Source organism: Glandiceps talaboti, chromosome 17 (genome assembly GCF_964340395.1).
Source record: "Glandiceps talaboti chromosome 17, keGlaTala1.1, whole genome shotgun sequence".
Classification (NCBI taxonomy): Eukaryota; Metazoa; Hemichordata; class Enteropneusta; family Spengelidae; genus Glandiceps; species Glandiceps talaboti.
This window is the reverse complement of record NC_135565.1, coordinates 23,441,655-23,513,743: the sequence shown is the minus strand read 5'-3', so window position 1 is coordinate 23,513,743 and position 72,089 is coordinate 23,441,655. Positions and strand designations below refer to the sequence as shown.

The window sequence follows — 72,089 nt, the reverse complement described above, 5'->3', positions numbered from 1 at the left end:
GCTGATATCCTATGTTTGCACTAGGTTGAAGTTCATAGTAGTTTATGATCAAACACATAACATAGAAATATATATACATTATTTATCTTTCCCTAGCTAAGCAGATTACTAACATGTTCCACTTCCCTGATATGGACATGACAGTAATATTTCAGTGGAGTTGATCACCATAATCCATGTGACAGCCAACAAGTGTGCAGACAAGCTGATCATTCTGTCACCTTACTATCTTTTAGATTCCGTGGTTATATCTACTACTATGATCTGTCCAACAAGGCACGAAACTGTCATAAAAAATTACTCCCATAAAAACTGGTAAGTTTTACTTAATTTTAGCTTTTTATATTTAACCCTTATCAGGCTATAAATCTAAGTGAGGTGAGTGGCTATATAGGTGAGTGGTTAGAGTGAGTAGTAGCTATTAATTGTGGCATGACAAACTATTATTAAACTCAGTATTTCATTCACTGGTACAGTACATATTATACTCTTCAATTGTAGCTTCAGATTGTGTCACAGTATATCTCCTGGTGTGGAGTACTAGTCTGGATGCCAATGTGGTCTCTATAAAGTGGAGGTGTAAATCATTAAGGATACCATATAGGAACTAGACTAAGTGTGGTGGAGTATGTGATACCATATAGGAACTAGACTAAGTGTGGTGGAGTATGTGATACCGTATAGGAACTAGACTAAGTGTGGTGGAGTATGTGATACCGTATAGGAACTAGACTAAGTGTGGTGGAATACGTGATTTCACAATGCGTTTCTGACAATAGAACATAACATTGCAATTGATAATTGTCACTACAATTGATATGACTGTATAGACCCTGTATCTGACTCCACATACTGGCTTGACAGAATCATTCTGGATAGATTTTGCTTATGTTTGTAATATTTTCCATAGTGAAAATGACTGTAGCCTTCAATCCATTCCACTGTTTGATAGGTGTATATTTGTATTAGATGAATTGAAAGGAAAGTGAAATGTTGGTGTATATTTGTATCTATACTAGATCAAAGGAAAGTGAAATGTTGGTGTATATTTGTATCTATACTAGATCAAAGGAAAGTGAAATGTTGGTGTATATTTGTATCTATACTAGATCAAAGGAAAGTGAAATGTTAGTGTATATTTGTATCTATACTAGATCAAAGGAAAGTGAAATGTTGGTGTATATTTGTATCTATACTAGATCAAAGGAAAGTGAAATGTTGGTGTATATTTGTATCTATACTAGATCAAAGGAAAGTGAAATGTTGGTGTATATTTGTATCTATACTAGATCAAAGGAAAGTGAAATGTTGGTGTATATTTGTATCTATACTAGATCAAAGGAAAGTGAAATGTTGGTGTATATTTGTATCTATACTAGATCAAAGGAAAGTGAAATGTTGGTGTATATATGTATCTATACTAGATCAAAGGAAAGTGAAATGTTGGTGTATATTTGTATCTATACTAGATCAAAGGAAAGTGAAATGTTGGTGTATATTTGTATCTATACTAGATCAAAGGAAAGTGAAATCTATATTTGTAGATATACTAGATCAAAGGAACACGAACTATAAATTCCCTAGAGGCTGTAATATTGGTTCCTTGGACTCGAATAGCCTGACTTACAGTATAAATATAACTTATCTGAATCACCTTTTATAGCATATTCTGTCAAAAATCTATAAATGTCCAATCCATAAATGAATACTTGTATCCTAGACTACAACAACCACACATGCTCTCCCTCAAGTACTTGTTGTGTTAAGAAAATTATAGTCTTCTTTTCATAGAGACTAGTTGTTAGCTTTCAAATCTGAACTCTTTTCCAAAATATATCAGAAGGATTTTAAAAGCCATTGACAAGTATAGGCTTACAATAATGTGTATATTGTCACTGTGTATTTTTAAAAGGTTTTCAACCAAAGCAGTAGGGGTGGGAATCTTAGTGGTAAAACCTGAATTAAATTTAACCTTAGGATAATCAGATAAATATTAATCCTAGGATAATCAGCTAAATATTAATCCTACAATAACCAGATAAATATTAATCCTAGAATTATAAGCTAAATATTAATCCTAGTATAATCAGATGAATATTAATCCCACGATAATCAGCTAAATATTAATCCTGGGATTATCAGATGAATATTAATCCTAGGATAATCAGATGAATATTAATGCTAGGATAATCAGGTAAATATTAATCCTGGGATAATAGGCTAAATATTAACCCTAGGATTATCAGCTAAATATTAATCCTGGGATTATCAGCTAAATATTAATCCTGGGATTATCAGCTAAATATTAATCCTGGGATTATCAGCTAAATATTAATCCTGGGATTATCAGCTAAATAATATGTTTTAACTACACAAGAAAATAACAATTACAAGTGAACAGTTACAGATTTTGTATGTCATCAGAAATCACTTAAAACGAGCAATCCTCCGATTCCTACTTTTCATATTATGCACCAAGTAGCACGTTTCATTCCATTCAAATTCAAATTTCTCTTTGCCACAAATCAAACCGGATATTTGCTATGCTCTCCTTACATTAGGTTTACACTCAGTTCAAACAGAGATTAATGTAAATTGATACAGAAAATAGCTAATGTTATTTCTAGAGATTTAGTTTTATCAGTAATTATCTCACCTTGAAAACAATTTCCTTAATACTTACATCAATATTTAGAAAAGTAATTTTAGGGTTTGATTATTACCAAGCAAGCAACCACTTTATTAAACTGGCTATAACTGGTTGGAATATCACCCGCTGTAGTGAGTTTTACTGATATTGTACAGCCCTGGTTGGAGTTATGTATGTAATTCATGTGTTGGGGCTAAATAAAACTATGACCTATGTGAAATTATAAATTTTTACAAAGTCTTTTTAGGATTTACTTTATTAAAACGTCTATTAAGCTGGGTATAACTAGTTTGACTGAGTGTGGCTTTATTCAGCCTAGGATTTGAGAAATATCACTTTAGAATTTGAACAACTAAAAGGGTTATTCATTGACAGAACAAAACATATCAATATATTTGTCAAATTCCTGACAAAGTTCCAAATGTAAATTCATAATCTGATGAAAGTGTTTTTATTTGAAGTCCACTGGTATAACAAAACAAGGTGTAGAACTCTCAGTTTTTATGGGGGAAACACACTTAAAAGCGTTTTTATTGGAAGTCTACTGGTATATCAAAGCAGTGTTTAAGATCACTATCTATAGGACCTGGTATCAAATTCGTGACAAAGTTGTAAATATACTGACTAAAGCAGACTCTGCAGATTATAATGAAAGTATGTGATTAATGGTCCCATAGCAAAACCAAATATTATGACATGATAGTGATGTTGCATATAAATAAGAAATTCGTGATAAAGTACCAACTTTTAAAAAATAGATATTAAATTTGATGAGAGCCTTTACAAAAAATAGAAATGCAGCTGTAAGACCAAATAAATGATTTTGATGATACATACAAATGAGCAAACCATGCCTAAGAGCCACTTTACTGACTTTTCTTGAAAAATACACTGAAACTCTGATGAAAACATTTCATTGAAAGTCTAACGGTATGATCTAACAAATAGGTTTGGTACTGTATTTTATTTGTGAAATTCGTGATGAAGGACCAACATTTGACAAATGTATTAAAATCTGATGAAAGCCTTTTGTTAAATGTATAAGAAAAATATCAAATAAATTACTTTGATGATGTATACAAATGTGCGAACCATGCCAAAGGGCCACTTTCATTCTGCCGAAAACATTGAATCAAAAGTGCAATGAAATTACCAAACAAATAAGTTTGGTCATGTATAGAAATTTGAAATTCTGACAAAGTACCAGCCACTTCTTATAAATCTGTTGAGAGTGTTTGACAAATATTGAAAGACACCACACAACTGATTTTGACAATGCATAAAATGTAAAATACATGACAGAGAGACTCTTTTAATAAATGTACTTCAACTCTCATGAAAAGTGTAAGGAATATAACCAAACCAATACCTTTAATGATGTATATAGAAATGTGAAAGTCACAACTAAGTACCATCTTTTAATATATAAATATATTTAAATTTGATGAGAGCTTTTGACCAGCAATACAATGGTAAGACCACATAGTAAAATGATTTTGGTCATCACACAACTGTAAAAATCATGACAGAGTACTTAAAAAACCTTCATTCAAACTGGTCAAGGGTTTGATCGGAAAGATTAAAATATTCCTCTTATGTGGACACTTCTATTCTCCTCTTATCTGATATAGTTGCTATGGTAACAGTTCTGCCATCAATCATCCTTAAGTAGAGGGAACTATTAAATTACATATTTAATGTGTTCTTCAGATGTTAGCATTTCATATTACTACTTTACATGCAGTCTGACAGACAGTGTAACATGTCTGTGCCTGTAGTAGATTTAAACCCGGGAAAAGTAAAATGTGATTTCTATAGATCTGTAAATGATATCTCTGCTATTCAATTTCAGAACACAGATACAGTAACAGAAATATTTTAAGGTAAGTCTTTATATATTGATTTAATATTTCTCTTTATTATTTGAGAGAAAGGGAAATGTTTCTTGAATATTAAAGTGTATTGACTTTTAGCCTGGACTCAAGCTAGTCTGGAACCGTATCCAAGACAACAGATCCAAGGTTTGGCCACCAATATATCTACCAGTATACCTTCTAATATAATTGTAGTAGGATATTATTCTGGTGAACAACATTTTCTAGTCAGATAACTAAGTCTCTTGCCTACTTCTAATAGGCCCAGGTAATAGTCTCCTACATTGAATCTCATGAGATGATTCGATATCACGTTAGCATCTAGACTAGATAGGTCCTGAAATGTGATGATATACTGATCTACTTTGGACTTGAAACGTTCAATTTGACCACAGTTTCCCCTACCTGGCATCATTATTTGAAATAATTACTATACATGTAGATAGCTAAAATTTTAGCCTAGAATCCAGGTGATGGGCATTTTTGAGGGGAAAAGGCAAAACAATTAAAATTCAAAATCTCCATCACATTTATTCAATCAAGGCTACTAGAATTCCAACCCAACGAAACAATAGCCACTGATTTTACTATCTGATAATAATTATCTTTTATATAATGAACAAGCTGTCAAAATCAAGGTTACACAGGATAACAAAAGAAAGAAGAACAATAAAAATTTGATGAAATTGAAATGTAGAGAAAAATGAAATATGCATTCAATCAAAATAACTTGCAGAATAAAATCATCACACAACCCTCACTTACTAATTTTTTCCTATAAATGATACTGTTTTCTGACTGTAGCAGATATAAAATTGAACTTCAATAATTATCATTTTGTTTTATCGTTATTAAAGTGAGGGTACATCCCATTAGTACCAAGATTTCTGCTAGTGCTAACTTGATTTGACATAAAAACAGTTGAAATAATGTATAGATCAAGGATAGCATCAAGAAACAGAACAACTTTTGACAATTGCCCTCTTTAAGTTTTAGTAATTTGAAGGTAAAAAAACATGTTGATTTGGATATATGGATGACAAATGGGGGATTCATTTAAACGCCATAACAAATATTTTACACATTTTTCTAATTACTGCAATTTATTGAGCTGCGAACAAGAATTGGTATATGTTGTTTCACATTGTTTTCTTCAAATCATAGTAGATATGTTTTATCAATTTAAAAGTCCAAAATGACCACCTTATTTATCTCCATATGGCCATCATGACTTTAATCCACTTCAGGGTTTTAATCCCAGCTTACCCTGTCTGCTAGCCTGGTATCCACTGAGATTGGATTTTTTACAGTCGTCTTTCCAATTACAAAAGACAAATGTAAAAAATCCAATCGGCATGGATTCCAGGCTATCCGTCTGCAAGTAGAACTAAAACATTAGTGCTGTCAGTGGAGACATAAGGATTACATAGGATAATTCTTTGTAGAAAGACCAACACTCTATTCTAACTCTGTCAGACAACTGTTTTTCACACCTAAATTTTAATCCCAATAATCTGGACTGAGCCTTTAATCATTGATGTAAGAGATCAGTAAGAATTCTTTCCTTACTTCCTCACAAGGAACAGTCTCTCTTTGTGCATTCATTCTTTACAACTAGTAAGGAGGTTGTAAGGTCATGTTTATTGACAGTCAACAAAACGGTGAACTTTTAACAGAGTGAAAACATTACATCATATGTACACTAATCAACAATCACAGTTTACTGTCACCTTTATACAGGTATGGAGAAAAATAAGAACCAAATTTACAGAACAATATCCCAGCGACTAGCTCTGGATGTATGTCGAACCTTGTAGCATATACATCCAGAGCTACCCAGAAACCAATGCTGTTGTCTTATAATCTAGTGATCATGACATCAACTGATTTATATTAGTGATCATGACATCAACTGATTCAAATCATGTAGAATCCCTAGATTAGATAGCCATCACTAGTCTCTGGGCAAGCAAAAGAAGTGTTCAAAACTTATCTCTATTTTCACACCATCTTGATTTTCATTTTAATAAAAGTTCTCATTTTAGTCTCCTGCCTATTTTATAGCTTATAGGCATCAGTTGTAATACTTTTTAAATACAATGTTATCGATAAATATTCTTCTATGAAGGAAAATATCATTATTAAATATATACCATTGATTTATAGTTTCATCATTGTATGTGTATATTGTTGGTATTTCTACATGCAGTGCTGCATCAAAAATATTATTGCATATGTGTTATGCAAATTAGCATGAAGTCATTCAATGTACATGAAAGCATGTGAATGCACAATATTTTCTTGAAATCCTTGCTGTTTGAGATAAATGTATGATAAAGAACTGAAGAGCACATTTGATAATATTAAAAGTTGAGTGCCACAGTACCAGTGTAGGCACTATAAAGACTATTTGCACTTATTCTGATGTATGCATCACTCATTTCATTCTTGAAAGTGCAGCCACAGAAATGGTGTCATTCCCAAGTACTCATGCAAATACCCAGAGTGTGCAACACTGGCACTTACATGGCATAAATTATGGGTCTATCATAGTATTATTCAAATACACTGTGAAAAGTTGTGAATGGTAAATTTATAGTTTGTCTAATTTTTATAGTGATGATTTTTCATGAAGTATTGTTTTGGATGTGAAACTAGCAAACCCTGTACAGCTGTACCCTGTCCTTCAATTACAAAATTATCAAAATATAATTGATACTTTCATCCCTACCATAGCTATAATTCACTGTGTGGGAGTCAAACATATGACAGTCACCTGAAAATCATCTGCAATGTTTGTTTTTTACACCACAAGGGGCAATAGCTTGCAGGTATATGTAAGGTTTATAGTCCAAATATGTAGCATACAAACCACTTTATGGAAACCAAATGGTTACAATGTATCTGGTATGTCTTATGTTGTTGTAGCATATCTATGAAAAATAACTATATAGTCTAGGAACCACATTACCAGGATCTTTCCAATACTTGTGTCATTATTGTATGTAGTTTAATTGCTGTGGTACATTTTTATTAAGTATCTTATTTATTGAAAATTTTCATCAACAGGAAATCAGGGGTATATATTTTGAACAAAATGTGTTACATCGTTGCACTTTAGACATGTACATCCTATATCATACTTTGCTACATAATATTTTCCCAAGAAGAAACTAGGTGGATACAGTGTAACTCAATTATGTTACTTTGTTGCAATTTAAATCAAAGTACCACATTGTACATCCTCAAAATTATATTTTATAGCAAGATAATAAATGAAAATAATCTCTTTCACATAAACCATATTGCAACAATGTATTTAGTTTGTGTTACTTTATTTCTTGTAATATAATATGATTATATATACACTGTAACCAACATATGTTACTTTGTTGCAGTGGAAATAATGAACCCACAATTCATATGGTATATATTGTGCTCTCTTGTAAAATGCCAGTGAAAAATAACTGAAGCTGGAAATTAGAAAGTGCATGGCAATCATTATTTCCATTTTAATACACTTCAAATCATTCCATGTCAGGGTACAGAGATGATTTGATACAACAGTTAGATCTAGACTTTTCCATCAACTCTAAGATAAAATCATCTCTGTATAAACAGTACTTCTTTACAGCAACATCAAGATGCAGATGAGATTTTTTCATTACATCAGCAGTAAAATATGAAATATGCATGGCTGTATTATCTGTTCTTATATCATATTTGTCTAACTTGTTACCTAAGTTATGTGTCTATTCAGTACATTTTCACATTAAGCAAATCTCTGCCAAATTTTTTCTGTTTTTCGCAAATTTTCTCACATATTTCACAGAAATGGGTAGTGTGAAGTGATTGAAACAAATCTTGTTTTTGAGTTGTCACATTCCAAATTTATCAAATGAACCGTAAGAAAAAAAAATTTCCTGACTAGGCTATTTATAGCATATCATACATTTTATGCATTAATGTTTTAGTGTCCTTTGTCATGCCGACTTTCATAAGTGATGGAACACTGGATTATTTACCATGGCATCCAGGAATACTGGATTATTTACCATGGAGTCCCAGAATACTAGATAATTTGTCATGGCAAAAATTGACTTTCATATAGTATCGAAATACTACATTATTGAACTTAAAAAAAATGAAGTTATTACTATTTCCTATGTGTCAATGTATTAAAAATGTGATAAAGGACGACAGTTAATACATCAATTAATAAGATTGAATGGATGGGAAAATAACTGTAATTATTAAAATTGACAGAATAAAATGAGAAAAGGAAACTGTAAAGTAAGTTAATAAAACACACAGTATGTGAAATATTCAGTGAATAAAGGATAAATTTATCTAATCTGACATTCATGAAGGTATTCAGGAAATTGAATTAAAAACCTTGAATAACAAAAGGCAAGTCTTTACAAAGGATTTATTTGTCCACTCAAAGAAAAACTAGTTATATTTGATAGAACAGAAACCTGCGGTGGAAATGTTAATGAAAAAATACTATTTTTTTCTTCATAAGTCTATAAAACCACATAATATGAGAGTGCAGCTATTCTATAAACTGTCATGTGAGAAACTAAACTTCATAATTTGATGGCCATCCTGTTGAGAAATCTTAATTAATGGCTTCTCCCTCTAACCACAGTAATTCAGTGGTCTTAATGAGTTAAAATTAATTTTCACAATTTCATTTATCACATTTAATAGTTCTCAGAGATAAGAGCTGAAATATGAGAAGGGAATGTTAATAATCATATTCATAATTTCATTCACATCTGTCAGGTGTTCAAACAAGTTAACTACCAGCTATATCACTGATATGAACTTAATAACCTTTGAAATTAACACTTTCAATTTATCAGTGCCATGGTTTTATGTTTTTGGTTACTATGTATAGAATTTTAAATCTATGTATTAGTATACACCTTACTGTCCATCATCACATTGCTGGTTTTCCCATTTACTGTTTATGCCTTTCTGTTACCGTCTATTTTAACTTATCCTTCAGTGGCTCTATTTGATACAATCACACAAACCAATAAGAAACTATGGTTCTGTTTGATACAATCACACAAACCAATAACAAACTATGTGTTCTACACTGAGATAGCAAGATCGCAATTCCTTCTTACATTTTGTCCAAATGAAAGAAAATATTTAAACATACTCCCACTCGACATTGGCGCCAATGTTTTGATGTCTGTATTTGATGTATGCATCCTGTTTCTGCATAATAATTTATTTCATTTAGACGAAATGTTGCAAGAAACTGTATTCATTCAATCTTGCTATCTTAAAATGTAGCATATGCAGTTTGATATTAGTTTAGAACCACTGAACAGTAATTTGAAATGGACTGTGTCTCATACCCATTTTATATATCATCCACAATTGATTTCATTCAACCATATGCCATTTATCCAGACTAAATCATTTCTCAGTGCAAGTTTTGCCAAAAACATATTTTCATGATCACCGATTTTATGAAACAAATTTGGATGCCGAACACTGAGACTTTGTCTGTTTCTCTTCAGCTCATTTCCTGTGTCTCTTCTAAGACATGTGACAATAATCCATTGTAATACATCCCAGCTCATTTCATGTGTCTAAGACATGATAATAACCCATTGTAACACACCCCTGATGTTGCTGTTGAGACATCAGTGAAAATTTGAGATTTGCTTCCAAACAATTTTTGACTCTGTGGGTAGAAATTTTCATTTGTAACAATAAACCCAAAATCCATGAACATTCATTGTCATAAATTTGTGTATGCAAAATATGAGAAAATAATGTCAAGATATAATAATATTCAGACTCATGATGCCCTGTATTTTTATGAATTAATTATTCAGAAATGGTTCCTTTAGATTTCTGCCATATTTTGATGATTGAAAAGACATTTATAATTTCTGAAATATTTTCTTTTTAAATGATAATCATTGTATTTTTTCCACACATAAAATAATCCATTGATAAGATAATACTAATGTGTGAACCTGGGATTAAAACCTGGGTCTCTGGAAATCTTACCAATCTGTTAAAAAGTAATATTTTGTCGAGATGCTACCCTTGGTATCAGATCATCTTTGATAACAAAGGAGAGATCTTGAGATCGGATGCCATGGATAGCATGAGACTATAAGAATGTACACTAATGACCCCATAACTTGCTATGTTGTCTAGCAATAACCAAGTATGTGTGACCACCCTAAGAATAAATCCAGAGAAAACTATACTCCTGGAATCCTAACCACTCCAAATATGAGAAAGTTATTCTATAAAATAATTCCACATGTCTGTACCCAAATTTGAAGGTCAATCAAACAATAAACAGAATGTTTTCAAATTGTTTATTGTTTAATAACAATCTTAAAGTATTCACATTGTATCTTTTATTTTGTTGTTTATTATAATTACCAACATTTTGTGTATATAAACATGACTTAACTATTTTTAGGTCTGTTTGCTTGTGTTATTCAAACTTTCTTGAGGGGGTTGGAGAGGGAGGGATATTTCTGATTAAACTCATAAACCTCAATGAGGTTAAACAAGTACAGCTTATAGACAAAATTTTGTTGAATTCAACACTTCTCACTTTCGATGACCGTGAGTGATTCAGAAATTGGCTGAAAACTATTGTGTTTACAAAACACCACTAAGTTCTTAGCCATTTCAATGATTACCAAGCGATAGAAACACATTTCCAATGTTTTCTTAGTCTAGTTCCTATGCGGTATGGTTACGATTTACACCTCCACTCACAGTCTATAGTTCCTATACGGTATAGTAACAATTTACACCTCCACTAAATTTAATTGTTGTGCATACTGGTGTAATTTTGGAATATTGTAGTGAAACTTACTGTCTGCAGTACTAAAATGTATCAGGTCTGCAATAAACCTGTGTCAGCTCAATCCTGTCACAAGCCAAAGAATTTCTCTCTGTGTAGTTGGTGAAAAGAAGAATCATCCTAGTACATAAACTAAAGTGAACCAGTCATTGGTATATGTATACAAACTAAAATGAACCAGTCATTGGTATATAGCTACAGTAAAAAGACAAACACAATACATGACCTTGCACTACCAATTCTACAGATCTTAAGAAGTACATGTATCTAACAAAAGACATCGATAACACGCCAGGTAGAAATTGAAAGCTGCCATGACCCTCTGAATTACAAAGTATTGTCTAACACATCCTACAATGGAAAGAATATTTTAACTTGATAACTACACTGCTGTGATGACAACCAGGTGCCTAGTAGTCTCTAGCAGAGTTTTCAAACTTCCCTGTTGAAGTGTCGACGGGCACCATATTGTCACTTTTTCTGACTAGTGGCAGGAAGAAATCTTGAGGACCAGGTGTGTTAAGTGTCTGTAGGCTCCATGTTGATTGTCTGGGTTGTAGCATGCAATATACTGAAAGTATAACACAAGCTTTGAAATTGTCAGTTTGACTGTCCAGCACTGAAGTTGTATAGTGTCTATATTTAAGGACTCCATGTTGTTCTAGATATCTCACTACAGAAAAGATAATTTAGAAAATACACACTGTGTAAAAAAAGCTTTCTGGCTTCAACAATGTATTCACAAAAGTGTCTGTAAGGATCCTGTTGTGTCTTCCCTCTCTCAGTCATAGCTCACACAAGGAAAAGATTTTATACATTCTTTTGAAATGTTTTCTGTGTTCAACCACATGTCTACACCAATTAGTGTTTGTTAACCTACCTGAGGAAGGACATGCAAGCAAACATTTTAAAAATCAAAATGACAGTTAGGATAGTTGAAATATAGTGTAGTAGCATTGAGCCTTCAAGTCTATATACGTATGCTAAGTGTTTGTCTGAAGCTTGCTGTTCTCTTGGCCAAAGCTAAAAAGAGAAAGGATATGGACATTTCTTACAAACTAATTTCTCTGTCTATGTTTAAAAGTGACATATCCTCTACAAAATCATCAAATAGCCCCTCTATAAATAATAATAGTTAAGAACAACCATAGCGGAGTCAAAAATTTATTCAGTAGACAGGCTTCAGTGACTTAAAGTGTCGATAGACTTCATGTAGTTACTTATCTCAGTCACATCATGACAGAAAAAGATGTAACTAATAATATGTTGTCTCTCTTTAACAGCCTGTCTACTGAATAATAACAAAACTCTGACAAATTCGTTGAAAAAAGGACTCAAGTATTTCTAAGTTGAGGACAGTATATCCAGGAGAAGTCTAATCAGCATTTGTCTGTGTTGACTTAGTAACTACAATAAATAAGTCTGGTGAATTATGTTGTACCTATCTCAGAGGTCTGTGTGAACACATTTACAGAGATGATGAAATATCAACAAAGACACTGTTGATTTTATTTTTTCTGAATAAAGTGTTGTCAAATTAGACATACTTTCATTACTTTTTAAACCAAAAATAAAATATAATGTGTGTATTTTGCACAGCTGCCATTAGTACAAATACTTAAGCCTTCATAAACTGTGCACCACTCCAACTTCTAATAAATTGGGTTAATGTAATCCAGTAATATTGATTATAGATGTATTTTCCCACACAGAAATAATATTACCAACTAATGTCAATTTAAAAAACATTTGCATTAGAATTTGTCTGTGGGTGTTTGTTAAATGTCATGCCGCCACCTAAGTAAAACACCAAGCCTACATCATTTTAGCTGTATCATTCAACTTTCACTACTTACAGAGTATAACTTGTTGATTAACACAAGACTGATACAAAACCTCTTACTGTGTAACAGTAGTTGAATTCTTGGTTTTTCACTGTGACCCCTAGCAAACTCTGAATTTTATGTGTTTTTTTGTTGTTCTGTTCCAGTCATTTCACTGTGACCCTTATCAAACTCTCAGTCCCCGTGTAATATGTGTTTGTTGTTGTTCCGTTCCAGTCATTAAACTTAAAGAAGGTTATATGGATGTTGTAACTAAACTTACTGATGATAACATTCTAATGCTAGTATGCTGAGGTCAAGGGTCAAGCTTGTTCAAAAACATTAACTTTTACTAGATTTCGCAGTTTTTATGTCTTTATTTTAAAGTTAAAGTTGATTATTGGCTGTTACAGTGGAACATACAACAATGTGGTTTAATGTACCCGACTCAGTGACTATCAATTGCTGAGTCAATGACTATCAACTGTCACTTTTTTCATATGTGCAAACTTTGCATGTACAATGAGTACATACTCCTCAGTAAAATCCAGCAATCTATTTTCCATTTCCACTATAGTGGTCTGAGATACATATAAACATGCACACACACACACACACACACACACATGCGCAGGCAGGCAGACAGACAGACAGACAGACAGACAGACAGACAGACAGACAGACAGGCAGTCAGTCAGTCAGTCAGTCAGTCAGTCAGTCAGGGTCTGTTTAGTGAATCAGTATTATATAAATAATCATACATTGGAAACTGGGCAAGCCATTGTCTTGGATTACCACCAATTCTGTCTGCCTTGCCAATGCCATTAATATCTGAAGTATAAACAAAGTGACAGAGTAACAACCTACAAATCTATTTTATGTTGTTACCTTGGTGTGGATACAATAAACTCTGAATGTACTTGTGCAGTTTATAAAGGAAGTCTGTAACAACCACTTGAAGTTTATTGGATGGACATTCCTATTGTCTTGTGTACAAAGTCTACAGTCTGACTACAAGCAGCTCTGTGTCTTGTCCATATCAAATGTATCTCACCTCTGACTGTCACTCACAAACACACTCACACATGCACAGACACAAAGTGACATACATGTATTACTAGCAAAGTTGCCTTATTAAGAGATGGGCAACAGACCTAGGCAGATGGATAGATAGACAGTCAGACAGATAGATAGATAGACAGATAGATAGACAGACAGATGGGTTGATGAGTGCCAATATAGGTACAAAGAAATTAAGACAAAAGTGTGTGTGTGTGTGTGTGTGTGTGTGTGTGTGTGTGTGTGTGTGTGTGTGTGTGTGTGTGTGTGTGTCAAGGACCCTTCGTTGATTATTTAGTCTTCTGAACTTTGTCAGACAAAATTGAGAGCCAAAGACTATTCACTGGTTTCCAACCTTCCAATAATTTATACATACATTTTCTACATCCCTGATTGAACATATGTAATGCTACAGATTGTGTTTTGTCATACATGTGTATTTAATTTGATTAAAATTCTAGGAAGAAATTACAAGTGTGTTATTTAGGTATTTACAAAAGGATGTTAAAATAGTTGACATAAGTGAAACACAGCTAATGAAATGTGTCCAATTTACAATCTATAGAGTATCGCAAAAATTGTGAAATATGTTGGTTTTGATTGGGGCTGGTCGAATTTTCCACATTTTCCCTCCGAATCGTCAGAGCACGATGGGTTGACGACTACCAGTGTGGATCTACCAATGGTATAGAATCAAATCTTTACATGTTAAAGAGAGATATTGAGATGTAATGCCTTGGATACTAGCAATTTAGACTACCTATGGACTGGCTAACTTTGTGTTTCTTATCACAGAAATTGGCAGTGAGGCTTGACAATTCAAGTGGAGTAATAATGAACACGACAAATCTCTTCTGGGCTACGTGGCTACAAAGACATTTAATCCCTTCCGATCCGCCATCTGACAGAGAAAAAAGACTTGCATCAAGTTGCATGTTCATTATATTTGTCATTGAGTAGATGGCGTTACTACATTCACTCTCAAATCTATACAATTTATTCAAAGATTGCCACGTGCCGATTATTCCAAGTTTTTTAATCCGATTAGGTATGTCCTCGACAAATCCCTCATCACGATGCGACGCGGTATTTTGTAAAGGAGATAAGTGCGTCTACCAAAACACCATTAAGTTCTTAGCCACTTCGATGATTGCCAAGCGATAGAAACACATTTCCAGTGTTTTCCCAAATTAGACTGATTTGTTTTTACAATACGCCATGGCGTCAGGACTTCAACAATTCTCACTTTCGATGATCTTCGATAAAATTGACTCGTTGGCTTTCTAAAAATCTTAGCGATCCTACATAACTAGCGACTGGTCGGTCTCTGGTCTACGTTATCAGAATTCTTTTGATATGATTTTCATCGTGTCGGGAGTTGCACGTTATATTTCTTACTTTTTACTGCAATCCCGGAAGGGTAAAAACTCTAAAACAAAAACAAAAAATAACGCTAAAAAAAGTTTGTTACGGACAACAATTATAGTGTACCCGTGGATAGGTGACCCAATTAGACTTTCAATCAATAGACAGGCTAAATCCTAACTGCAAATGATACTAAACTAATCCGGCGAAAAAAATATCAAACAAAGAGAAACCAATGTAAAAAAAAAAGAATCCATTTTAAACTTATCTTTTTTTTCGAAATCTGCTTTTCACCTATTATGTCTGAAGTTTTTTGGGTATTTTTTTGTTTTGTTTTGTTTTGTTTTGTTTTGTTTTGTTTTGTTTTGTTTACCAGTTAATTACAGAGGACATTTCACAATATCATCTAACCACATGTCATTATTGTAGTAATGTGATTACGTTTTTGTCGTAGTCATTGGAGCATACATGATTTATTTCTTTGCTTACCTAGAGTGGTAATCAGGAATTGTTAGCACTATCATCGTAAACCATTATCACTGCCTTATCAGTCCATTAGGCGTTGACAAGCCATAACAAATGAAATCCCTTCGCATATGTGTCATACGCGAATTCGTCACTTCAAACTTTTCCCCATTCGCGGCCTATGTAACTATTACAATAGTGTTAATTTAGACACGTTTGTTCAAGTTCACGGTTGATTAGTGTCATTAAATTCGGCAATATTAATAGTAGTATATTAATGAATACGCAGTTAAACTCTTTGGTTCAAATATTCATTTGCATACGAATGTTACAACTTTTGCGGCACGACGTTTCATTTATTTTAGCATCTTAACCCAAGTTAAATCTTATTGTCGAACGACCATGTTTTGAAAATTTGCCAAGATCGTGCAATCATCCGGCGGCAGAGGCTGTTCCTGAAGGCGTCGATATTTTGTCTGTATTTCTTATTAAAATACATAGAAGGAAATAAGAGTGAACATTTATTGATGTATGTTGAATAACAAGTCGAGGAAATGGAATCTAATATCGATATTTATTGGACAAGTTGATACAATGTAGACTTGCAGCAATTCGTCATGGCTCATTATACCAAGACGGCAGCCGACTGAGTTAGTGGGCAAAACTTTTATCTTGAATGGTGAGGCCCTGTAACTAGCATAATATATCCTGTAACCAATAATGATTGAATTATCTGGATTATGGGCGTGGTAGTCGCCCACTGACGTTGCGTCATTGGCCCTTAGTTCTTACTACGGTGTCACAAAAGTCGTCGCTCTTATTATTCATGAATTGTTGTCGGCTTATTTCACTGGTGATTCAGTCTTGCGTTGGCTTTTGACTGTGAACGTTCGCCGATTTCAATACTCGGCGTTTCGGATGTGTTCTCGTTTGTTCCCATACCGAGTGTAATGTGTACATATCGGCTTTACTTTTGTATAGCACGCACTAATGAACGATTGGTAGACTTCGGAATAAATCTCTGGAAGAATAATCGATCCGAAAATTTAGAAAACTATCATTGAATGAGTATTTGTTCACCGGATCAACTTCTCACTACGTACGTGTGCGTCGGATTTTGGAAACTCGGACTTTTGAACTTGTAACAAACAGCGTATTGACAGCATTTGTGTGTCAGTTAATAATAGTTGGAAGTGAGTCAACTACAGAGAGAAGTGTACTTTGGATGCGGTAGGAATATCTTATCTGAATTTATAGAGTGGTTACATCGTAAGTACAAAATGGTTTTGACAAATTATAGTTTGAAGATTAGATAGGAGTACTTTCGTGTGCGTTGTAATAAAATTACTCGCGGGGTCTCACAACTACGTGTGTAGGTGTATACTGTGTATGTTACAGTTATGATATGTTAAGTCTGTAGCCGATTTGAACTCCAGCCAATTTACGGAGGCTAGTTTTACACGTACACGAATGTATCATAGGCAAGGTATAGAGGGTGTAAGCCTTCACTGGAACGTGCTCAGACGATTGATACGGCTGTTTGTATGTTATACCGGTCATAATTGAAACCGGCGTCGTTCTTGCAGCTAACGGAAATAGCCAGTGACATCGCGTTGGTACAAAGTCGTTCAAGCGGTGTGAGATTGTGTCTGTTGAAGCGATTCTCGTATATATTTTACTCCGAAGTGGTCTTCGTGAGTTTATACAAAGTTTTTGCTGATTTTTGTTTACTGTGGCATAATTTGTTTCACTGGTGTATCATGCTAGCGTCGGTTTTAATTTCTTATTCAACTTCACATGCGTGACCCGTACCCCGGGATGCGTTAGACGTCGCAAGTTTGAACCAGACGGTCGTGCACTTGTGTCCAGCCAATTTAGAGCTAATCTTTTAGGAATGTCATTCGTACATCAATATCGTAGTGTGTCTAATGTAGTCTTATATATTCGATCGATATGTCTGTTGTTGTTTTTAACAATATTGGTATTTCTTGCACATTCCTAAGTCGTGAACATTCAAAAGTAACGAGTCATTTACTATCGTATTAACGGGCAGTCAGTTTCTCCTGTAGCGCGCAGTGTCTCCGTCACCCGTCAAAGTTTTTACCAAGACTTCTAATATATAGCAGCCCAGGTACCAGAACGTTTTCTTGTAGAATGCGCTAAATACATTAACACGACTTTCGTCTCAGACACGGGGTTTTATTTGTGTTTGGTATTTTTAGCTTTGCTTTGGGTTTTATTGACATAGTATTCATCCTATGCGTAACCGTACCGGTGTGTTGCTACAAAGAATTAGAAGGCAATGCATGTGTTAGGAAGTAGATTTGACTCAACGCATGGTGTGTTATCACGGTACATATTCCTGAATGGGGAAAAGATGAATAGATCGCCAAACATTTGTATTGCCTAGCTTGTACAATAGAAACAATTTTGAGGTGTGGGGTAGTATTATGCTTTCTGTACGTCTTTTAGATCAAACCTTGCAGAATGATGAATACTTCCACCGAGAGTTAAAAGTGAGAAGCCACGATTTTGACAACAATTACAAAGTTTTAGAAAGCGACCCAGTCGTTGAGTGAGTGATAATACACTTCAATGGTTTCACAGACATTTACTTTAGAGTGAGGTACGAAAATTAGATTTGCAAGTTGAACTCATTAGCATGACAATATTGTATGTAATTAGAGATCATTAGAAGAGATTTTGTTAAAACAATGGAAAGTGTTTATACCAAGTATCAAGTTGAAGTGGAAAGCACTGAATAGAAACGAATACAAACAGACAGATAACATCAGAGACCTGGTGACCAGGGGCCATGGAGGGAATTGTTCACAAAAGAGTACCTCTTATCTTGTCAGATAGATAAGTCAACATTGGTTATTGATAAAATGTCAGATTACCAAAATGGCAAAGTGAGACTTGAAGGTGTCAATCTTATGTGGGGAATAAAAGTAGTTGTTGTAGTTGTACTATGTGCTGTAATCAATGGTAAATGGGGGCATTTTTGAGAGGATCAATCATCAAAAAGTGAAACAAAGTGACAATCAAAGGATAATGACTGAACATAATTTCTTGATCTACTGTTTTGCTCTCTCTCTCTCTCTCTCTCTCTCTCTCTCTCTCTCTCTCTCTCTCTCTCTCTCTCTCTCTCTCTCTCTCTCATACATGCAAAAAATGTCAGTGTTTTGACTATACAGACAATATGACTCAAATTCATAGAATCAATTTAGTTATAAAATATGTTATCTGTTATTCTGATATCCAACCACACAAAGTTAACATTTCACATACAGACTTCTACATAGTTGGTGTACTGTCTTGATTCTCTATACATCACAGCAAGCCATGAAGCTAGACAATAACAGCATACCAATGTATCCAGGGGCCTTTTACACCTTGTCTCACAATACCTACCTTCTTAACATGTGGTCTACCTCCTTAATTAGTATAGGTAATACAGTATTATTTCAGTATAGGTAATACAAAGTTACTTTTAAGGGGCTGGATATTTTACACAACCATGTGACATCTGACTTTAGTACTTATTATATCGACAATGTTTTGTTCTAAGTGTCCATTTAATGTGTGGTGTGCCACCTTAATTGACAATATTATGTGTATATAGGTAATACAAAGTTTCTTTTTAAGGTGGTGAATATTTTTCACAACTACTGGTGCCAGACGTTTGTACTGCTTACTTTGACTGTAGTTTGTATTAAGTGCATTTGTGGCCTACCACCTCAATGTGCAGTAATAGGGCTGTAGGCCAATTTATGGAGTTTCTTTTTTAGGGTGGTGGTTATTTTTCACAGAAAAGTAAATTTAAAATTGACTTCAACCTCATGTAGTTTTGTTGTTGAAAGTAGATTGTAACTTATCTATGCATTAGTAGGCAAGTATACTATTTATATGTTTATGACAACTGAGTTAAAGAATTGTGGCAGTGTTGAAATTCAAAGATAGGGGACTGAAACAATTTTAATATCCAATACACAGTAGTTTTTGGAAAATATTGCAGCACCTAAGGAAACACTGCATAGGGAGGTGGGGAGGTTGGTTGATGGGTGGGGGAGGGTGGTTGATGGGTGGGTGTGGTTTTGAGAGTTTAGTTTGGGAATAGGGTGAAGAATAATTAGTCACAGTATTATTTCATTGATTTATTGACCTGTATATGAATATTTAATGAGTTCTGTTCCTTAGAATAGAAATTACAAGTTGTGTGTGTGTGTGTGTGTGTGTGTGCGTGCTTGCTTGCATGTATGTATGTACATACGTACGTACGTATGTACGTACGTACGTACGTACATACATATGTATGCAGTGTTTTTGCTAAGGTTTGGGAACCCCGGTAACAGAAAGGGGAAAGAGGTAAAACTGGTAGTGCTTCCCATGTAATGTATCATAGTTTAGGTGGGGAACCCCGGTAAAATGATGTGGGAACCCCGGTAGATTTTACCTACTTACCGCCCTTAAATAAAACACTGTGTATGTATGTATGTATGTATGTATTTATGTATTTATGTATGTATGTATGTGTATGTGTGTATGTATGTATGTATGTGTGTGTGTATGTGTGTATGTATGTATGTATGTGTGTGTGTGTGTGTGTGTGTGCATATGTGAGACAGAGATTGTTAATGTGAATACAATAAAATGTATAGAGGTTATAATATGCCCCAGCTGACACACACTGTCAGTCAAGTTGATAGTCTATGTAATTATTATTACCACAATACTGTCAAAAGATATTTTATTTAATGTGTACTTATAAAGTTTACTATGTTAGAAGAAGTGGTGGCAGCTTTAGTTTGTCTAGATATTGATATTGCTATGTTAATCAACTCTACAAATTTGAACCTGTCATCATTTGTGTACCAGAACAGTTCATGTTGTATGCAATTGTAAAAGATTTTACACATAGTACAGCTGCTGTGTCTGTGTTTGTTAACTTGTGATTTAGTTGTATTTGATGCAAACAGCTGAAGATGTAATGGTGTGTATGTGTTAAAAGGGAAAATGGTCCCAGATGTACTCTACACTGCAGTGTTGACTCTACTAAAAGACAAGATTCTGTGTTGTGGGTCAATATAAGAATTGATTGGGTTCAATCCGCCACACAGTAAGAGATACATGTAGGAGACCCCAAAATGTATTTGTGTGTCACATCAGTGATATGTCAAACTGTGCTCTGCAGTATAGTGGACTGTTTTTATTTCAACAGAAACTCACCAGTTCTTCCTCAGCTCTCAGGAATTTGTGTTACATTGTACAGGTCAAAAGGTATTCTTGTGAGTCACCTTAAATTAAAGTGATAGGGGAACAGCACTTTATGATGCATAAAGAAATCACATTGTGTGAGTGACAGTGTCACTTCAATTTGGCTTACAGAGTATACTGTTACTCTGTACTACTGCTAGGATTAACCAATATGGAGAAATTCCTAAATTCCTAAAAGGTATCAAATATATGTAGCAATTCATGTGTATCAAATTTCAGTCTATTTAATTTCAGTATGTGAGTTATCTTGGTGTTCACTAGAAAATTTGTAAATGTATCAAATTTCAAAAATTAATTTCAGTTCCACAAAAAACTTCCCATTGTACATTTTTCTGTGTGTATGAAATATGTAAGAGATCTCTCACTATACAGTGTATTAATTTTAAATATTTTCAGAGGTATAGATGAAATAATACTTATATTTTGTTACTATAAGCTGCAAGACTGAGAGCTGAATATAAGCACAGAATGTTTGAAAATTACATATGGGAAATTCAATTTATTGTCTGTTTTTACATTATAGGGATGGTGTGTTGCCTAGCAACAATTGATGAAGTCTGAAAATGGTGAATTAACACTCTACAAAGGAACTATTTGTGTGTATAGATGTAAGGAAATTAATGATATTTTAGTGAGATGTCAGGATTTCATAGTTTAACTGGTGCATTTGAAACACTAGCCATGGATGCCAATTCTCATTCCGGGGGAAGCAGTGGAGCTAGCTTTAACAGTCACTATTCCTCAAAATCCAACCGGGAAAACTCCCCTCATCCGGCACAGTTAGACTGGGAATATAGCCGACATGGAAGTTTTGATACTTTGAATACAAGTATTCCGGATGATATGGAATTTATTGACAAATATTATAAACTTGTGGAATTAGAGAAAATGCCATGGTGTGATTTCCATATTCAACGTGTTCTACAGTGCGGACACAGAATAAGGCAGATTACTCGACAAGTGCCATATTCCATTGTACAAAGAATTTCATATTTATTACAAAGACCATTGGTACGCATCGCTAGGGAAGCGCAACGACTTTGTGGTACCTATGGTAAGTGTACCAAGCATGAAATCCACACTGCAATTAAACTAATTTTATCTTGTACCTTAGCGGAAAGTTGCTTGGCTGCTAGCATTAAGGCATTATCACTGTTCCAAATGAGTGTGGATCAGTTTCGTGTAAGTAAGAAAACACGGGCAGGACTCATCTTTCCAGTCGGTAAATTTCATCGTTGGTTGGTTGATACACATGTTTCTTCACGAGTGGACGATTATGCTGCAGTTTACCTCACAGCTTGCATGGAAAACTTGGCTGAAGAAATCTTCTTCCATGCATTTCAAGGAACATTTGATGAACTTGATACAGAATTAAACGTCGACCTGCTAGAGTATGGAATATCAAACAGTCCAGATTTATGGGGGATTCTGCAAACATGCGAACATCTGATATGTGGACGTAGTGCTAACGGTAAGTTATTGTCTGCTAATTAGCATACCTTTTATTTTATTGTCTATTTTAATGTTGCTGGATAATGAAATATCAAATATCTCAGATGTATTGAGAGTAATTTCTACAAACATGAACATCTGATATGTGGAAGTAACACAGATAGTAAGTCAGTGTCAGCCGATAGGATATATGGAAGTAACACAGATAGTAAGTCGGTGTCAGCCGATGGGAAATGTGGAAGTAACACAGATAGTAAGTCGGTGTCAGCCGATGGGATATGTGGAAGTAACACAGATAGTAAGTCGGTGTCAGCCGATGGGATATGTGGAAGTGTCACAGATAGTAAGTCGGTGTCAGCCGATGGAAGTAACACTGATAGTAAGTCGGTGTCAGCCGATGGGCATAAGTTTTATTTCATTGTCTACTGTCATGTTGTCCACTAATCCTCTAGCTCAGACGTAATGAAGCGAGACTTTCATTGATGGCTTGTCTTGTCTGCTGCACACTGAGTTGTCATTGTCCGAGTCAAAAGTCTCGGACCTTAGGGGCATTTTACTTCTGTGCTGGTAACTATTCCAAACACTGACTCGTAGGCGGGTGTCAACCACTAATCCTAAGAAAAATAAAAAATCTAAACACCCAATATAGCTACTCATATAGCTAAAGGTGATTCTTTTCATGTAGGCTTGGTCATGCACCAGATTGTTCCCCCAAATACAATGTAATTTACTATACAGTCTATCATGGCCTTAGATGTGTCACAACTGTTGACTTGGTAACTAAATTTCTTGTCATTTTTCCATGCATGTAGGGATAATTAAGAGTTAGCTAGTGTTTATTGAGGCAAGTAGTAGTTTTAGTGGAAATAATTATGGTGTACTGACTGTTTATCTGGTTGTCATCATGGTATAGCTATCAAGCGTATACTTTATTTGAAAATAACTGTTGCCATGCCTACAGAACTGGGTCACTTCTCAATTTTAGCTGAATCCTGGCAGCATTACAATAAAATTGGCCAAATGAACAGTCATTGCTTTGGGGAATGTTTTTTAGGACTTCTGCAGTTCTTGCCATCCCCATCCTTTGTAACTATACCTTAACCTGCTAACTGAACATTTACATGCAACAAGTACTAAACATGCACCTTTTCTGATTTGTAAAGAAAATTATTGATTGTAAAATAATTGCTGGTCCTTTTTGACCAACAACACCACAACAAATGATATAACCTTTTATCAGACAGGTACTTGAGATTTGTGCCAATAATTGAACATTAGCCATTCTCTTAAGATCTAAAGGTCTAAGTGATATGTTGATATTTAAAATCAATAGATGTACATTAAGGAAACTACTCAACTGGCATGATAAGTACCACAATCATACTTCCCCAGGGTTAGGATAAATTACTTTGTGTCACCAGATTGTATCCCAGTAGGTATTGATACAGATTTGTTTTAGATGAACAAGTAGGAACCACGGAGAACAAAATTTGTCATGTAAGGATGAATGTTCAGGGACTCTGGGTTCATACTTAGTAATGAAATTTGTACTTACAGAATAAAAATATTTCTTGGAAGTGCATCCCAGATTTTCAGCATCGTCAGGGGTGTACTAAATATTCTTTGCAGTATATTATTGGTTGTACAATGTAGAGTGTTCAAATTTCTATATTTTTGCAAGCACGGAATTTAACACAGTGGGCCGTGGCACACAAGAATGTTGAAGTTGGATGGTAATCAACCATGACAAGAATTGGTAGTCTGTGGACACAGGACTACTGTTATTTTTGAGCCCTGATATATAGCAAACTTTATGCTCACAGCAAAGCAAAACCAATAACAATGTACTTGGACAGGGCATAGCAACAGTAATCTAGGCTTAATAATTTGGTGACTGTGCTACGATACCGAAGTAATACAAACTGAATAAAGGTCACATAAACTCACTACAAGGCAGTCTTGGAGTTGTTATTCTCTCTGAGATCTACTGTGAGAGATAATTAATTCACCCTAAAGTCACAAGTACAATATTAAAGTCAGAATTTATAAGCATGTCTAAAGTTAGAGTTAGAACTCCCAGCCGCTAACTACAAAACTAATGATATTTTAACCATGTATGTATAGCCTGCAGTATATGCAGTGTTTAGTCTACTCACGTTTCAAAAGTTAATATTAATGTTAAGTCTCTGTTTTTGTCTTGCAGCCTTTATTCAAAACCAGTAGTTGCTTAGCTTAACAGTAGTGTTACACCCACAAGTAGTGTATCATATTCCTACTAGACATATATAGAATTAATAACAGTGAAATCAGTCTAAAGAAAAACCATATCTTGCCAAAAGTCCACTATGATGGACAAAGTAGAGTTACTTTAGTGTTAACTAGTTTGTAGTATTTGATGCTATCAATTTATTTGAAATAAATGTCTCGCAAATTTATCGTGTCATTAGTGTATTGTCAGAGATCACCACTACACTATAAAACTCAATATTTTGTCATTACACTATAAAACTCAATATTTTGCCATTTCACTATAAAACTCAATATTTTGCCATTACACTATAAAACTCAATATTTTGCCATTACACTATAAAACTCAATATTTTGCCATTACATGAAAAAACTCACCATTCACCAAGAACTAAAGTATGTTCACACCAGTCTCTGCAAATAAAAATGTTCTACAAATAAATATATTAAAATTACATCCCAGCAATTGTGTTATCACACTCTAAAACTATAGTATCCTGTCATTGCTAAGAAACTGTCGAAATTATTGTTTCTACAATAGGCTACAGAAATGAATATATCTTAAAATGGCACTCCACAAATCGCCATTACACTGTAGAATGTAATATCTTGCCTCTATGCTATCCTTACCTATTTCACTATTAAACTTTTAATACTTATCCTAGCCTTGGGCAGTATTGGCAAGTACCCAAATCTATTTTGTATGGTGTACAAAATGGCTTAGCTGTAAAGTTAACATGATTTCGATTGGTAGGAATACACACTATACTGATTAGTACCATTAAAAATGTAACCTTGCTGCAGGCATTCAATCGACATACAGGCTGACATGAGTAACACTATTATTTTTTTATTCTGAATAAAAAGAAAATTTGAATTTAGGAATTTTCAGTTATCACAGACCATGGTATGAATTTGAAGACCAATGTCTATGTTCACATAAAAATTACAACACTTATTTAGAAATTAGGACCTTTTTCATTTTTAGTCATGAAAAAAGGAAAAACGTTATTATGTGAAAATACATACAAAATGTACATCAACTTGAACTGATGTATAATTTCTACTGTTATTGTTAGATAAGTTAATTTTGACCTAGTTTTTCTGTAAATTAGTTCAAATACAGAAAAAAAAAAAACATTTTACTTGAGCAAAAATGAATATACTTGAAATGTTTCAGAACTATTACTTGGCTGACAAGAAAATACATTTTCAAACTGAATTTAGAGTATATATTCACATTTGTGAGTTTTCATTCATTTTGAATTCACTCCTGAGTTTTCACACTCTGTGGTTTCGTTCCCCAGTTTTCACACACTTTGTGAATGTTCACACTCATTGAGAGTGGAGTCTTGTCTTGACAATTGCAGCTAATCAGTGTGATACAGTAGTATCAGAATTAATGTTTACACAACAACAATACCATTTGTTGTCCTAGTGGCACAGCTTGTCACTGTCTCTTTTAATTGAATTCTATATACATCACAGACCTAGCTTATCAAAACACACTTTTCACTTTCAATTATCTCCAATTGTAACAACTAGAATTTTCAGCTTTTCAATTCAGTTTACCATTTGTTACATAAAAAATGAAGCTTTAACTTTCAGCTTCATGGAATCTCTGTAATTTAAACAGCACTTACAAAATTGTTAACACTGTGCCCTGTCTGTATATTATCTTGTAGCTTTTTTTCAACACCACCATAATCCTATGTACATTCAAATAATATACTCAGATATTCAACAGTCAAATTTTTTAATGGAAATAGGTCATATATTATGTAACGTTAACAATTTCGAATTTCACTAGGAGTATATGTAGATTTGATTAATTCCCCATACCCTCACAAATGTCCTGATTGAGTTAATTATAGTTACAAAGAATTTTGTTTGTATTGTTATGTAAATAAAGCTGCCAAAAATTTAACCCACCCCACCCCAAGTCTAGCTTTGTAACATACATTGAGGGTAGACAATCTGTTTGAACAAATGAAAATGCTACTACTAGTCTGTAGTGTTTGATCTCTAAATGTTACTACTTGCACTAGACTATAGTGTTTGGTCTTAGTAAGGGAAACATGCCAAGTAGCAACTAGTGTATTGTCTTCCTACACCTACTTGCATGTGTATTTAGACTTTAAACTGAATATTATACACACTTACAGTAAGTCTTCATGCACTTAAGTAGTTCAAAATAACTAGAATAAACTTTGCACAAAGATCAACAGCTTCTGGTCTCCATAAAAATGATCACTTTCCATTTGAAAAAACAGATAAGCTTTCTGTAATGTAATTGAGGTGGGAAAATATTCAGAGAATGCGTGGTGGGGGGCATTTGAGGGGGTTTGAGCTCCTCCCAGTACATTTACCATGATTCACTCAATGGAATTAATATTTGGATCACATTACAATCTCAATATATTGTTACTTTTGTATGGACCATTTACTTATTGTTAATGTGTGTGGGGGTGGAGGGGGAACTCATAGTTTGTGAGAATGTGTGGGGGTGGAGGGGGAACTCATAGTTTGTGAGAATGTGTGGGGGTGGAGGGGGAACTCAGTTTGTGAGAATGTGTAGGAGGAGGGATTCAAAAGATTTGGAAACAGAAGCTAAAAGTTTAATGGAAAATGAATTGAATGTATCAAGTGGCCATACAGTATCATTGCCTTTATTATTGGTTGTTTTCATTCTATACTTAATATCAGTCAAGAGACCTGTTGTGGTCACTGCCAATGGTCAAGCCAGCACCATTCTGGCCAAAACACAACAGTATTGTCTCACTAGATAGCTACATTGCATTAGAGGCTAGCTTCATAGAGAGAAATCCCTCCACCTACATATACTTGGAATGAGGCTGTTAGAGTTACATGTACAATGTATGTTTGTAACAGACTACTATTTTGTATTATTCTAATCTATCATTTTGATCATGAATAACAAATATATATACCTAAGGGTTTCTTGTTGAACATAATATTTGAGAATTTAGTCATTTAGACCACAGATAAAAGCTTGTAAATGTACATATTTAGAATTTTGTAAATTCTACTTCTTGGTTTGAATGGTATGGTGTGAGTAATTCACACATGTAATGAAAAGCATGTAAATGTATATATTTAGAATTTTGTAAATTCAACTTCTTGGTTGAAATGGTATGGTGTGAGTTACACGTGTAATGTTGTTCAGCTACTAGGTTGATGTACATATTATGGGATAGAACATTCACACACACACACATAGTGTAATTGCTGTTCAGCTGTTGGTTGTTACAGTGACGAAAACATTGCCTGATATCAGAAAGATTTAATAAGATTTGGTAGTCACAAGTCAAAACAGATATCCTAAGAAACGACACTCTTGTGTAAATCCACAGTAAAGTGCATGAATTACCTCATAAAATACATGATCTTTTGGATTTCTATTTTTTCTCTGTATGATTAACAGAAAGACTAGTAGCTTTATTTCTTTCAAGTCTAGGAGCCCTTGACACAAAATGTTTAACTACTAAATGTATGTGTACCAGTTTCACAATTTCACTGAAATTTTGACCTATGACCCCAGTCTGAAGTATTGGTTCTCACACTGTTTACTCAAGGCAGGTAGGGATACTTGAAAACAATACAGGTGTTGTTGAAGACGTTAAAAAGTCTTTTATTATGTCCAATTTTAAAGTTGTCAGTTTGTTACCAGAGAGATTTTCAACTTCAAAAGCAAAGTAGCATTCTAAAAGTTAAAACAAGAATGATGTAATTATGTTATCTGTAACACTCCGGATAAAATTTAACAAAGAACTTCGATATGTTGAAAATTGAATAAAGACAAACTTGATAACACAAGTATGTTTTTGAGGTCGTGACATCAAGGTCATGACCCCTAAATAGTTGTCTGGGACGGAGATACACCTGACTAAGGCCCTACAAGGAAGAGATAGAGAAAGAATGACATCACTGCTAACATTTCAACAACCAACCTTTGTCAGCTAAACCGGTTCATTGTCTTTCTCACAGTCACAGAGGAATGTCTCTATACATCTGTTTATCAACTTGACATTACAACTTTTTATTAAGTAATAAATTCACAGGACATGTGGACTGGTAAAGTGTTTCTTATCAGACACCTGTTTGACTACAAAGTATATGATTCACCACATATTATTTGGACTTGAGTTATTTAAGACTTCATAAAGTACACCTACTCTATCAGTATTGATAGTTACACTAAACAAATGTATACACATATATGTCTAATGTCAACAGACAAGTAATATTTACCTTTCCCAGTCTAGGCTCTGTTCCAAGATAAACTTCCTTAATATTATAAATAGTTTACATTTCAGTGAACCGTAGGAAGGTCTGTCCACTTTGCAAAATGTAATGGAGTGTATCATACGATTATTATCTGAAAAAGACATGATTCCATCACACACACGTCAAATAAATGAAAGGGTACAACATGAAGTTTGACCAATGAGATCATTTCTCCCCTTCCTTCTTCTTTATTGAGAAATCTAGAAAACATGTGAGTTCAGGACAAAGCACAAGTATAATTGTAATTTTGGCCTACAAGGTCATCTATCTACCCCTTGATCACTTCCCCCCACTCCCATATCTCCCCTGGACTATTCTCCTACCCTTTGACGATCTCTTCAATCCACTCCCCTATCTCCCCCAGACTATTCTCCTACCCTTTCATGATCACTTCCCCCCACTCCCATATCTCCCCTGGACTATTCTCCTACCCTTTGACGATCTCTTCAATCCACTCCCCTATCTCCCCCAGACTATTCTCCTACCCTTTCATGATCACTTCCCCCACTCCCATATCTCCCCTGGACTATTCTCCTACCCTTTGGCAATCACTTCCCCCCACTCCCCTATCTCCCCTGGACTATTCTCCTACCCTTTGACGATCACTTTCCCCCCCCACTCCCCTGTCTCCCCCGGACTATTCTCTCTCTCTATTTTCAGCTTCACATTACTCAACCCCGCCCTTTTAATTACACCTTTTTTTTCCAAATTTATTTCTTCTGCCAAGTTGGCGATTTGCCAGAGAATCATGTCTTAGTAGACAATTGGTTTATAGCCTGTATTGAAAAGATAGTTAGCACATCAAATTATTGGGATGTATCTTTGGCAACTGTGTCTTTCACTGAAAACTCAACATGAACTTAAACATAAAAGTCTGTGACTACAGTTAATGTGCTTGAAATTGTGATCAGAGCAATGTAAGGATTTCCTCAGTGCCATCCTTAGGGTTTTTCACGAAATAAGTTTAACGAACGTAGGGAAAGAATTTCCTTGTGGCATAGTAATTTTTTTAACCACATTTTTACATAGAGTGGACAACAGTAAACACAGTGTACAAATGGAAAATGTGATCACTTTCGTGTATGAATCGCAAATTAGTCGCCAAGCAACCTATTTGCATTTTGATGTATGTACATGTTTGTGGAAACCAGTGAGTAGAAATTTTACTTTCTCACAAGAATATCAACAAAAATCATGTTACTTTGCAAACAAGATGTTAAAGTTTTGTTTTTTTATGGAAGACACTTCCCATTCAGCTAGTGTTGGTGTACTTGGAGTCTATGGAGTATTGTAAGCTATGTAAGCAAACTAGTAAACTAACAATTCTATACAATTTGTACTACCACTAACTACAAAAGAAGTCTAGTCCTGAAAGACATCTACCAGCTCAATAAAGTCACTGAATCAAACGCTTCATTTCATTTGCATATTTAACCAAACTTCTCGCTACATTACTTTTAAGAGCATGTGTTTGTGCAGTTTCCGGTTGTTGTCAGCTAGTACCGCGTCCAACAGAGACAAGACGCCCAATGTATCAGTTGAGAGTTTCCGTTGCTGTCAGTCGGAACAAAGATATATGCAGTACATGTACAGCTGTGAATAAAATAGCGGACGCAAAGTCAAAGGTCGCTGGCATTATCATTAAGAAGGTTATGCTCCATGAATGCAGGACATTGAGAAGACGTCAGCGTGTACATACATTTTATTTTTGTTCCTTTCTTGTCAGAGGATGTTTTATCATTTTAATTGAGTATCCATGTAATACATAGTAGTGTAATGCACTGTATATTATACCTCCATTACTGTAGTTCATAGATCACACTGGTTTTTGTGTATACTACTTACATCTACTCTAACTGAGAACCATAGATGGCATTGTGGTCTTCTCTCAATAAATGCAAAAGATAGTGTCTCAGGGGACAGCATATGGTTTCTATACAAACTACACATTGCTGTACAAACCTAGAGTCTTGGTGAATACAGTAAACGCTATCGTCCAACTTGTCCAGTCAAGGCTCAAACCTTGGATTCAAATTTAACTTCTTTGCATAATAATCAGATATAGCTAAGAGAACTATTTCAACTAGTTTTCTATTGATTTCCCATTGGGTTACCATCTTATGAAGTTGGTATGCATTTTATCTTTAATATTTTTTTGTAAAGTTGGTAGTCTAGATACATTTTGTACAAATGTTTAGTAGTCTTTGTATCCTGGACTACTGCTAATTTGGTAGTCTAAATACAATGTTTAGTAGCCTATGTGTTCTGGACTACTGCTAATTTGGTAGTCTAGATACAATGTTTAGTAGTCTATGTGTTCTGGACTACTGCTAATTTGGTAGTCTAGATACAATGTTTAGTAGTCTATGTGTTCTGGACTACTGCTAATTTGGTAGTCTAAATACAATGTTTAGTAGCCTATGTGCTCTGGACTACTGCTAATTTGGTAGTCTAGATACAATGTTTAGTAGTCTATGTGTCCTGGACTACTGCTAATTTGGTAGTCTAGATACAATGTTTAGTAGTCTATGTGTCCTGGACTACTGCTAATTTGGTAGTCTAGATACAACGTTTAGTAGTCTATGTGTCCTGGACTACTGCTAATTTGGTAGTCTAGATACAATGTTTAGTAGTCTATGTGTCCTGTACTACTGCTAATTTGGTAGTCTAGATACAATGTTTAGTAGTCTATGTGTCCTGTACTACTGCTAATTTGGTAGTGTAGATACAATGTTTAGTAGTCTATGTGCTCTGGACTGGACTACTGCTAATTTGGTAGTCTAGATACAATGTTTAGTAGTCTATGTGTCCTGGACTACTGCTAATTTGGTAGTCTAGATACAATGTTTAGTAGTCTATGTGTCCTGGACTACTGCTAATTTGGTAGTCTAGATACAACGTTTAGTAGTCTATGTGTCCTGTACTACTGCTAATTTGGTAGTCTAAAAATAATGTTTAGTAGTCTATGTGTCCTGTACTACTGCTAATTTGGTAGTCTAGATACAGTGTTTAGTAGTCTATGTGTCCTGTACTACTGCTAATTTGGTAGTCTAGATACAATGTTTAGTAGTCTATGTGTCCTGTACTACTGCTAATTTGGTAGTGTAGATACAATGTTTAGTAGTCTATGTGCTCTGGACTGGACTACTGCTAATTTGGTAGTCTAGATACAATGTTTAATAGTCTATGTGTCCTGGACTACTGCTAATTTGGTAGTCTAGATACAATGTTTAGTAGTCTATGTGCTCTGGACTGGACTACTGCTAATTTGGTAGTCTAGATACAAATGTTTAGTAGTCTTTGTATCCTGGACTACTGCTAATTTGGTAGTCTAGATACAATGTTCAGTAGCCTATGTGCTCTGGACTGGACTACTGCTAATTTGGTAGTCTAGATACAATGTTTAGTAGTCTATGTGTTCTGGACTACTGCTAATTTGGTAGTCTAGATACAATGTTTAGTAGTCTATGTGCACTGGACTACTGCTAATTTGGTAGTCTAGATACAATGTTTAGTAGTCTATGTGCACTGAACTACTGCTAATTTGGTAGTCTAGATACAATGTTTAGTAGTCTATGTGTTCTGGACTACTGCTAATTTGGTAGTCTAGATACAATGTTTAGTAGTCTATGTGTTCTGGACTACTGCTAATTTGGTAGTCTAGATACAATGTTTAGTAGTCTATGTGTCCTGAACTACTGCTAATTTGGTAGTCTAGATACAATGTTTAGTAGTCTATGTGTTCTGGACTACTGCTAATTTGGTAGTCTAGATACAATGTTTAGTAGTCTATGTGTTCTGAACTACTGCTAATTTGGTAGTCTAGATACAATGTTTAGTAGTCTATGTGTCCTGGACTACTGCTAATTTGGTAGTCTAGATACAATGTTTAGTAGTCTATGTGTCCTGAACTACTGCTAATTTGGTAGTCTAGATACAATGTTTAGTAGTCTATGTGTCCTGGACTACTGCTAATTTGGTAGTGTAGATACAATGTTCAGTAGCCTATGTGCTCTGGACTGGACTACTGCTAATTTGGTAGTCTAGATACAATGTTTAGTAGTCTATGTGTTCTGGACTACTGCTAATTTGGTAGTCTAGATACAATGTTTAGTAGTCTATGTGTCCTGAACTACTGCTAATTTGGTAGTCTAGATACAATGTTTAGTAGTCTATGTGTTCTGGACTACTGCTAATTTGGTAGTCTAGATACAATGTTTAGTAGTCTATGTGTTCTGAACTACTGCTAATTTGGTAGTCTAGATACAATGTTTAGTAGTCTATGTGTCCTGGACTACTGCTAATTTGGTAGTCTAGATACAATGTTTAGTAGTCTATGTGTCCTGAACTACTGCTAATTTGGTAGTCTAGATACAATGTTTAGTAGTCTATGTGTCCTGGACTACTGCTAATTTGGTAGTCTAGATACAATGTTTAGTAGTCTATGTGTCCTGAACTACTGCTAATTTGGTAGTCTAGATACAATGTTTAGTAGTCTATGTGTCCTGAACTACTGCTAATTTGGTAGTCTAGATACAATGTTTAGTAGTCTATGTGTCCTGAACTACTGCTAATTTGGTAGTCTAGATACAATGTTTAGTAGTCTATGTGTCCTGGACTACTGCTAATTTGGTAGTCTAGATACAATGTTTAGTAGTCTATGTGTCCTGGACTACTGCTAATTTGGTAGTCTAGATACAATGTTTAGTAGTCTATGTGTCCTGGACTACTGCTAATTTGGTAGTCTAGATACAATGTTTAGTAGTCTATGTGTCCTGGACTACTGCTAATTTGGTAGTCTAGATACAATGTTTAGTAGTCTATGTGTCCTGGACTACTGCTAATTTGGTAGTCTAGATACAATGTTCAGTAGCCTATGTGCTCTGGACTGGACTACTGCTAATTTGGTAGTCTAGATACAATGTTTAGTAGTCTATGTGTCCTGGACTACTGCTAATTTGGTAGTCTAGATACAATGTTTAGTAGTCTATGTACCATGGACTACTGCTAATTTGGTAGTCTAGATACAATGTTTAGTAATAATACCTAGTCCTGAAAACATATAGGAACATTTTACACTTTCCACTTAGAAATAAAAAATGATAGTCACTACTTTACCTTAACTTCTAACTTCCTTAAAAACTTTTTATGCAGAAATATAAAGTTTAGAAAAGTTGGGAAACTTTTCGTACAGAAATTAGAAGATAAATTAGGGTTTACTGTGGAGGGGAGGGCTATTTAGATGATGCATAGTATGCAATAAACTTACACCAAGTTTTATCAGAGAAGCAAATGGAGATATTTTGAAGTTACAAAAGACGAAAAGTTGCAATATGTAGAATAAAGTATCATTGTTCATGTAGGCACTCAACAGTTGAAATTTAGCACAGCTACACAATTGAGATTTCTAAAATCCATCAAAGTAAACAAAACAACAAATAAACACACCAAATCACAAATGTAAACATGTTTAGATAGAATGGGTACCATATGATGCACTGTGTAAAATAGACAGACATGTTACACAAAAAACAATATATGTACCGTACCTACAGTGTGTATTGATATAAGGTTTTACAAGACAATGTATTGAGACAGGTGTGTTGACAGTCAGTATTTACAGTGTGTTTGTATAACAGTAGCAAGAAATAACACATGTAGAATATCAAAAACAGAAATAATGAATTTGAACTGTCTTAAGAAATAAAAGTTGAAGTAAAATACTCAGATATGGACACAAAAATTTGAACTTTTTAGGATTCAATGTGATAATTGAGTACTTCCAAATTAAACAAATCTAGAATTTAAACTAAATATCCAGATTACATAGAAGTTTATTCAACTGTTTTTAATTGGATGGGATGGGTGGTCTTTTTTGTCCTTATTATTTATATAACTCAGGTAGTCTTAATTCATTTGAATGTCTACACTACTGGCTAGGAAAACCAGCAATTTAACAGATCAAAACTTAGCATTTAAAGTAATATTCTGTTGTATGGATCAAGGTATTGGTATAAGTTCTCATATGGGGTATATCAAGGTATTGGTATAAGTCCTCATATGGGGTATATCAAGGTATTGGTATAAGTCCTCATATGGGGTATATCAAGGTATTGGTATAAGTCCTCATATGGGGTATATCAAGGTATTGGTATAAGTCCTCATATGGGGTATATCAAGGTATTGGTATAAGTTCTCATATGGGGTATATCAAGGTATTGGTAAAAGTCCTCATATGGGGTATATCAAGGTATTGGTATAAGTCCTCATATGGGGTATATCAAGGTATTGGTATAAGTCCTCATATGGGGTATATCAAGGTATTGGTGTAAGTTTTGGGGTTTTACTGTACAGGTCATTGACAAGTATTTCCAGCACCTGTATGTATTCATACATACATCTGGCTTGCGGCCTTTCCTTGTATTTTCAAGTTCGTGTCCGAAACAATAGCTGCATGTTGTTGCTCGGCAGTGTAGCATTACAACTTCAATTCAAACGCAGAGTTTCCAGTACCTCTGTATGATTGCTAAACTAGCACGCTACATTGTATCAACAAACTACCATGCCGCACACATACAAAAGAACGCCTTGTTACCGTAGATACCACTATCTGATTTCTGTTTGCCCAAGATACAAATTTGCTGCAGGACTACTTCTAACATATCAGACAATCACCTCAAATCACCTCTAAGTTACTTGGATATTTTCCAAAAGTCTAATTAAATTTTGCAAATTATACCCCAGACAGAAATATAGCATATGTTTTTGTAAGCCAAAGGCAGAGACTGTGATATGTAAACATTGTCTGCAATTCATGCATTCTTGATACACACAGGTTAACTTCTGAAGTACTACTACTAGTAGTTCTTATAAGAAGGTAGCACAGATTGAAATTCTCAGTTCCCTTGCTGACATTTCATTATGGAATCATTATGGTGATGCCAAATTAGGTTGCTAGGCAACTTGTCTACTGAATTTTGACACATAACTGATGGAAAGCCAGCTTACATAAAATTATTTGAATATTGGGTTCCTTGTTTCAACTTTACATTACCCACAGTTAGCTTGAAAAATTGTTTGAATTTTTGTAAATAATTTGGCTTTGCTAGCCATTTTGATTTATCTATAATTCTAGTAGTTATTGAATAATTCATTCACTGATCTCTTCTAATTGGTTCAAATGTTGGTTACAAATAGTTTACCTGTTGTTATGTTAGTCTGATGGTATATCGTGTCAAAGGTCAAAGTGAACACAGAATGCAAAGAGACCAGTACATTGACAAGATTGGAGAAATGAGATTGGGGAAAATGTACAACTATGGATGGATACATGTGATTTGTCTGAAAGTCTAACCTTTGACCCTGCACCATTGTAAAATTTTATGGGAAAGAATTTTGGAGTGTGTTTTCAGGGTTTAGTTTTCAACAGGTGTGTTAGCATTGAGGCATAGTATTGTAGAAGTGTTAGACTTTGTAGGAATATCACTGCCAGAACCAAGTGGCATCTTGAATCGCCATCCAGGGTCGTTGTAGAAATGTCACAGCCAGAACCAAGTGGAACACAAGCATCTTGAGTCTCCATCTAGGGTAGCATAACTAATAACAGTTCCAGAAAGAGTGGAATGGTTACAGTTAGCAGAAAGTCCTTTTTAGTCAGGATCACTGTACAGTGCTGTAACAGTCAGCTTAAGTCACCTTTCATCACTGTACAGTGCTGAAAGTCAACTTAAATCAACTGTAGCGGTCAATAATGAGGTGACATTTTAGGTGCTGCATGAAAAAACAGCATTTGGAGGTCTTAGAGAACTTTTTTGTCAAGTTCAATTTAATTTGAACCATTAAAAAGCATGTTCATTGTAAAAGTCCCTCACTTAGTACCTTTTGCTACTGGAAAACCCCTAACCAGTGATAGTAGAGGTAGATGTATAAGTCCCTCACTTTGAAGAAAGCTTTAACAACTTCATTTGCACAAAGATTTTGTCAAGCCATTCTGACTTACCATAATTTCTCACTAACTTTTCCCAAGGTACTTCAAAGGATATTATAAAATGATAATAATCTTTATTCATCCAACTAAATTCAGAAATTTGTTAAATGGTTGCCATAAGAGCAGCATGTGCCCTAGTGTCGAAGGAGCAGGAGGAAACCACAGTACCCAGGAAAACATGCATTGTTCGACAGGGTCAAACTGAGCATCACCCTTCTTACATATAGCCCTGGTTAAATTTTAATTAAACCTAGCTGACGCTTGGCAGGTTCAAACCCAGGCTGCACAAGAAAGAGGCATAAGAGCCAACCGCTTGGCCACCGACAACCCAAATGTATCAACAAGTTTTGTTCTCATAGAATCCATTGTCTTGTCAATCTTGGATTGAAAGAAAGTCAACAATTTCAACAAGTTGGTATTATATATTGAAAAGTTTTAAAATCTTTACCCCCATCAAGGATTTATGCCAGAGTCTGTATGGTTCATGGAACAACAAAACTAATGACCCCATTAAAGCGAACTGAATCAGAGATAGAAATGATAAAACTCTGTAAATACATTTGTTGGTAGTGTATATCATTAAATAATGTAAGGTTACTTTATAATGTAAGTATAAACAATAGTTTAATTACTTAAACAGAGCCAACATTAACTCAAACATAAAATGTCTAGCAAACTGTAACACTATCTTTTTGTCTGCTAGTCAGTATAGACCCCTTGTCCAATGGTCAAGTAACAAATAAAAACAAACATACATTACAGATTAACAGTTGTGTTGATGGAGATAGCAGTGGAGTTGAACCAAGGGTCTCCACTGTGGTGCCAGTCGTGTTGATATTAGATTCCTATATAGAAGTACATTCTATAAGATATACCGGCTACTTTGATGTAGTTATGGGTAAATATAATGCTGATAGATTTTATCTATCGTGACCTACAAGTTACAAACTAATTTGTATTCTTAGAGGAGTGTGTGTGATCTTTTCAAAGTTGCCTTGATTGAAAAGTGTGTGTGTGTGTGTGTGGGGGGGGGGGGGGGGGGGGCAACTGCAGACAAATCTGTGATTAAAGGCCAGGGTTTTAATCCCAGGTTCTCATTTTAGTTTTAATTTATGCAGGAACCATAAGGATTACATTGGGGCACTCATTTGTTCAGGACCAATTTTTATGATAGCTCCTACCAGACAAGTGTTTTTCACACCAAAATTTTAATCAGCACTGGGCCTAACATACTATGCTTACATGTCATTATAAGCTGAGATATACATGTAGCTGAAAACCCCCAGTTTACATGTCATTATAAGCTCAGCTGAAAACCCCAGCTGTTAGCATATCACATAGGGTAAAGTCCTTCACATAGCAACCTCTATCCTAGCAGGTACCGTTCAATACAGCTAGGTTGACTAAGTTACAATCATAGTTCAAATCTTGACCAAGGACTTGGGAAACTAATGACAGCAACACATCTTAAACTTGCAGATTCCAAGCTGGCCACACTATTGAATCATATGTACTACTATATACCTCTGGGTAAACCAAACCAAGCTGGCCACACTATTAAATCATGTACACTACTATATACCTCTGGGTAGACCAAACCAAGCTGGCCACACCATTAAATCATGTACACTACTATATACCTCTGGGTAAACCAAACCAGTGTGTCCTCTATTCTTTTGTTGTGGGTCAAAGTGATAAAATTGGGAGTCATATGTTATGTAATATTATTCCCTCTGGATTCTGGAATCAGTTTCTATGTGTTGGTTTTCTTTGAAGTAATTTGTTATTGATTTTGTTTTGTTATTTTACCTGAAATTATTACAGTGGCAATTATGTGGTTTCATAAAATCTATTGTTTGGTTAATACCCATTGGATAAACCCATCATTATGGAGAATCGATTTGTAGTATTTAATGGTTCAGTAGGCAAGACGTATCATATTAACAGGTTAGTGTTATGACATAGACTAATGCAATGTTTCTCTTAGCCCTCCATTAATTCTTCTGTATATTTTGTCATCCATCAAGGTAAGCAACATGTAAACCAACCATCCATCCATCCATCTGTCCATCTATTCATTTATTGATCAATTATTCCATCCATTCACCCCTTTATTTATTCATAAACATATTCAGCCATCCCTCCATAATAATGTAGTCACCCATCCATCCACCTACCCATTCATTCATTCATTCATCCATCCATCCCATTATCTTTCCCTCCTTCCATCCATCCATCCATCCCATTATCTTTCCCTCCCTTCATCCATCGATCGATCCAGTCCCTCCATAAATTCCATCAATTTACATGTCAGTGTACCTTAGAATCTGTCTGTCAGTCAGTCTCAGTCTGTCAGTCAGTCAGTCAGATGCAGATATTGGGTTAGTTCTATCAGTCTAACTTTGAGACTCACTGTAAACGTGACGCTGTACACATGACACACTGTAAACGTGACGCTCTGTACACATGACACACTGAAAATGTGACACGTTGAAAACCAAATGACACTGAAAATGTGACACGTTGAAAACCTAATGACACTGTAAATGTGTACAGTAGGTATCCTTGATACGATAATCTTTGTTTTGAAGACACAAAACTGGTCCCATATGACTACACTAAATACTAAAATAGGACACTTTAGTCTTTACACTCACTAGATGTACATCGAATAAAATGACAGTGTGACAGCTGTACTCATTGAAAAACTTTATGAGTGGCCTCCACTATGAGGAAAATAATGGTTTCATATAAAATAACAAATGTTAATGTTCAACAATATTACCATCATAAACTTTTGATCTTTGCGCCAGTCATTCAAATCATGTAAAATATTCCTAAGGTCAACGCATCCCGTGAGCTTCTTAAATGTTTAAGATGTACATTTCATGTATGGTAGGTTCTTCCATACATACATGTACATTACAATGTAAGGTCAATATACATCCTATGGTAGGTTCTTCCATACAAACATGTACATTACAATGTAAGGTCAATATACATCCTATGGTAGGTTCTTCCATACATACATGTACATTACAATGTAAGGTCAATATACATCCTATGGTAGGTTCTTCCATACATACATGTACATTGCAATGTAAGGTCAATATACATCCTATGGTAGGTTCTTCCATACATACATGTACATTACAATGTAAGGTCAATATACATCCTATGGTAGGTTCTTCCATACATACATGTACGTTGCAATGTAAGGTCAATATACATCCTATGGTAGGTTCTTCCATACATACATGTACATTACAATGTAAGGTCAATATACATCCTATGGTAGGTTCTTCCATACATACATGTACGTTGCAATGTAAGGTCAATATACATCCTATGGTAGGTTCTTCCATACATACATGTACATTGCAATGTAAGGTCAATATACATCCTATGGTAGGTTCTTCCATACATACATGTACATTGCAATGTAAGGTCAATATACATCCTATGTATTTCAAAATGTGCTTTCATAACAACTAATATGCGTAATAGATTTTTGCCAAGTCACAGTAGCGATTGGGTCTTCAAAAAGTTTAAAAAACGGTAGGATGGCAATTTTCAGAAAGTTTTAACGAGGTGATTGGTTGATGGTTTATCTGGTCATAACTGGAAACACATATAAATGTAATTGAATATTGGGCTTGTCTGTGTTCCTGTCAGCCAAACTATGTTTGTAATTGACAGCTGTCAACCAAGTAACAGGAATCAACTAGGTGTATATATGATCTTCATTTTGAAGTACTTCCACCCACCCATGCACCTCCTAAAACACCCCCACCCCCTCCAATTATGTGACACCTTGGATTTGCTTGCCCAGTCATCTGTTGGATTTTGTGTCTTGTTTGCACTTTCTCCTTGCCTTGTTGACAATGTAGGCAGCACATTTGGTTGGCCTAGAATAACAACTATTGTAGGTAAAGGTACAAAAAAACAACATTTCTAAACATCTGGAAAGAATTTTCTATTTTGTTGGATATTGAAAATGAACATCTGTAGAACACCTAATTGTACCAATATTAAGGTCAAGGTAAACACTGGCCCCTTGGGATGAGGACATTGCCCGACAAAGTCAGTTATACCTTCTACTTGAAACTTAATAAGTTGATATTTCAAGTTGTGTAAGGTGTCTTTGTAATATAGGTGTTGATATAACATAGCAGTGAAGGTTGGTGAACTCTAAGTAGAATAGACAACAATTGCAGACCAGGTGTGAATGTACGTACATAGTGTTTGATACCGTTTACACTATAGACATACTGTGGGTCAACTTTAAAGTTTGTGTACGACCGATCGTTGACTGCCGGTGTAATAATACAGGTTCGTGTATTGTGTTGTGGCTTTCACTGCCAACAACAAACATATCAATGAAATAATAGTTACTTCAGAAAGAAGTTGAAAATACAGGATGAAAATGTTCTGATAATCAGAATTTATCTGACGTGATGTAGATGATTATGAGGTCAATGTAATAACAGGATTCTGATGTGAAAATGATTGTTTAGAAAACAACAACAGTGCATTGACATACATATATATGTACAAACCTTTCTGTAGGAAATCACATGATACAAAATTTCTGTTTACGCTGTTCTAAATAATGAAACTTCTTGTTATATGTTGTTAGGGAACAATAGCACATGAACAATATTGTTGTAGAAAATTGCCTGCTACAAAACTTTCTGTTTTCGTTGTTCTAAAATAACATAAACTTCCTGTTCAAAGTGTAAGAAATGATAAAGCAGTGACTGTACACATAAGAATTACTGTAGAAAATCACCTGCTACAAACTTTCTGTTTTTGCTATTCAGACATAAGATAAGGTTTAGTGAACGATAGTATATTGACATGTGATACATATACATATACCGGTATATAAACAGAATACATAGCAGTAGAAAAGTGTGTAACAAGAAATTCTGATTTTAAGTTTTCTCTGCCGTTATAAAAACAGCTATGAAGACTTGGTTATTACAGTCAACAATTATAATATGAAGGTGTAAACAAAGTGTAAAGGTAACTGCACAGAAGTGTCAAGTTCTAATTTATTCAAATGAACTTACTGAAGTCTTTCATTGATGTGTACATGTAACATTGAGATGTGTTTGTTCCACATTACAGTGTGGTTTAATGAAAGACAATATTTGCTAGGCTTTGTCGGCTTTTAGTGTTAGCAGTCTTTAAGAAACCTGAAATGTAAAATAAGAATTCCATACATAGTGTAAACAAAATGTGTTTACTAGAACTTGGAGCTGGACTAGATTTTATTACTTGCCTTCTACTTGTGTATGGTCTGGATGGAAATCTTCCCATGCATTCTTATACCCAGTGCAGACCATGAGAAGGTTTTAGAATGGGTTCAATCAATTCTTATACCCAGTGCAGACCATGGGAAGGTTTTAGAATGGGTTCAATCAATTCTTATACCCAGTGCATACCATGAGAAGGTTTTAGAATGGGTTCAATCAATTCTTATACCCAGTGCATACCATGAGAAGGTTTTAGAATGGGTTCAATCAATTCTTATACCCAGTGCAGATCATGGGAAGGTTTTAGAATGGGTTCAATCAATTCTTATACCCAGTGCATACCATGAGAAGGTTTTAGAATGGGTTCAATCAATTCTTATACCCAGTGCAGATCATGGGAAGGTTTTAGAATGGGTTCAATCAATTCTTATACCCAGTGCAGACCATGAGAAGGTTTTAGAATGGGTTCAATCAATTCTTATACCCAGTGCAGACCATGAGAAGGTTTTAGAATGGGTTCAATCAATTCTTATACCCAGTGCATACCATGAGAAGCTTTTAGAATGGGTTCAATCAATTCTTATACCCAGTGCAGACCATGAGAAGGTTTTAGAATGGGTTCAATCAATTCTTATACCCAGTGCATACCATGAGAAGGTTTTAGAATGGGTTCAATCAATTCTTATACCCAGTGCAGACCATGAGAAGCTTTTAGAATGGGTTCAATCAATTCTTATACCCAGTGCATACCATGAGAAGCTTTTAGAATGGGTTCAATCAATTCTTATACCCAGTGCAGACCATGAGAAGCTTTTAGAATGGGTTCAATCAATTCTTATACCCAGTGCATACCATGAGAAGGTTTTAGAATGGGTTCAATCAATTCTTATACCCAGTGCAGACCATGAGAAGGTTTTAGAATGGGTTCAATCAATTCTTATACCCAGTGCAGACCATGAGAAGGTTTTAGAATGGGTTCAATCAATTCTTATACCCAGTGCATACCATGAGAAGGTTTTAGAATGGGTTCAATCAATTCTTATACCCAGTGCATACCATGAGAAGGTTTTAGAATGGGTTCAATCAAACCTGGCACAAACATTAGTAATATACTGACCATGAAGAAGTTTTAGTTTTTTGTTTCCGTAGCACCTCATAGCAGTTTGTTGGGTATTCTACTACACATTTTTACCCTAAACTTGGCCAAGGGGAGGTTGTTTGGTGTTACTATATGCCAGTTATTTACACATTTTTCTAATATCCACTGAAACCTATTTCAAACCTGACACAAAGGTGATAACGTATGTCACCCAAATCTCTTGATTATAGTATTTTTCAAATCATAGAATTTGGATAAATAAACATTCAATAAATTTTGAAGTGGTTTATGATTTTCTTAAAATGATTGCCAGTAATTTCTTTAAAAGCCAATGATTTACTTTCATTTTATTAGTAGAATGGATTACATGTAATTCATTATTTTGTTGTGTCAGACCAACTTTTTTTTATACCCACAAAAGACAATTGTTTTTTATACCTAAATTTTAATCATTATTGGCCCTTGCACTTTGAAATAATCTCCTGTCTCACTTGCCCCTTTAAATCTGAAACCGATCAGGATGGCCTAGGGTCTTCTACAACACCAGTACATGTTCTCATAACTCAGTGGTTTTGAAATAATTGATTTTTAAACCACAAAATAAAGTCTGAGTAATTGTTCCATTGCTTTAATAAAGACAGGAAGTAGTCATTAAAATGAAATAAATGTCACATTTGCTGCCAAAAAAAAAAAACAAGAAAAAACCCCTGCATTGGTCTATAATAGGGTAGTTTATACGAAGTGTCTAGTCACAATGATTTAGTAGATGTGGTGAGAAAAAAACAAAAGAGAACAAAAGAGAAGTACTATCCATTTATAAAGTAAGAGTATTTTATCAGACTCAGAGGAATATTTATATTGCCTGTGTGTGGACAGTGTCAGTAACTAACTGGTATACTAATAACATACAATATATTATAATCTGAGATACAATGTAACAGTAACAGTGACTGCTTACATCCTGTTAGATAATAAAAGACAAAAAACTTGAACAAAACTTTTGTTTATTAAACTTGTGTGATGCTAAACTATTGAAATGTTTCCATTGTATGTTGTTATATATTTATGACATGCAAATTCTTGAAACATATGTTATTTCGAATCATAGATTTAAGACATTGTTGTTGAACTTTTGCTAACATTATACTTTGAGATAAAGGTCCTTGCAGGATTTGTGAATGAATGAATGAACGAATGAACGAACAAACATTTTACATTTTAGGACAGACTTCTTTTAATAGTTGGCCAATTGACATGTATAATTTGTATTATGCCAATAGTAGAAAGACAAGGATTCAGTGGATTGATGAGGTGTAAACAAACAAACAAACAAACAAAACCACAGACAGGCAATCAATCATGTACAATGAACAGTGATACATAGTGAACCATACAGTAGTAAAATACTTTATTATAGTAAAAGTGTTATATTCAACACCATGTATTGTATGGCATGGAGACCACAAGGAGATGAGAGCAAGGTGATCGGTGAATGACAGCCTTTATAACTGGGTTGAACAGCTAGTGAACAGCTGCCTTTATCCCAATGTGATTGGTAAACAGCAACATGAACAGTGAACAGCAGCCTTCATGGAAAAACACTATCCGTTATACGGCAGTCTTCATGGAAAACTCAATTGGTGAACGACAGCCTTCAATCCCGTATTACTGACTTCACCGGTGAACGACAGCCTTCAATATGAAATGATTGATGAAGAGCAACTTTTACGGCAATGTGATCAGTGAACAACAGCCTTCATGGACTAACCATGAAGGATTCACTTTTAATTAAGTTGTCACCACACTTATCTTAGGGAGTGGAGTTAGCCTGTCGTGTCAAAGAATAGAAAGTTTAGTACTATAGGTTCTTATCCTGTAACCCTTTAACTTAGTGAAATATACTGTCATTCCACAGACCACGTGTAAAAGACCGACCTTTCAGAACATCTCCCAGTACTTGTCAATATAAATGTACTTAAACTGTTCCATTATATCAATTGTGAAATACCAAATATTTTGTAACACTGATGTGTACACAAGGTTAGAACAAGAAATGTGTTGTCTTTCTACACACCATGTGGAAAACACTTCTCAGCGCTGAGTTTCCAAATACACATCTTATAAATTGTATACTCTTATATCAGCTTTGATATTTGAAATACCCAGTATATTTTAACTCTAATATAGATTAATATTATATCAGACAAGTTTAGAATTTCTTCCAAGTCACATACACTTGGAATATGTAACATCATTCTGCAGATCACATGGAAGAATTGCTGTGTACGGTATTATAAGTGTGTCATATGCATCAATTACTATTATTGTCAAATAAATGTTTTGCCCTACTAAGGGTGTGGTTAATACATGTTGTTATTTTCAGACATGGTGTTACAAAATTTTTCAATTTCCCTACAGCCCCATATTCTTGAACTGAAAACAGAATTTTTCTATTGGAAGTACATGTATGTGTGTTATTAAAATACTGTTTGTAAATCTACCATCCTTGAAACCATGCATAATCAGTGGTAGCCTGAGTGGACTACCAGCTGTAAATGATGGCCCTATGACAAGAATTAGTAGTCTTTGGACACAGGACTACTGTTAATTTCAAGCCCTGGGTTGTTATCAGTATAATTGCACTGTAGTGAAAATACCACTAGTATACATGTATAACAGTGCAAAGAATCACTGAGATAGTATGTAATAATTATATGTTGTTGTTTTTATATATTTCAGGTATTTTAACATTAACATCAAGTCCACTGAGTAACAACTCTTCAGCTAGAAGTAGTAGTACAGGTAGTGACTACAGTAACAGAAGTAAAGGCTTGGGTCGTAAATGTGAAATTAAAACCAATGGTAGTCTAGATGTCGCCAAACATCTTGAACAGAATTTACTGGCAACATGTGTGGGAAGTATTGCTGAATTAGGTATGTAGATACAATAAAAGTATCACAGGAGTATTTTAGATATTGGATGATAGTGTTTGGACAAAGGGTTTTTGAATTTTGCTAAGTAAATAAAGTTCAAGAATTACTTCTGACTGCACTAGCTAACATAGGGCTAGTTCAGTGCAAATACTACCAGCCTAATAACCAGGCGGGCTCTCACAATTAACTCACCAGTATGTGTTAGCAACTGGAAGAGTTAATACCTGTACTAGTCTTAGGTTAACATCAGACTAGCTCAGTGCTAACACTAGGCTGGAACTAGCACCTCACCAGTATGTGTTAGCAAGAGTTAATATCTGTACTAGTCCTATGTTAACATCAGACTAGCTCAGTGCTAACAGTAACACTAGGCTGACACTAACACCTCACCAGTATATATTAGCAACTGGAAGGGTTAACGTCTATTGCACAAAATCTATGTTCACACCAAGTTAGCATCGGTCTAGCTGAGTGTTAACACTGGACTGGCTATATCACCTTGTGAATTAGTGACTGGAAGGGTTAATGCCTGCACAAACCCTATGTTAACACCAGACAATATTGCTATGTATGATATATTTTGAAACTAATGGCAGTGTTTATACACACTTAAAATGGTTGTTATGGTTTTCATCTGGATCATGTCCTACAGTATCGTTAATTTGAGGTTCAAAGTTATGTCAGACCTTCTCATTAATATGATTTAAGTGTATGATGTCATTTATCAATTTATATGATGTCATTTATCAATTTATATGATGTAGCCGTCCATAATGATTGCTCCAATGGTTAAACATATAGTCAGCATTCTTGTTAAGAATAGTGAGCAGGTAAAAACTCTACCAGAGTTCCTGTGTCATAGTTCACCAGGGTTCTCTACCTGTGTGTTATGTTAAAGCCAGTAGGTAAACTCTACCAGAGTTCCTGTGTCATAGTTCACCAGGGTTCTCTACCTGTGTGTTTGTTAAAGCCAGTAGGTAAAAACTCGACCAGAGTTCCTGAGTTATAGTTCACCAGGGTTCTCTACCTGTGTGTTATGTTAAAGCCAGTAGGTAAATTCTACCAGAGTTCCTGTGTCATAGTTCACCAGGTTTCTCTACCTGTGTGTTATGTGAAGGCCAGTAGGTAAAGTTCCTCATGTATTTTATTGCCAGGGATTCTCCATCAAAGTCATAGTACAAAGTAATGATCAAAATTTTCCAAGTGTTATGAGATTTACCATCTGTTACTACAGGTGATTCTTAAACCATAGAACACCATCTGTTACTACAGGTGATTCTTAAACCATAGAACACCATCTGTTACTACAGGTGATTCTTAAACCATAGAACACCATCTGTTACTACAGGTGATTCTTAAACCATAGAACACCATCTGTTACTACAGGTGATTCTTAAACCATAGAACACCATCTGTTACTACAGGTGATTCTTAAACCATAGAACACCATCTGTTACTACAGGTGATTCTTAAACCATAGAACACCATCTGTTACTACAGGTGATTCTTAAACCATAGTTTGCCATCTATTACTACAGGTGATTCTTAAACCATAGAACACCATCTGTTACTGCAGGTGATTCTTAAACCATAGAACACCATCTGTTACTACAGGTGATTCTTAAACCATAGAACACCATCTGTTACTGCAGGTGATTCTTAAACCTTAGAACACCATCTGTTACTGCAGGTGATTCTTAAACCATAGAACACCATCTGTTACTACAGGTGATTCTTAAACCATAGAACACCATCTGTTACTGCAGGTGATTCTTAAACCTTAGAACACCATCTGTTACTGCAGGTGATTCTTAAACCATAGAACACTGATTGTTTACCAAATAATACAAGGATTATGATCATCACCCCATTTTGCAACAATCAAGAATAATATATTCAAAATTTGTCTGTTTTGACCCAAAACTGTTTGGAATTTATTCAGAATGTTGGGTTAATGATGTCAGAATGTAGGGCCTAGGTTATTCTTAAAGATAGTGACTCCTTTATCTACAATAGTTAAATAGCATAGAAGACCTAGCTTTAATAGTGTCTATCCGTAATACAACCATTTTGTGTTCACATACATTTGATTAAGTTTAAAGGGTTTATATCACATAGTTATTCATGGACTTTTGTTTTTTATACATCAGTACACAAATTTGATAACAATTTGAACATACATTTTTAGAAAAACTAAAAGTTAAATGAACCATTATGATAGCAATTTGAACGTGTATTTTTAGAAAAAAAAACAGAAGTTAAAATAAATGGACCAAGTATCCATTCAAGTTAAAAAATGTAGCTATCTATACTAGATAGTATAGTGTAAACAACTATAGAGAACTCAGTGACTAGCAATGAAGTGGTAACAGAATGCCCTCCCCCCATCACGTATCCATTGCAGTGTGTGTTTAGCCGTACATGGTAGTTCACGGTGTCAAGACCCACAGCAGAGAACTCAATTAATATCACATTCTCCAACAGTACCCTATTTCTGAAAAGTGATTTCATCTGGACCTGGGGGAAAAATACCTCCAACATTGATAACAGAGGTAGAATGCACCTCAGAAGTGTATACATGTAATCTAGAAAACCCACACTTATTCTCAGTTCAAATCAAGAATAAAAATCAGGATTGCCATACAAATTTTTGAAATACAAATTAAAAAATTGTGACAGAATTTAAGGTATTTGAGAATGCAATATACTTGCTGTATACTATGTTAGAATATTGGAAAGTGGGAAAATATAAGATATTGATAAGATAAGAGAGTGGACCACATATTTTGCTTAGACAAGGAAAAAGCTCTGACATGGCTAACTTTGGAGAGATTTTAAGATATTTTGTTTTCAGAGAAGTGATTACTGAGATAAATTCAACCTTAACTAAAGATCAGTGATTTACAGAGAAGTGATTACTGAGATACATTCAACCTTAACTAAAGATCAGTGATTTTCAGAGAAATGATTACTGAGATACATTCAACCTTAACTAAAGATCAGTGATTTACTTAAGGTTATATATATATAATCAAGATTGACAATGTTAACATAACTTTGGTGTTTCTCACAAGTAATAGTTTCAAAGTTAAAAATACGTGGTATATTCATTTCTTTTTTTCTGTAAAGTAATATACAAAATTAATTTTGTTGTCTTTGCTAGAATTACATGTTATCAGTCAGGCCTACAGCCTAAGTAACCTAATATTGTATTATCAGTTTCTATGAATTTCTAAATTTGTTAAACTTTTCATCAATAAAAATCTCCAAAATTGATAAAGAAAAAGATTTCTTCATTCTATGTAAACATTTTCATATGTATTATATCAAGTTACCATAACAACAAGCAAAATAACAATTACCATTATTACATTTGAGAACACCAACATTTGAGACTGTCTATTGATAATACATGTAGCTAGCTGATGTGATAAGTGACACTAACACTGTTACAAAGTCAGTCATCACTAGAGTAGTGTTACCACCAAATTACTGAACTTAGTAGATATAGGGTAAGAACATGACAAGACCTACAACAGAGTGGTAAATTAACACTGTATCCATTTCACTTCATAGACTCTCAGCCTCCTTAGCTGTACTTGATATGATAAATGTTATTTCATATTTCATAATTACCCCTAACATTAATAGCAATATTTTCAATATAAACATTTTGGAAAGTTTTTAGTATAATGTTCAAAAAATACTTTTTGCTTTGATAATATCTTGTAAATATTAAATGTATAATATAAATATTCAATTACTGTGTGTAACAAACCTGTAGCAAAGTACACCGAGTATTCATTGTCAGACCAACTGAAAAGAATTCAATACATATCATATCATATTTGTTAGAATTATCTGTTACTCTAAGCATCATTTCATATCTGTTGATTGATATCATCTCGTTAGATAACAATATAATCAGCATTGATCACATAACTTGAATACCTGCAGGCATTCCTAAAAGTTTGTGTCATATAATTTATTATTGGGTAAATATCTCGTATATCTACATTGAATTAAGTAATTTGCATGATATGCATCTTAAACAGAATGGTAGAGTAATTTGCATAATAACTAAAAGAACATCTACATCTTAAGTGACACAAACTGAGTTGATAAGTTTTTTCTTCAAGTGAAACCATTTACATGTACATAAACCAATGAATAAACTCTTCTAGTACAATGTTAATGTCAATGTATACCTTCTATGACATTATGATTACCTTCTGGAATTGTTAGAACAGTTGATAGCACAGTAGAGATCTCCTGAACATTTTGATATGATAGTATTAATAAAGTATGCCATGGGACTATTTAGAAGTTATACCTTGATTCAGTCAATTGCAAGTGATGGTTAATTAAGTGCTTCAGTAAATACAATACTGGGATGCCTTGTAAAACTTACACCCAAAACTATATATAAACTCAGCTTGTGCCCCTTTAACAGTTACTTGATAATCCCTTGTTTAATTAGCATAATTTGACATTTGAGACTAGACTATCAAATCTCTGTAGGGACACAGAGTGAGTCATACAGTTCTAGGCGTCTGAATTCCTCTCAGCATACATAATTTGACCACAGAATTCAACTTTGTTTTACGATAATAACTCCTATACTATCCTATATATAATTAGTCTGGATGACCAGCCTGTGGTTCTAAGGTATAAATTGTAACGATACTGTATAGGAACTAGACTATGTGAGTGGAGGTATAAATGGTAACGATACTGTATAGGAACTAGACTATGTGAGTTGAGGTGTAAATCGTAATGATACCGTATAGGAACTAGACTATGTGAGTGGAGGTGTAAATCGTAGTGATACTGTATAGGAACTAGACTATGTGAGTTGAGGTGTAAATCGTAATGATACTGTATAGGAACTAGACTATGTGAGTTGAGGTGTAAATCGTAGTGATACTGTATAGGAACTAGCCTAATATATAATAGAGATGGCAGTCTGTAATGCAGACATTGTGTTAACTATACAGAATCAACATTCTTGGACAAGAATGTAGACATCATTCAAATACAGTATGTAACATTGTATTTAGTTTAACAAGTCTCTGTCATCTCAAATGGAATTCTTTAATGCAGACATCATTTAACCACATCAAAAAATTGCGATCTGTGTCCAACTGACAAAACTATAGAGTCTAAATTCCTGAAGGTTCAAAAATTCTTTCTCAAACTTCGCGGTCTACAAGGCAGGATAAAAAGGAAATTAGAAATTAACTTCAAGACAGACTGACGACAGAAATGTGTTTATGCTATGTCTATGTAGTAAAGTTTACATGTCTAAATCTATATGATACCTACTTTATCCAATGAGTCCATGGAATTAAGGTTTCCATTACTGGGGTAGTGTACCCAGAGTAAAGGAGTATTCCATACGGTAACTTAAGGAATGTATGTGTTGATCCGTCAGGCATGGTCACTGTCATTGGAGATTCATCTTTGTTTTGTCAGACTGTCATCAGTGACACACAAAGTAACAGCTGGATGAAGCAAATACACAGGGTTACCATGGCAACAGTACATATGGTAGCCATCAATGTTAATTGATGATACTTGTGGTTTATAGCAAACTTTTATACACTTTGACATATGTTTATCAAACCTTTCAACTCTCTATGTATCATTGATAAGTTGACACTTTAAAATGATACAATTAGGTCTCTGTCTTAACTTACAATATTTCATCTCTTTAACATATAAGATGGTTGACCTGAAGGAGAGGACACTGGCCATGTCAACCATCCACCTGGCTAGGGGGAGGGGGAGGGGGTTGGGGGTGTGGTTATGTTTCATTCAATATTCAGCTTTTCTCAGACATTAAATTCAATCTTTTTGCCGTGACATTATTTATTATACATATTAAAAAAAGGTTGAAGAAATCCCTACTATGAAATCAAGTGTTCTAATTATGTCAGAAGACAATTATGATATCATAGAAGTCATTTATTGACATTATTATACTAGGATAGTTTATTAAATCAAAGGATTTAGGTTTTATGTATATAAATTTTATGTGAGTTAAAAAGTATAAATATTTTCACTTGAGTAAAAAGACACACATACTTTGAACTTTACAAACCAATGCTAATTCAATCATACAAATAATTATATCAAAAGTAAGTTCTGTTTAAAAAATAAGTCAACAAGAGTCTATAAAATAAAATCCAAAGAAAGAAAAGGTCTTCAGGGTTACTCAGTTAACACAGGTCAAAGGTCAAATTAACACAGGTCACACACAGGTCAGTAATAGTCGGTTACCTTCAGTTTGTGTGTTTTAGTCCAGTTGTCTCCTTGCATTACACTCCAGGATCACAAAAATGTGCATAATTAGCCAGACAGTTAAAAACATTTTGTTTAACAGCTATTATCAGCGGTATTCCAGTTGATTCTACCTCCAGGAACCAGCATCGGAAATGTCTCAAATATTTTATTAGTTTCTCCATTAGTCTTCCACATTCTGTAATCAAAACATTGGCTGGCAGTCATATCATTGTCATGACAACTACCCCCTGTGGAGTAGATAGGTGCTGGTTCTGGGTAATACGAGAAGCTTCTATTAACTTCAAATAAATCAAATTGTAATTTCACTTGAGGTGTTTGTCTAGATTTGTGACAGGAATGTATTAATAACAACAACTAGAAAACGTTCACAGACTGTTTTTCTTGGCTTCACTTTTATCCTCAGAAGTCGTCAAGCTCTGGTTATTTTAAGGAATGCTACAGCTCACTGATTTCTTTACTTTCTAAGTTTCAAATGTAGGCAGTGAACTCAGTAGTGAATTAATGAAACTGACATAAGTGTGTAATATGACTCAAAGTTTTCTGTAAAACAGAAAAAAATAGAGAAAATATTTTAAGGTTGCTGATGACTCATCAACTTTTCCTAAAGTTTAGAAAGTTTGTTTCTGATTCTTTCATCCCAACATGGATTCAATTTTCCAATATCTTATGTTTCTTAGATTTACTTAATTTCTATTTCTTCAACTTTTATTATATAAGTATGTATTTGTTATTTATAGGTGACTTAGTAGGCCGTGCCATGCATTATCAGCAGAGTACAAGATCAAGGACATCGTTAGTATCTAACATTGGTAGTGGTAAACAATGTATGACATGGAGTCCTAGTGCATTACATACACTATATTATTTTATGAAATGTTGTCAACTAGAGTACAGTGAAAATCCTAATATAGATCCACCAACCTTACAACTAAATCCAGAAAGGTAAGAACAGTTTTATCAATCACAAATACATAGTCTGGCTGCTGAGACACCTCAGGCTACTCTGCTTACCCTAAAGGAGACCAGAGGTCACTATGCACTGTTCCACACAGATTGCTGTACAATACCCACACAGGTTTTATATTGTGCAGAGCTGTGTGGCTAGTCGCACAGTACCTGTACAGTGTTTGCTGCATAGTTTGATGGGAAAATGATGTCGCAGTAATGCTGCACTAGTGCGGTAGTATTTAATTTTCATAAGGGTACTAAGGATGCTAGGCTGCACTCATTACCTGTGAGAACTATTCAGCAACCCCCTAAGTATAGATCTAATGTCTTTACTACAAGACTATCCCTAATGTTACATAAAGGTGGTCAATAATACAAGAAAATATAGTAAAAGTTGAAATCTTGAGACATGTAGATTAGTGTTAGAAATTGATGATTTTAAGTTCACTTGAATTTCATTGATAATACAATCCTATCAGTAAAATATGTGGGTACTTGTATTCTCCATATATGAACACTTGGTGGCAGTATTCACCAGACTAGCACAGTGAGGTTTTCGTACCGACAGTTCAGCATGTCATTTAATTTGACCAATGGAAAGACTACAGAATAGACCAAAGCTGCTTATAAAAATATGTGGGTATTTGTATTCTCCATATATGAACACTTGGTGGCAGTATTCACTAGACTAGCACAGTGAGGTTTTCGTACCGACAACTCAGCATGTCATTTAATTTGACCAATGGAAAGACTACAGAATAGACCAAAGCAGCTTATAAAAATATGTGGGTACTTGTATTCTCCATATATGAACACTTGGTGGCAGTATTCACTAGACTAGCACAGTGAGGAAGACTACAGAATAGACCAAAGCAGCTTATAACAATATGTACTTATGATAGAAAAGAACCTGTGTGTACCAAAGAATATTGATATGAAAAGAATACTATAGCAAAAGAATAATTACACTGTGAAAACTGAAAAGCGTGGAAAGTTTTTGGAAAGGTTGAAGTTAAAGCTTGTCCTGTATGACTACACTCTTCTTAACACATTATTGAGATTTTGCAAGGAAAGATTTTGAGATCTCTAATCTAAAAATCCGTCATCTCTTCTTCACAGGCCATACGTAATCTTACCTCCTTTAGTGGAATGGATCCGTGTTGCAACCTCCTTCTGTGAATATCGCCATAGCAACGTTGTTGATGCAGATGATGTGAGGCAGACAGCAAGACTTCTCTTACCTGGAATAGACAGTGCTCCAAGACCTCTCAGGTATGGATTAAAGAGCTATAGGAATTATTATCGTGTTACCATGGTAACATTCACCATGATGCCATGATGTTTTGTAACATAAAAACTAGAAATATGAATAAAAATGATCAATTCTATACAACTTAAGGACATCAGATATTTGCCATTGAAAGTAGATGTAGAAATGCCAAACTATTATATTAACCTTGAGAACAAATGACCTGACAACAGCTGTAGAAATCTAGATGACAAATCAAGCCAAGTATTTGAAATTGTTAAGATAAATTTGTTGATAAAATGTTAAAGTTATAGTATATTTAACTCTACAGGACTGATGAGTCGATATGTTCAAGTCGTCATCTGGATGCCGCAGCCTGTGCAGCTAGTTTCCAGCAAGACTTGGCATTTAGAATGTTAGCATGTGGTAGAACTGATCTAGTACCACAGGCTATAGCTATGCTGGGTATGGATGGTATTAACACTATCAATGAACAGGTATGTATATTTTTTGAAATTTTTTTTTTTTGAAATTTGAAATTTATTCCACCAGAAGAGAAAAATATATACACAAACTTTGAAAGCAACGGATAGAAATGAAATATCACTTTATTTAACAAATAGGAGTGAAGCTTTCCTGGGTGCTTAAAATATTTACATTGTAGACATTTTGAAGCTTTCCTTCACCTTCCAAGAAAGTTAGAGATTTTTAGTATTTTTATGTAAAACATTGCCAGGAGTAATTGTTTAATACAGACATTTCAAGCAAAGGACTGTAGGGCAGTGTTGAAATGTCAACAGTTGAAATGAAGAAACCCAAAAATGGGCATTGCAGCACAGAAGAGATTAAACACCCATATATAAACTATATGTGTTCCAGTAAATGTGTAGGGACTAATGAACTCTGAGATTGGTGGCCAAATTTGTTATTTTGTTCTCATTTTTGTTACAGGGAATGACACCATTGATGTTTGCATGTGCTAGGGGGGATGAAGCAATGGTACAAGTACTCATAGATGCACATGCTGACCTGGATGTCACAGTAAGTAGATTAAACCAGTTCAAACTGGTTCTTATGAGACTAGTCCAACTTACAAGATTGTATTGATAAAAAGGTGTAGAATAATCTAACATGGTGACATACTGGATTGAACTAGTTTCAACTGGTTCTCTGCTAACTTGCAAGAGTTTATTTAACAGGAAGATCTAGTTCAGACATGTCTAAACAGTAATCGTCTGTGTAAACAAGTTATAAATAATCAGAATCCACATTTGTACAATCTTACATGGTCATGTAAAACCAATACATTATAAATAAACAACTGAGTATTTGGCATTTTGTCGAAAAGTTCACTAGTTTAGTTTAGAAATACTTAGTATATCAGAAAAGAAGTGAAACTTCTTTTGTGCCAATATTTAATTTTGAATTATTTTTCAGGTTCCTAACAATCCACATCAGTATCCCTGTATACATCCAGCTATCAGATATTGGACTGCAGTAACATTTGCCACAGCTAATGGACATATATCTGTTGTACAGGTATACTATGCTTATCATACCCTTTCTTTGCATCATATATTTTTACCATGAATTTACACTGGGTAGGAAGCCATTGACGCTTATAATAAAGACCCCTTACTGTTTTGAGGTGGTTATCAATACATGCTTTAAAATGAATAACTGATGTACTAGCAATAGCCCTTTCTGGTAAACTGTTCCAAATGTCTATGATACATTGACGTATATATCCAATATATAACTGTCCTTAAACAAATTATTTCTAACTGTGTCCTCATGTTTTGGAAATAGATACATTAAAAAACACAGCTTCAAAGACAATATGTCCTTGGACAAGTTTGAACAGCAAACTAGCTCTTCTGAGTTGTCAGGTTTCTAGGATTGTCAGATCCAGAGACTGTGATCTGTTCTTATAACTCTGTTACACTGCAGAATCATCCTAAAGAAACCGAAAGATTTATTTTCATATCTTCTGTTACTTGAAATTACTTGTCAATGAATAAATTATGTTTTTGTCAAAGTGCTAACCACTTCTACTTGTCTTTTACCCAGCTGTTACTAGAGGCTGGTGCTGACGTTGATGGGTCTGTAGATCGTAGTCATGACAACAACACAGAGACACCATTGCAGTTAGCTGCTGCAGCAGGTTAGTTACTGCTAATGCTCAGTCCTGTTCTGTTCTATCTATTTCTATTCTATTCAAAGGGACTTCACAGTGAAAAAAGATAAAATGTTACTTTTGAAACCTTCCATGGAAAATGTCTTCTTAGTAAAAAATCTGATCAGATTTTTGTACTATTTGTTTGGTAATTTAAGTCATTGTATATTTTAATATTTTGGAGGAATAAAATTTGAAAATATTTATATAAATTCAAATTAATATTAATCCTTAGTGTGACAAGGATGAGAGAAACCAGTTTATATTTTGTGGAGTGATCATTTTTGCAATTTTAAAACAAAAACAGGATGAAATATTTAACATTGTAAAACAAGAAGAACAATTATATAACTTATTCCAAATATCAAAGCCATTAATGTTTTAATAATAATTTTGATCATCATTTTTATTTCTTTATAGGTCATTATGAATTGGTATCACTACTCCTGGCTAGGGGAGCTGACCCCTACCTTTCTACGGTTGATAAAACAAACTCACATAAGGGGTACTATAACTCATTTGCCTTGGCTGCAGCTCATGGACATCGCAATGTACTCAGGAAATTACTGTCACAACCACATATCTCAAAATCTACTGACTTTCTGTCATTGGAAGAAATCCTAGCAGAAGGGTCAGATACTGGTTTTACATCACCAAAGAAGAAACTAGATAATTCTAAAGTTAGAGACCAAGCTCTCCAGGTTAGTCAAATTATGTTGATTTCATTTTTTGACTAAATTTTACCCAAGAGAAATTTATAACATCACTGCCGAGAACAGAGTTTTTTATACATCAGAAGTTTAGTGCAAGTAATATCATCAAGGCATATTCTAAGTGGAAGGAACACCTGAATCTTTTCAAGCTAATTCTAAATTGAGCTCCTATGCCTTGAAGTCAACATGGCAATGTGATATATATCATAATTCATTGATCATCACATACTATAAATTCTAAAACCATATCTTGCACATCAATTTAATGATGATATGTGTTATGTCTACTCTAGGAAGCAATGTACCACAGCTGTGAACATGGCTACTTGGATGTTTCCATGGAGTTAAGGAGTCTAGGTGTATCATGGACATTGCATTGTTGGACAGAGACACTAGCTACAGCTAAACAACTCCATAGGAAAGCTATAGTTCAGTGTTTATTGAGAGATTTCTGTTCAATTAAACCTGATGAATATAATGGTGAATTTTGTGATGATGGACTTCCACAAATGTTTGAAGCCTTCAGACAAAGCAAGGTAACTATAGTAACAACTGTTTATGTATATATATATGCATATATGTATGTATATGTTTATGTATATGTGTATGTAAAACTAAAGACTTAAGCTGTAGTTTACTTGTGTTGATTATGAGAGATTACAAGAATAAGGAATGAAAACAGAAGACTTCTTTCGTATGGCCGTTGGGGGCGCTGTACCACATAAATTAAATTTTGTGATGGTGGACTTCCACAAATGTCTTCAGAAGAGCAAGGTGAACATGACACTAAATGTTATATAAATGTGAAAATTCCTGAATACGTTGTGTACATTGCAAGTAGGGAGTAAAGAGCATAAAATCTGTTTTGTGTGATTGTAGGTTGCTTTGTTATAAATTAAAGATTGATGGTGTAGTTGTAGAAATGGGATACTAAAAAAACGTAAGGTATGGTTATTTGACCGTTGGTGGCGCTGTAACATCTGATAGATTGTGTATATGTATTGCGTTTAATTCTCAAACACTTCTAGAATTCAGAAGTTCATTGTGACAGCCATTAGGGATTGAGAGTGGTTTACACGTGACTGCGTAGTGGACATCTACAAATAAAATTACTGTTTGGTTTTGAGGCATCAACCAAGATGTACATAAATCCATAGATGTAGATATGTCAGTAAATTTTATCTCCTGTGTTATTTTATAGAATGAAGTGATAGCTCAGCAGTTGTCTACTGTGTTTTGTACAGTCTATGGATATGAAGCCATTCCTGAAATAAAAGAAATCAACTTCTGTCCACCTGCAAGAATTGGTAAGACATCAAAATTGTATGTTTTTTAGAGTCAGGAATTTCATTTCAACTATCAAATGTCTGATTCATTTCTATTTATAAGTCATGTCATTTTAGATGTACAAATGAATAATTGATGCTGGTATGCTAAATTGTGGGTGCGTGATACACCCATTGCCAGTGTAAAATGAATGAAATAGTTTTTGTACACATTTTATGAGAAAATTATTGAAATGCTAATTAAAAGATTGATATATCAATATCTCACAGTCTTCTTTCATTCAAAATTGCCATTACTTTCCTCTAAAAATGAACAACACTACACAGTCTGTGAGCAAGTACTCTGGTAATTGACACATGCACAGTCACCCTACCAAGTGTTTTGCATACTGCAAGGTAAAAGAGGTCAGAGCAGTTCGCAGATGGTAATTAAAATAATTGAAACATTTACAACTTATTCTCCAATATATTTCTTCATGCAGCTGGAAAATACTAATGACCTAAGGGTTGTCACTACTTGTCTAGCGACTCGTAGTGACAAAGGCCCCTTGGGTCACTCGTATTTTCCATGGCTGAATGAAGAAAAAGATTGAGTAATAACATGTTAATGTATTGACATTAACCTCCTATTCTTTCTCTTGGACAGATCCTCAATATGTGAATAACCCAGACATGTCTGATGTTACATTCATTGTTGAAGGCCGACCATTCTACGCACACAAGATTATTTTAGTCACAGCATCAAAACGCTTTAAAGCTATGTTGTCGGATAAATTTAGTGAAAGTACACAACCCTGTGTGGAAATCAATGACTTTAGGTATCATGTGTTCAAGGTGAGTTATACAGTGGTTTTATTTAACTTTAACACTTGGTAGTCAAGGTGAGTCATACAGTGGTTTTATTTAACTTTAACACTTGGTAGTCAAGGTGAGTCATACAGTGGTTTTATTTAACTTTGACACTTGGTAGTCAAGGTGAGTCATACAGTGGTTTTATTAGCACAACTGAACTTGTTCAGTAGTGCTATAGGGATCGCCCGGCGTCTGTCTGTCTGTGTGTGTGGATGTGTGTGTGTGTGTGTGTGTGTGTAAACAACTTAAAGTCAAAAACCGCTGAACCGATTGCCACGATATTTGGTGGGTCCATTACTTTGGGTGTCTAGTTGGGAAATTGTTCAAATCAAAATGATCGCATCACAGGTGTGTGATTTGGGTCAAAAAATGTGATTTTTGGTCAAAAAACTTAAACTCAGAAACTACTGGGCAGATTGGTGCGAAATTTGGTGGGAACATTCTTAAGGGGGTGTAAAGTAAGATTTGTTCATGACGGGATGATTCCATCAGTGATATGCAAATTAGGGCTAAAAATGTGTCTTTTTGGTTAAAAATCTATAATTCTAAAACTACTGAGCAGATTGGGCTGAAATTTAATGGGAATGTATCTAGGGATGTATGGACGAAGAAATATTAAGCATACCATGATTCCATGAGTGATATGCAAATTAGGTGTAAAAATGTTCATTTTTGGTCAAAAACTTATATCTCAAAAAGTACTTGGTCAATTAGTCTGAAACTTGGCAAGATGTTTCTGAAACTGTTATTCTGCAGATTTTCTTAAAAACATTTTGACAAAATTGGCCCTAGCAACCATGACCACACCCTTTAGCAACAACCAAATGACAGTATATTTTGGTCAAATAACAACATCATCTGGTAAGCAAGTGAGTAAACATTCAAAAAATGTATGCAAATACCCTAGCAACCATGACCACGCCCATAGCAACAGCCAAACGGTGGTGTATTTCACAAAGATAACAATAGGGTTTAATAGATAATTGAATAAACATCCAAAAAATGTATGTAAATTTGCATAGCAACAAGACCACGCCCATAACAACAGCCAAATAATCACGTATATTGCAAAGATAACAACAGGAATAGAAAGACAGATGAATAAACATTCAAAAAATGTATGCAAATACCCTAGTAACCATGACCACGCCCATAGCAACAGCCAAACGGTGGTGTATTTCACAAAGATAACAACAGGGTTTAATAGACAATTGAATAAACATTCAAAAAATGTATGTAAATTTTCCTAGCAACAAGACCACGCCCATAGCAACAGCCAAATGATCACGTATATTGCAAAGACAATATCAGGAATTCATACACAAGTGAACAAAAACATACACAAATGTATGCAAATATATCTAACAACATGACCACGCCCATAGCAACAGCCAAATGATAGCATTTATCGTAAAGATAGCAACATGGTTGGATAGGCATCTGGATAGTTATTCAGCAAATAAACACCTATTGTTAGCATAGACTAGCATATGGATAAACATTTTTAAAAACTACAGTTGTGCTACAACGCCATTGGCGGTATTTTTTAACTTTAACACTTGGTAGTCAAGGTGAGTCATACAGTGGTTTTATTTAACTTTGACACTTGGTAGTCAAGGTGAGTCATACAGTGGTTTTATTTAACTTTAACACTTGGTAGTCAAGGTGAGTCATACAGTGGTTTTATTTAACTTTAACACTTGGTAGTCAAGGTGAGTCATACAGTGGTTTTATTTAACTTTATCAATTGGTAGTCAGATATAGCCAAGAGATCTGTTTTGCAGCTACACTTTTCAATTGATTTCTATTGGTCTAATAGTAACCACTTTATAAATTAGTTAGTCTAGATGCTTATAATGTTTAGTAGTCTGTGTCCTGGACTGGACTACTGCTAATTTGATAGTCTAGATACAATGTTTAGTAGTCTATGTGTCCTGGACTACTGCTAATTTGGTAGTCTAGATACAATGTTTAGTAGTCTATGTGTCCTGGACTACTGCTAATTTGGTAGTCTAGATACAACGTTTAGTAGTCTATGTGTCCTGGACTACTGCTAATTTGGTAGTCTAGATACAATGTTTAGTAGTCTATGTGTCCTGGACTACTGTTAATTTGGTAGTCTAGATACAATGTTTAGTAGTCTATGTGTCCTGGACTACTGTTAATTTGGTAGTCTAGATACAATGTTTAGTAGTCTATGTGTCCTGGACTACTGCTAATTTGGTAGTCTAGATACTATGTTTAGTAGTCTATGTGTCCTGGACTACTGCTAATTTGGTAGTCTAGATACAATGTTTAGTATAAATCTATGTGTCCTGGACTACTGCTAATTTGGTAGTCTAGATACAATGTTTAGTAGTCTATGTGCGCTGGACTACTGCTAATTTGGTAGTCTAGATACAATGTTTAGTAGTCTATGTTCCCTGGACTACTGCTAATTTGGTCGTCTAGATACAATGTTTAGTAGTCTATGTGTCCTGGACTACTGCTAATTTGGTAGTCTAGATATAATGTTCAGTAGTCTATGTGCCCTGGACTACTGCTAATTTGGTAGTCTAGATACAATGTTTAGTAGTCTATGTGCCCTGGACTACTGCTAATTTGGTAAGTCTAGATACAGTGTTTACCCGGTAGTAGTCTATGTGTCCTGGACTACTGCTAATTTGGTAGTGTAGCTACAATGTTTAGTAGTCTATGTACCCTGGACTACTGCTAATTTGGTAGTCTAGATACAATGTTTAGTAGTCTATGTACCCTGGACTACTGCTAATTTGGTAGTCTAGATACAATGTTTAGTAGTCTATGTGTCCTGGACTACTGCTAATTTGGTAGTCTAGATACAATGTTTAGTAGTCTATGTGCGCTGGACTACTGCTAATTTGGTAGTCTAGATACAATGTTTAGTAGTCTATGTTCCCTGGACTAGTGCAAATTTGGTAGTCTAGATACAATGTTTAGTAGTCTATGTGTCCTGAACTACTGCTAATTTGGTAGTCTAGATACAATGTTTAGTAGTCTATGTGTCCTGGACTACTGCTAATTTGGTAGTCTAGATACAATGTTTAGTAGTCTATGTGTCCTGGACTACTGCTAATTTGGTAGTCTAGATACAATGTTTAGTAGTCTATGTGTCCTGAACTACTGCTAATTTGGTAGTCTAGATACAATGTTTAGTAGTCTATGTGTCCTGGACTACTGCTAATTTGGTAGTCTAGATACAATGTTTAGTAGTCTATGTGTCCTGAACTACTGCTAATTTGGTAGTCTAGATACAATGTTTAGTAGTCTATGTGTCCTGGACTACTGCTAATTTGGTAGTCAAGATACAATGTTTAGTAGTCTATGTGCGCTGGACTACTGCTAATTTGGTAGTCTACAAACAATGAACCATATGGACTTTAAAACAAGTAGATATTTACTCATACAGATGTGCTTTGTACCAAAAAAACTGACACTTTGATATCTTTGTTTCTTACTACAGATTGTAATGCAGTATTTGTATCATGGAGGTACTGAGACATTGACCATAGATGAAACTGACGTTATTGAGGTGAGATTTGTCTTCTACAATATCCTACCATTCATTTAAAAAATTGTTATGATATAGACAAATAGTACATCTGCAGTGTGATACTGAAAATATGCAAATTCACATTGTAATACCTGATCACTGTATGCAGATGATATGCAAATTCACATTGTAATACAGGTTAGCTGTATGCAGATGAGATGCAAATTCACATTGTAATAACAGCTCACTGTATGCAGATGATATGCAAATTCACATTGTAATACCTGATCACTGTATGCAGATGATATGCAAATTCACATTGTAATACTGAATAGCTGTATGCAGATGAGATGCAAATTCACATTGTAATACTGGATAGCTGTATGCAGATGAGCATACAAGTGTAACATGCACATGAAAGTATGCACAATCCAGTTACATTGATGAAATTTGCTATTTTATATAAAGATATGTAATGATCACAAAAACAAAATATTACAGGACAGCAAGAGAACAGAACCTCAGTAACAATAATGAACACAACAAAAGTAACATCTTGTAAGCAGTGCTGATAGCCGCCAAAAACAAACCAGCTAATCTGAAAAAGGGTCGGTAGCCGGCAAGAATAAACCAGCTAATCTGCAATGTTTTGTCGGCTACTTTTTCTGAAATTTGTTTAAAGTTCTTTATTTCAACCAGTATATTTCCATCATTGGACTGATTTATTAGTCTCAATCCTCCATAAAATACCTACTTGTCATATTTTACCAACTATTCTTAATTTTAGTTACATCCCTGCTGTAAGCAATTATTCTTAATTTAGCTACATAACTGTTGAAAGCATTGTTTTAATTTTAGTTAGCAATAAAGGAGTTTTTTCATATTCTTCATTATTTCAGATTTTCTGATCATCAAATTAATATTTCATCTTTTTTATTTTTGTTTTCTTCTAGGTTATGGCAGCTGCTAATTTCTTCCTACTAGAAGGTCTACAGAGACATTGTGAGATCCTGTGTTCTAAGATGTTAACTTTTGATAACGCTGTCAAGTTTTATAAACATGCAAGGGTAAGTAGTTGTTAGAGTTATTTAAACAAGATTTGATAATTACAACGATATACAGTTCTTTATATTCATTGAGATGTAAGCATAGACATGTAAGTTGGACGTAGCTTAGCAAGTCTTGTACATCACTACTGCCAGAGATCAGATCAATATCACTAAACATAAGTTGGAAGTAGTTTAGCAAGTCTTGTACATCACTACTGCCAGAGATCAGATCAATATCACTAAACATAAGTTGGAAGTAGTTTAGCAAGTCTTGTACATCACTACTGCCAGAGATCAGATCAATATCACTAAACATAAGTTGGAAGTAGTTTAGCAAGTCTTGTACATCACTACTGCCAGAGATCAGATCAATATCACTAAACATAAGTTGGAAGTAGTTTAGCAAGTCTTGTACATCACTACTGCCAGAGATCAGATCGATATCACTAAGCATAGACATGTAAGTTGGAAGTAGCTTAGCAAGTCTTGTACATCACTACTGCCAGAGATCAGATCGATATCACTAAGCATAGACATGTAAGTTGGAAGTAGCTTAGCAAGTCTTGTACATCACTACTGCCAGAGATCAGATCGATGTCAAAGTCATCTAGCATAATGAGAGTCATCCTAATCTGACCACTATGTATATACAGAGTAGGTCAATAGTTAACAAGGTATCCATTCCATGTAAGGAAATAGGGAATCTATGAAGCTATTTACAGATGTTCACATTTGAATACCTTGTATGTAAGGTACACCACATTGACCAACCCCTTACACATAGATTTAGACCATTGACCAACCCCTTACACATAGATTTTGACCATTGACCAACCCCTTCCACATAGATTTTGACCATTGACCAACCCCTTACACATAGATTTTGACCATTGACCAACCCCTTACACATAGATTTTGACCATTGACCAACCCCTTACACATAGATTTTGACCATTGACCAACCCCTTACACATAGATTTTGACCATTGAAGGCACAGGAACATAAAGTATCTTAAAGTCTATTTAATGTAAACTGTCAATATTGTTACTGATTTTCAGTTGATCTTTTTTTAACCTTCCAGTTATACAATGCCAGAGCACTAATGGAATATTGTGAGGGATATTTCCTAGCTAATATGCCGGAACTACTGGATAAAAGTGAATCCTTTAAGAAGCTGGTTTTTAACAGTAAACTGCCAACCTACGATGTCATTCAGGGATTACAACACACACTGACACAGAGGGTGCTACAGAGGCAAAGTACCATTGTGTGATTACCTTGATATTATGAACAAGGATATTGGATACTGCTTCATATTGTGAACAAACTGGATATAGTGCACACATAAAGAAATGTCTTGACCTTGCAAACAGCATGATCTGTAATAACACATTTGTATTTAAGAATACTTGTGAAGATGCTTTGATCAGCTGTGTTAAATAACAGGAATTATGTAGTAAGTTCATGATGCTGTGAACAAACTTGATAAACTGAACACCTCGAAGTTGTGTACAACACTGTTCACAATAAGACACACAAACATACATACATACATACATACATACATACATACATACATACATACATACATACATACATACATACATACATACATACATACATACATACAAACATACACACACACACGTACGTACGTACGTACGTACGTACGTACGTACATCCATCCATCCATACATACATACATACATACATACATACATACATACATACATACATACATACATACATACATGTGAAGATGCTCCTACCAACTGTGTTGTTAATACATATGGAGTTTATGATACTGTGAACAAACTGAACACTTTAATATACATGCACCTGTATGTTGTGGACAGCACTATCTATAATAACAAATATATTTATGAAGATGTTAACTATATTAACTGTAAAAGTTCATAATAATCCTTCATATTGTGAACATGTGGATAATGTGAACTCATACAGGCTACTTATACCTTGATATTATCAACACCTCATTTTGCTAAAAATGTGTAGACAGTTTTGTTGAGAATGTTGAAGGTCAATAATATTTTATAAAGTTGTCCATGAAAGTGATAAATGGCTTCTCAATATAAAGTCCATCGTGTCTCCTTCAAATTTATGTAATATACAATATTGTTATGAAATATCATGTAGTACAGTACCTATGTTGGTATTCTAGATGTCATGACAACCATCCACAAATACAAACTAGATGTCATGACAACCGTCCACAAATACAAACTAGATGTCATGACAACCATCCACAAATACAAACTAGCTAGATGTCATGACAACCATCCACAAATACAAACTAGATGTCATGACAACCATTCACAAATACAGATTGAACCCCTGTATGTGTACTTGGCAAAGTCATTTAGTAGATCATTTACAGTACATTTATTAAGGGCCCCTATAGTCACTTTGCAAGGCTGTTGTGTCATATCAACGTTTTCTTAAGGCTGGTAAGTAGGTATAAATGTGCCTACATTTGAATGTTCCACAGGTATGTTACTGGGGTTCCTGCCAAAAATATTGTACAAAGCTTGGCAACGTGTGCAAGTATTACCTCAACCCCATAAAGCAAAAACATTGATTTATATGAGAGTAAAGTACTTCGTCTCAAATATTTACGCATTGTCAATTTCTTTTATGGTATATAAAAACAATAATGTTCAAAATATATCAACCCATTTAATTTTGATGTTGAGTTGTAATTAGAACATATACAGTGAATTCAACTCCGGACCACATCTTGAAAAGTTTATGCAGTGACTCGAATACCCAGCAGAGGTCAAAGGTCAATGAACATTGAAACAAAATATCTATTTATGTTTAACAATTTTTTAGTTTGCAACTATTTATGAAATTTGGAAAAACCAACCAGTTATTTAGAATATTTGAAAGCAGTGTAGTGTCAGAAATTTTTTTACAAAAATCATGAATAACATCCGATATCTATTAAAAAGTACTACTTTACTAAATATAAATTAATCCGTTGCCATGAAAAAATTATTTCCTTCCACCACATGTGTATAGAAAATTTGTTGCCGTGACAACAGTCGTTATAATATTCTTGTTTCCATGGTGCCCATTATAAAGTTTTCAGAATCAACCATTCAAATATAAAACTAACAACTCAGTTTCGCTCCCTTTGACAACATAAACACCAATTTGTTGATTATAAAAGTGTTCTTTTAAATATTTATTTCAAAACCAATCATGTTATAAAAGTGCAATTTCAAATTATTGTTACACCTATTGTATGTATGTAGTTAACTATTTGCCATCATCTCTTCTATTACTGTTTATGTTAAATTTTGTTTTATTGATAAATAAAGAATTCTGTGTACATTTCAAAGATTTAGTGTGGTGTCTTTTTTCTTATTTAGGCCAAATAAAAAGAATATTGTGTGTGTCGGATAACCCAACCGATCCTAGTTTCAGCCCCAAACCCTTAACATTTTTCTGTTTGCAAAAAGGTAAATTGGTAACAATTTACTTCTATTTTCTTGTACATCTTAAAATGCCTTAGCCTCATCCGTAGTCACTTTTTTAAAAGAAAATCTTATTCCAGAGAGGAACCAGGTCTTCTTAGACTATAACAGTACAGTCTGCACAATGTGTTCATCTACCTAACTTAATAACATGCATGCGTATGTCTGTCTGTCTGTCTGTCTGTCTGTCTGTCAGATTGTTTGTTTTTTTGTTTTTTTGTTTGTTTGTTTGTTTGTTTGTTTGTTTATTTGCTATCTTGTTTATACATTGTCGAAACTTCCTTTTGAATTTCGTATGACGTAATTCTGTACGTGGTATAAACCTACAGCAATGCACGAATACTAGCTAAATCATCCAATTCGATGGACAACAAAATCACACTTTTTAAAATGAATACTTTATTATAATAAATGAGAAACTTATTCGATGACCATGGTTTGATGTTTATATCTTGGGTTTCAACAATAATGAGGTCTGACTAACACTATCAAGATGACGCGCGAATTCGCTCATACATGACGTCATGAGTGGAGATGTTTGTGTTAGGGGTAAATCATCACATTCAAAGTATTTTCTCATTTTGATACGCTTTAACGTTTTGCTGTGTTGTCTTATTTGGTTTTTTGAGTGAGTGAGTGAATGAGTTAGTCAGTCAGTCAGTCAGTCAGTAACATTGCTGTAATTTATTGAAATATCTGGCTTGACAATAATTTGGATCCAATTGTTACATTTTTATGTTATTAAGAGTGTGGATCGAGTAAAAATAAAATATTGTATGTTGGAAACATTTGAATGACGTCATACTATGAAACGTCGCCGTATTAGTAAGGGAACGAGTAGAATTTTCCGAGTCGACCGGGCGGGAACAGGGTTGGGGAGAAAATGGAGGGGTGCAAAGTTGGGACGTTGACAAATTCTGATTGTTTGAAAAGGGGCTTTGAGTAGTTTGTCTAAATGATGTGATGCTCTTTAAACGAAATTAAACCTCAGGTTGATTCCTGTGTATATTTACCGCATAATATGCCAATATTTAATCACCACACAGGTAATCGCCATGCATGGTATATGTGTTGTGTACGTACCTATGACCATAGACAGTGGAGGGGAGACTCCCATAGACAGTGGAGGGACTCCCTCTCCCTTCCACTGTCTATGCTATGACGTATACATAAAAATGTCTCTGTAGCCCATGGGGAGGGGCTCCAAAACATTGGGGGCCGGGGAGGCATAACATTTTTGAAAGCACTGGAGGGGGGGGGGGTTCCTCATCAATGCAAGTAGCAGTGATCAGCGATATAACAGTATTGACAAGATTTGTTTTCACAAGTAGACGACGTCGACGTCCTGATTCGGTTGAACTGACTTTAGGCTATATAATACTACTTCATGAATCGTGAAAGAAGCCCCGTCTGACAGTACATCATTAACAGTTACTTGTTTGAACCAATACTATCAAGAATATAACATCCTGCTTTTCATTCAGTCAGAAAATTGACGTCATGTGCCAATCAACATAGCCGACAACTTATTCCATACTTTGCATGCCTTGTAAAAACTACCGTAACGTTATACTTATACAAGACAATCATATATAATTGAAAACGTTGCTGTAGGCGTACGAAGTGTTTAACAGATAAAATACAGAAATAAAATTTAAACCTAATAATCACCAAATTTTGTTGTACAAACAACCCCAAATTACTTAATGTAATTGTTTCATTAATTCACTGAAGAGCTAAGATGAACTAAGACGTTCGTTTGTAAGTAAAACTAAAACAAGTCCATCACAGACAAGGACAATTGTCTGTGCATCCATCGATTTAGTTGTTGTCAGCATTAGACTTGTCAAACAAACAGAGCTAATCTTTGCTAACTATGACTTTACTGTTAAAATATATGGACAAAATGCCTGTATTTGAAGTGTAAAACGTCATTTCGATTAATCCTACTTGACCGTTATATTGTATCATTGAAGTCACTAGAAAGAAATAATGGAGTATGTTTAGTTTTTAAATTTTATGCTATTATCATAAATGTTGAAGTACATGTGCATCATACCTAGCTATACACTCTTAGTAAGTGTCCTGTATGAATCTCAGTCTATACAACACTAGCGAAAACCTCTAGTAGTCTGTCTGAATAAAACGGATCTTCTTCATATCTCATATTGTTCTTCTCTCAATGGCCTTAATTGCGGAAATTTCCACGACGCTTGGATGAAATATCTCAAATAGAATGATTTTCACAAGTTTCGGTATTAACATATAGAAAAATATAGAAAAACTTATTGTTGCGATCATTTCGAGCTCGAATACATCCGATGTTACATATCATATTCTCTCATCTCGTCTCTAATACTGTTGAACGTCGTTATTACGTTAAACTCCCGTGTAGAACAATTTAATGATTGACAATATATATTTGACAAAATATTTTTTTCTCGAGGATTGTAAGAATTGTGCACGTACTTACAGAAAAGGCTGCAAATACTGTTTTTGAAAACCGATTTGCTTCTTCCCTATTTGAACGCAAAATCTTACTTTTGAATGAGAAAACTCCGCCCGAGCCCTTTTGACAGACTGCAAATTACGATATATACGCTTTCTATAATTTCAACCGTGCTAAACCTGTCTGTCGTGCAAACATTTCTAGATTCTCTCCCGTTTTTGAAAACGTCAATCTTTCTGCACTATCACATTTTAGGTCTACACGATAGACATTTTTTATTTTCAAACCTGCCAAAAATGTCTACCGTGCAGCATGATTTTGGTGTGCACCACAATTGACCAAGCCAACATTAGCCATGATATGGATGACAAATCGGTATAGTTTGGATGGTTTTCATAAACAACGCTACTATGTTTTCCTCGTTGGCAAAAGAATATGAAACAACATGTACCAAGTCCATGTTTGTCACTCAATAAATTGAAGGGGGAAAGCTAGAAATGTGTCTGACAAGTTTGCTATTGTACGCACAATAATAATACATTTGACACATGTTTAATCGGTTGAGTTACACAGTAGTTATGTATAGGTAATCCAACTCGCTGACGTGAGGTATCGTGTGGAAACCTCACACTTTGCATCGGAACGGTATAAATTATCACGAGACGCAGCCGAGTCCGATCCCGGAGCTTAGTGATAATTTACCTCGTTCCGATGCAAAATGTTAGGTTTACGCCCGATACCTCACGTCAACGAGTTGGATTTTGGACTTACACCACGAAAAAGGGAATTAAAATATGATTTTGTTTGAGAGATTCTGTGAAATTTCTGACAGAGTCAACATGATTACATATGAATGAGTGCTGGTTAGAGGAATACAACGATGGGCGTACGTACAGCTGTGTCTTGAATGAAGTGCCCATCTCTGATTGGTCGCTCACCGACATCATGGAGATGGTGTATTTTAATTAGATGTACGTAATTGGTTAATAGTTGTAACCCAGGTGGACAGTGTATAGCATTGTTTATGTAATTATTTAGTTGTCTTTCATTTAGTGAATTTAGTGTCATTGCCAAGTCTTGAGTCAGGATGGACGTATTTCCTGACTTCACTGACATACATGATTATCTGATAGTAATTTGGAACAATTCTGCTCGCAATTCGAATTGACGTCTAGTCTTCAATTTAAAGACTTCAAAACCTTGCACATTTTGCAGAACATGTAAGTAGCGAACAGTGACAAACAGTTCAGAAGTCTCGAGTACCAAAAGACACACGCAATTCAACCAACTGGGGCGTTTCCATAAACACGTGCGGCAGTACAGTGACAAAGCAAATCCAAGATGTGTGGTAAAGCTGTTGAAAACCTATTTGGAATATATTCCGAAAAG

At 34.7% G+C, this 72,089-nt stretch overlaps 1 protein-coding gene across 1 annotated transcript; it reads left to right on the top strand.

Annotated features, from left to right (window-relative positions):
* The first annotated feature begins 22,800 nt into the window (after positions 1-22,800).
* Positions 22,801-66,104, top strand: LOC144448407 (ankyrin repeat- and BTB/POZ domain-containing protein 3-like). Its single transcript, XM_078138641.1, has 15 exons — positions 22,801-22,843; positions 46,466-46,660; positions 53,704-53,908; positions 55,034-55,186; positions 55,495-55,660; positions 56,115-56,204; positions 56,601-56,702; positions 57,234-57,327; positions 57,760-58,040; positions 58,346-58,588; positions 59,254-59,359; positions 59,985-60,172; positions 63,672-63,740; positions 64,655-64,768; positions 65,833-66,104. Exons 3-15 carry the CDS (start codon positions 53,724-53,726, stop codon positions 66,022-66,024), a joined length of 1,983 nt encoding a protein of 660 aa, XP_077994767.1. The 5' UTR covers positions 22,801-22,843; positions 46,466-46,660; positions 53,704-53,723; the 3' UTR covers positions 66,025-66,104.
* The last annotated feature ends 5,985 nt before the right edge of the window (positions 66,105-72,089 follow it).

What these genes read in the sequence shown, in the direction of transcription:
- LOC144448407 (XM_078138641.1), top strand. Translation starts at nt 53,724, where the DNA reads ATGCATTATCAGCAGAGTACAAGATCAAGGACATCGTTAGTATCTAAC. An exon ending in AGTGCTCCAAGACCTCTCAG is followed by an intron (nt 55,187 to 55,494) that starts GTATGGATTAAA and finishes TTAACTCTACAG; the next exon opens with GACTGATGAGTCGATATGTT. An exon ending in GACATATATCTGTTGTACAG is followed by an intron (nt 56,703 to 57,233) that starts GTATACTATGCT and finishes TCTTTTACCCAG; the next exon opens with CTGTTACTAGAGGCTGGTGC.